Source organism: Triticum urartu, chromosome 5 (assembly GCF_003073215.2).
Source record: "Triticum urartu cultivar G1812 chromosome 5, Tu2.1, whole genome shotgun sequence".
In the NCBI taxonomy this organism is placed as follows: Eukaryota; Viridiplantae; Streptophyta; class Magnoliopsida; order Poales; family Poaceae; genus Triticum; species Triticum urartu.
The window spans coordinates 275,223,632-275,295,720 of record NC_053026.1 but is presented as its reverse complement, the minus strand read 5'-3'; the positions used below and the strand labels follow the sequence as shown (position 1 = coordinate 275,295,720).

Genomic DNA, 72,089 nt, shown 5'->3' with positions numbered 1-72,089 from the left:
CAAGGAATTAACTGAAGGATTTGCAATGAATTGGATGCAGAAAATGTAGAACACTAGAGAACTTCATCTAGAATTGGGCGGTGACAAAGTCACCTATGTTAGAGTATATTGACCGAGGAGTCAAGTGAGAACACTTGATCGTAGGTCATACTCATCGTTTAAGCTCAAAATGGGGTTACCATTTTTCGTTTAAGCATTTGATGTATTCACATCTTGTTGAGTTGCTTTGACCCATGACTTGGGGTAAAGCTCCTCTAAGATGGAATAACATACCTTGGGTGGTGGTGTTGAACTTGATCATGTAGTTGAACTTGTGTGGGATGCTCAAGGTTGATGTAGATCATCAAATATTTAGAGCACCACTTGCAGTTTGAGTTCATCTACCTACATGGGTTAGTCTTGCAAGGAAGAGCACTTGTGTATCTAATTTGACAATCATGAATTCAATATCAAATGAAATTTGATATATAGAAATGGTCAATGGATATGTTGAAAGGTTTCATGCTTCCTTGTCTTCAACCACCATATTGTAGAGACTTCGAGATGTAGAGATTGCTCAAGATGTGAGTGATTTGCAATCTCATAGATTTTGGTTCATCCAAGTACCTACAAGGGTTAGATAACATGCAAGGGTACAAATATATCCAAGACACATGATCATCATCATAAGAGAAGAGTCAAGGGTTATTCATAGGCTCATGCCTTGCATGTATCCACATGGAGTTCCTACTCCAATTTTGAAGCGTCAATGATGTTCAATTCACCTCTCAAACGGCAAAAGAATTTCTCATCAAGCGGTTTGGTGAATATATCCGCCAATTGCTTGTCGATACGAACATGCTTAAGATCAATGTCCCATTTAGCAACATGATCTTGAATGAAATGATGACGAACTTCAATATGCTTAGTTCGAGAATGTTGCACGGGTTTGTGAGCAATCTTAATAGCACTTTCATTGTCACAAAGCAATGGAACATGTTTCACATAGATCCCATAATCTTTAAGAGTTTGGGTCATCCAAAGTAATTGAGCACAACATGAACCGGCGGCAATGTATTCCGCTTCGGCGGTGGATAAGGATACCGAGTTTTGTTTCTTGGAGCACCAAGATACAAGAGATCTACTAAGAAATTGACAAGTACTTGAAGTGGACTTTCTATCAACCTTGTCTCCGGCATAGTCCAAATCAGAGTAGCCAACAAGATCAAAAGAAGACCTCTTAGGATACAATATGCCAAAATTTGATGTATGTATTAAGTATCTCACTATCCTTTTCACAGCCTTAAGATGACATTCTTTAGGGGCCGCTTGATATCGTGCACTCATGCACACACTTAGCATGATATCGGGATGGGAGGCACATAGATATAACAATGAACCAATCATAGAGCGATAAACCTTTTGGTCAACCGGTTTGCCATCCTTGGTCAAGTCAAGATGTCCACTAGTAGGCATGGGAGTTTTCATACCTTTCATTTATTGCATGTTGAACTTCTTGAATAATTCCTTGGTGTACTTTGTTTGAGAAACAAAGGTGCCTTCCTTAGTTTGCTTGATTTGCAAACCAAGGAAGAACTTGAGTTCACTCATCATAGACATCTCAAACTTCTCCAACATTAGCTTTCCAAACTTTTCACTAAAATGAGGGTTAGTTGAACCAAATATGATATCATCAACATAATTTGGCACACAAATAATTCACCATTGACCCTTTTAGTAAAAAGAGTAGAATCTATTTTGCCAATCTCAAAGCCTTTCTCAATAAGGAACTTGGTCAAGCATTTATACCACGCTCTAGGAGCTTGTTTAAGACCATAAAGAGCTTTGTGAAGTTTGTAAACATGGCCGGGTTTCTTAGGATTAACAAAGCCGGGAGGTTGTTTAACATAAACTTCCTCCTCAATTTCACCATTAAGGAACGCACTTTTGATGTCCATTTGGTACAAGGTGATATCATGGTGATTAGCATAGGCAAGTAAGATGCGGATAGACTCAAGTCTAGCAACGGGGGCATATGTCTCACCGTAGTCCATACCTTCGACTTGAGTGTAGCCTTGGGCGACGAGACGTGCTTTGTTGCGGATGACTTGACCATCTTCGTCTTGCTTGTTGTGAAACACCCATTTGGTACCAATGATGTTGTGGTTGTTGTCGGGCTTCTCGACCAATGTCCACACTTGATTTCTCTCAAAGTTGTATAGCTCTTCATGCATAGCATTTATCCAATCTAGATCTTCCAATGCTTCTTCAACCTTCATAGGTTCAATTCTAGAGATGAATGAATAATGTTCACAAAAATTAGCCAAACAAGTTTTAGAGCGAGTGATTCTCCCGGTTTGAATATCGTTGAAGATTTGTTCAATGGGATGGTCTCATGAAACTCTTGCTCGAACTCGTGGGAGATTTTGTTTGGGTCGGTGTGGAGCATCTTCTTCATCATCTCGTTCTTCTTCTTGGCCTTCTTCATTGTTGAAGTTGTCGTTCTCTCGTCGTGGTGGAGAAGGAGGTTGATGAGGTTCATTTTGGTGTACTTCCTCGTTTTCTTCATCGTGGCGTGTCCCACTTGTGTATGCTTCCATGTCAACTCTTGGTTCACCTTATCGTGAGGTAGAAGCTTCCACTTGGACGGACGAGGTACTCTCCTTCACCTCTGTTGGATGAATCTTGCCAATAGACAAGTCTTGGATTGCTTCCGAAGGGTCTTTGTCTCCTACATCAATTGGCAATTGCTCTACTTGCGAGCCGTTAGATTCACCAAACTTCACATCTACCGTCTCTTCAACCTTTCGGGTGAAATTGTTGTAGACATGGTAAGTGTGAGAGTTTGAGACATAATCAAGTTGGAAACCCTCATGAGATTTAGGAGCAAATTTAGAACGATGATGCTTGTCAAGAATGTAACACTTTGAGCCAAATACTTGAAAGTATCCAACTTGGGGTTTGTTACCGGTGAGGAGATCGTATGCTGTCTTGCCGAGTAGCTTGTGAAGATACAAGCGATTTGTTGCATGACAAGCTGTCTCAACCGCTTCCGCCCAAAAGTGTTTTGGAGTCTTGTACTCATCAAGCATCGTTATTTCCATCTCGATAAGAGTTCGGTTCTTCCTCTCAACAACTCCATTTTGTTGAGGCGTGTATGTAGCCGAGAACTCGTGTGAAATCCCTTCTTCGTCAAGAAAGGTATCCACATTTGTGTTCTTGAACTCCGTTCCGTTGTTGCTGCGAACCTTCTTGATCTTCACTTCAAATTGATTTTGGGCCTTCCTAGAGAAGTTCTTGAAGATCTTTTGGACCTGCGATTTATCATCAAGAAAGAACACCCACGTAAATCATGAAAAATCATCGACTATTACTAGACCAAATGAGTTTCCACCGAGACTTTTGTAGGCATTGGGACCAAAGAGATCCATGTGAAGTAGCTCGAGCGGTCTCCTCATGGTCATGATGTTCTTCATGGGATGACTTCCTCTGACTTGTTTTCCTGCTTGACAAGCACTGCACAATCTATCCTTGTCAAATATAACATCTTTTACTCCAAGGATGTGATCACCTTTAATAAGCTTATCAATATTTTGCATGCCCACATGACCTAACCTTCTATGCCACAACCAGCCTTTCGAGGATTTAGCAATTAGGCAAGTTCTAGGTTGAGCCTTTCTAGTGAAATCAACAATGTAAAGATCACCTCTACGTCGGTAAAGACCATTTTATGATTATCTCTACAAAACACTTGGCAATCTACTTCAGTAAATAGGACATTGGAACCAAAGTCAGCAAGTCTAGATACGGAAAGTAAATTGTAGCCAAGAGATTCAATGAGCATAACATTTTGTATGGAGCTATCATGTGATATGGCCACCTTAACAAGGCCAACCACCTTACCCTTTGAGTTATCACCAAAAGTGACATACTTTCGAGGGCCATCGTTTTCAGCAAGCTCACGAAACATATCTTTGTCTCCGGTCATATGATCAGTACATCCACTATCAAGGACCCATTCTTTGCGTCCGGCCATTTAGCGACGAAGATTAGCCATAAGACCAAAGTGTCTCATAGACTCATCGAGATCAAGGTCACTATCATCAACCTCATCATACCCATGTTCAACATCATCTTATGATGAATCAATTCCTAGAGAGGGCAATTCATTAAATAAATGGTCATCACAATAGTCATCTTTATGAATTCTAATGGCTTCGGAGATGATATTGCTTATGATTCCAACGTCTCCTTTGGCACTCGTAAGATTAGTAAGCTCAAATAGACAATCACCCAATTTGGGATCATTGGAACTCATCTTACTCAGGGCAATAGATTTATGAAGAATTTCATCCAAGTTTTGCAAGGAATAGTTTGGAAATAGTTCCTCAAGAAATCTCCATATGGTGTAGGCACAATCAAGAGCAGGCAAGCTAGCAAACAAGTTTCTATGCAATCCTCTAGTGATTAAATTGACAGTTCTAAGATTACGGATCATGTCAATAGACTCATCAAGGGTAGGATGCAAAGGATCAACATGAGGTGCACAAGGGCTAGTAATATACTTGTTCAAATGATATTCATTGAAAATCTCAAGCATCTCAATTTTCCACTCATGAAAATACTCTCCATCAAGAATAGGCACTCAACGTCTAAGACTCCCCAACGTAGACTCATCCATCTTCCTCCAAAGGTGTTTAAACCAAAGAAATGGAGACCAATGCTCTGATACCAATTGAAAGGAACGAGAAGAGGTGTCTAGAGGGGGGTGAATAGACTCTTGACAAGAAAAAGGTTGCAGTTTTTATTTTCCTCAAGTTAAGGTAGAGCTTTAGCAAAAGTTTAAACATTCACAATACATATCAAGCAAGCATGACAAGAGTATATGAGCAGCGGAAAGTAAAGCATGCAATTTGCAAATATGTAAAGGGATGGAATCGGAGTGTGCAAATGCAATTGGAGACACGGAGATTTTTGGCATGGTTCTGGTAGGTGGTGCTATCGTACATCCACGTTGGTGGAGACTTCAACCCACGAAGGGTAACGGTTGCGTGAGTCCACGGAGAGCTCCACCCACGAAGGGTCCACCAAGAAGCAACCTTGTCTATCCCACCATGGCCATCGCCCATGAAGGACTTGCCTCACTAGGGTAGATCTTCACGAAGTAGGCGATCTCCTTGCCCGTACAAACTTCTTGGTTCAACTCCACAATCTTGACGGAGGCTCCCAAGTGACACCTAACCAATCTAGGAGACACCACTCTCCAAAAGGTAATGGATGGTGTGTTGATGATGAACTCCTTGCTCTTGTGCTTCAAATGATAGTATCCCCAACACTCAACTCTCTCTCATAGATTTGGATTTGGTAGAAAGATGATTTGAGTGGAAAGCAAGTTGGAGAAGGCTAGAGATCAAGATTTATGTCGTTAGAGTGGATTATCTTGACCTCAACACATGAGTAGGTGGTTCTCTCTCACAAAATGTATGCTAGAAGTGTAGGCATGTTCTGACGGCTCTCCTCTCGAATGAAGAGTGGGTGGAGGGGTATATATAGCCTCCACACAAAATCTAACCGTTACACACAAATCACCAAACTCAGTGGGACCGAATCAGGGAACTCGATCAGACCGATTTAGTTCAAAATGTGACCGTTAGGCATTTCGGTGGGACCGACATGATCAACTCGGTGGGACCGATTTGCTAGGGTTAGGGTAAAACCTCATCTCGGTTTGACCGATTACACAAACTCGGTGAGACCGGTTCTGGTAATAAGCAAAACAGAGAGTTGGTCAAGCAAACTTGGTGGGACCGATTGTATATCTCAGTGGGACCGAAATTATTGCAATAGGTAACAGAGAGTTTGCAAGCCCATCTCGGTGAGACCGAATTGATTAGGGTTTGTGGAAGTGGCTATGTCAAGTGAACTCAGTGGCGTGATACGTCCATTTTGCATCATGCTTTTATATCAATAGTTATTGCATTATGGGTTGATATTTCACATTATGTCACAATACTTATGGCTATTCTATCTTATTTTACAAGGTTTACATAAGGAGGGAGAATGCCGGCAGCTGGAATTCTGGGCTGGAAAAGGAGCAAATATTAGAGACCTATTCTGCACAACTCCAAAAGTCCTGAAACTCCACGGAACACCTTATAATAAATAATGAAAAATCCTCACCAAAGATGAAGACCAGGGGGCCCACACCCTGCACACGAGGGTGGGGGGCGCCCCCCCTAGGGCGCGCCCCCTACCTCGTGGGCCCCCTGGTGGCTCTCCGATGACCATCTTCTCATATATGAAGTCTTTCATCGACAAAAAAAGAAGAAGCAACCTTTCGGGATGAAACTCCGCCGCCATGAGGCGAAACCTTGGCGGATCCAATCTAGAGCTCCAGCAGAGCTGTTCTGTCGGGGAAACTTCCCTCCCGAAGGGGGAAATCATCGCCATCGTCATCACCAACGCTCCTCTCATCGAGAGAGGGCAATCTCCATCAACATCTTCATCAGCACCATCTCATCTCAAAACCCTAGTTCATCTCTTGTATCCAATTCTTGTCTCCAAGTCCGGGATTGGTGCTAGTAGTGTTAATTACTCCTTATAGTTGATGCTAGTTGGTTTAATTGGTGGAAGATCATATGTTTAGATCCTATATGCATATTAATACCCCTCTGATTATGAACATGTTTATGCTTTGTGAGTAGTTACGTTTGTTCCTGAGGACAAGGGAGAAGTCTTGCTATTAGTAGTCATGTGAATTTGGTATTCGTTTGATATTTTGATGAGATGTATGTTGTCTAGCCTCTAGTGGTGTTATGTGAACGTCGACTACATAACACTTCACCATTATTTGGGCCTAGAGGAAGGCATTGGGAAGTAATAAGTAGATGATGGGTTGCTAGAGTGACAGAAGCTTAAACCCTAGTTTATGCGTTGCTTCGTAAGGGGCTGATTTGGATCCATATGTTTCATGCTATGGTTAGGTTTACCTTAATACTTTTTTTGTAGTTACGGATGCTTGCAATAGAGGTTAATCATAAGTGGGATGCTTGTTCAAGTAAGAAAAGCACCCAAGCACCGGTCCACCCACATACCAAATTATCAAAGTACCGAACGCGAATCATATGAACGTGATGAAAACTAGCTTGACGATATTCCCATGTGTCCTCGGGAGCGCTTTTCCTTATATAAGAGTTTGTCCAGGCTTGTCCTTTGCTACAAAAAGGATTGGGCCACCTTGATGCGCTTTATTTACTTTTGTTACTTGTTGCTCGTTACAAATTATCTTATCACAAAACTATCTGTTACCACTTATTTCAGTACTTGCAGAGAATACCTTGTTGAAAACAGTTTATCATTTCCTTCTGCTCCTCGTTGGGTTCGACACACTTACTTATCGAAAGGACTACGATAGATCCCCTATACTTATGGGTCATCAAGACTCTTTTCTAGCGCAGTTGCAGAGGAGTGAAGTGCCTTTGGTAGGTGGAATTTGGTAAGGAAAAATTTATATAGTGTGCTGAAATTTACTGTCACTTGTTACTATGGAAAGTAATCCTCTTAGGGGCTTGTTCGGGGTATCTTCACCCCGACCAGTAGAGCAAAGAGTTACTCCTCAACCTACTGAACCTATTGAAAATGAAATTCCTTATGTGTATCCTTCAGGCATGATAGAAAAACTGCTAGCTAATCCTTTTACAGGAGATGGAACAAAGCATCCTGATGAACACCTAATATATGTGCATGAAGTTTGTGGATTATTTAAGCTTGCAGGTATATCCGATGATGTTGCTAAGAAGAAGGTCTTCCCTTTATCTTTGAAGGGAGACACATTGACATGGTACAGGCTATGTGATGATATGAGGTCTTGGAATTACAAACGATTGAAATTGGAATTTCATCAGAAGTTTTATCCTATGCATCTTGTTCATCATGATCGCAATTATATATATAATTTTTGGCCTCGCGAAGGAGAAAGCATCGCTCAAGCTTGGGGGAGGCTTAAATCAATGTTATATTCATGCCCCAATCATGAGCTCCCAAGAGAAACAATTCTTCAAAAAAAATTATGCTCGGCTTTCTGAAAATAATCGCACCATGCTCGATACTTCTTGTGCTGGCTCTTTTATGATGAAGACTATTGGATTTAGATGGGATTTATTGGATAGAATTAAATGCAACTCTGAATATTGGGACCTCAACAATGGTAAGGAGTCAGGTATGACACCTAAGTTTGATTGTGTTAAATCTTTTATGGATATCGATATTTTCCATAAGTTTAGCACTAAATATGGACTTGATTCTGAGGTAGTAGCTTCTTTCTGCGAATCTTTTGCTACTTATGTTGATCTCCCTAAGGAGAAGTGGTTTAAATATCATCCTCCCATAGAAGTAAAAGTAGCTTCACCTATTAAAGTTGAAGAAAAGACTGTCACTTATAATGATCCTATTGTTCCTACTTGTTATGTTGAGAAACCACCTTTCCCTATTAGGATAAAGGATCATGCTAAAGCTTCAACTGTGGTTCGTAAAAGCAATATTAAAACATATACACCTCCTGAGCAAGTTAAAGTTGAACCTAATATTGCAATTGTTAAAGATCTCTTGTCTGATAATATTGATGGGCATGTTATTCAATTCTGTGGTGAAACTGCTAGAATTGCTAAACCTTGTGCTAAAGATAAAAATATACATGTGGTAGGCGTGCTTGTTATTTCTGTTAAAATAGGAGAACATTGTTATCATGGCTTATGTGATATGGGTGCTAGTGCTAGTGTTATACCTTATAACTTGTATAAAGAAATCAAGCATGAAATTGCACCTGCTGAGTTAGAAGATATTGATGTCACAATTAAACTTGCTAATAGAGATACTATTTCAGCAGTGGGAATTGTTAGATATGTTGAAGTCTTGTGCGGGAAAACTAAATATCCTGCTGATTTTCTTGTTCTTAATTCCCCACAAGATAGCTTTTGTCCCATTATATTTGGTAGACCCTTCTTGAACACTGTTAATGCTAAGATAGACTGCGAAAAGAATGTTGTTACTATTGGCTTGGATGATATGACTCATGAATTTAATTTATCTAAATTTATTAAACAACACCGTGAAGAAGAATTGTCTAGTAAGGATGAAATTATTGGTCTTGCTTCTATTGTCGTACCTCCTAGTGATCCTTTAGAACAATATTTGCTAGACCATGAGAATGATATGTTTATGAATGAAAGAAGGGAAATAGATGAAGTATTCTTTAAGTAGGAACCTATTCTGAAACACAATTTGCCTGTTGAAATCCTAGGGGGTCCCCCTCCACCTAAGGGTGATCCCGTGTATGAGCTTAAACCATTGCCTGGTAATCTTAAATATGCTTATCTTGATGAAAAGAAGATATATCCTGTTATTATTAGTGCTAACCTTTCAGAGCATGAAGAAGAAAGATTATTGAAAACTCTGAAGAAGCATCGTGCTACTATTGGATATACTCTTGATGATCTTAAGGGCATTAGTCCCACTCTATGTCAACATAAAATAAATTTGGAAGCCAATGCCAAACCAGTTCGTGATCCTCAACGACGTCTGAATCCTAAAATGAAAGAAGTGGTAAGAAAAGAAATACTAAAGCTTCTGGAGGCAGGTATAATTTATCTAGTTGCTGATAGTCAATGGGTAAGTCTTGTTCATTGTGTCCCTAAGAAGGTAGGTATTACTGTTGTTCCGAATGATAAAGATGAATTGATTCCACAAAGAATTATTACAGGTTATAGGATGGTAATCGATTTCCGCAAATTAAATAAGGCTACTAAGAAAGATCATTACCCCTTACCTTTTATCGATCAAATGCTAGAAAGATTATGCAAACATACACATTACTGCTTTCTAGATGGTTACTCTGGTTTCTCTCAAATACCTGTGTCGGCTAAAGATCAATCAAAGACTACTTTTACATGCCCTTTTGGTACTTTTGCTTATAGAAGTATGCCTTTTGGTTTATGTAATGCACCTGCTACCTTTCAAAGATGCATGATGGCTATATTCTCTGACTTTTGTGAAAAGATTTGTGAGGTTTTCATGGACGACTTTTCCGTCTATGGATCTTCTTTTGATGATTGCTTGAGCAATCTTGATCGAGTTTTGCAGAGATGTGAAGAAACTAATCTTGTCTTGAATTGGGAAAAGTGCCACTTTATGGTTAATGAAGGTATTTTCTTGGGGCATAAAGTTTCTGAAAGAGGTATTGAAGTTGATAAAGCCAAGGTTGATGGTATTGAAAAGATGCCATGTCCCAAGGACATCAAAGGTATAAGAAGTTTCCTTGGTCACGCCAGATTTTATAGGAGGTTCATTAAGGACTTCTCAAAAATCTCTCGGCCTCTGACTAATTTATTACAAAAAGATATACCATTTGGCGTTGATGATGATTGTGTAGAAGCATTTGAAATACTTGAGAAAGCATTAGTCTCTGCACCTATTGTTCAGCCACCTGATTGGAATTTACCCTTTGAAATTATGTGTGATGCTAGCGATTATGCTGTAGGTGCTGTTCTAGGGCAAAGAGTTGATAAGAAATTAAATGTTATCCATTATGCTAGTAAGACTCTAGACAATGCTCAAAGAAATTATGCTACTACTGAAAAAGAACTTCTAGCAGTTGTATTTGCTTGTGATAAGTTCAGATCTTATATTGTTGATTCTAAAGTAACTATCCACACTAATCATGCTGCTATTAAATATCTTATGGAAAAGAAAGATGCTAAGCCTAGACTTATTAGATGGATTCTCTTGCTACAAGAATTTGATTTGCATATTGTTGATAGAAAAGGAGCTGAGAACCCCGTTGCAGACAACTTATCTAGGTTAGAGAACGTTCTTGATGACCCACTACCTATTGATGATAGCTTTCCTGATGAACAATTAAATGTCATAAGTACTTCTCGTAGTACTCCTTGGTATGCTGATTCTGCTAATTACATAATTGCTAAATTCATACCACCTAGCTTCACATACCAACAAAAGAAAAAGTCCTTCTATGATTTGAGACATTACTTTTGGGATGACCCACATCTTTATAAAGAAGGAGTAGATGGTGTTATTAGACGTTGTGTACCAGAGCATGAACAGGAACAGATCCTACGCAAGTGCCACTCCGAAACTTATGGAGGACACCACGCGGGAGATAGAACTACACATAAGGTATTGCAATCCGGTTTTTATTGGCCTACTCTCTTCAAAGATGCATGTAAGTTTGTCCTATCTTGTGATGAATGTCAAAGAATTGGTAATATTAGTAGACGTCAAGAAATGACTATGAATTATTCACTTGTTATTGAACCATTTGATGTTTGGGGCTTTGATTATATGGGACCCTTTCCTGGCTCTAATGGATATACACATATTTTAGTTGTTGTTGATTACGATACTAAGTGGGTAGAAGCTATTCCAACTAGTAGTGCTGATCATAACACTTCTATTAAAATGCTTAAAGAAGTTATTTTTCCGAGGTTTGGAGTCCCTAGATATTTAATGACTGATGGTGGTTCACATTTTATTCATGGTGCTTTCCGTAAAATTCCTGCTAAATATGACATCAATCATAGAATTGCATCTCCGTATCACCCATAGTCTAGTGGTCAAGTAGAGTTGAGTAATAGAGAACTCAAATTAATTTTGCAAAAGACTGTCAATAGGTCTAGAAAGAATTGGTCCAAGAAACTTGATGATGCATTATGGGCATATAGAACTGCATATAAAAATCCTATGGGTATGTGTCCGTATAAAATGGTATATGGAAAAGCATGTCACTTACCTCTTGAACTAGAACATAAGGCATATTGGGCTATTAAAGAGCTCAACTATGATTTCAAACTTGCCGGTGAGAAGAGGTTATTTGATATTAGCTCACTTGATGAATGGATAACACAAGCTTATGAAAAAGCCAAGTTGTTTAAAGAAAAAGTTAAAAGATGGCATGACAAAAGGATACAAAAGCGTGAGTTTAATGTAGGTGATTATGTATTGCTATACAACTCTCGTTTAAGATTTTTTGCAGGGAAACTTCTCTCTAAATGGGAAGGCCCCTATGTTATCGAGGAGGTTTATCGTTCCGGAGCCATATAAATCAACGACTTTGAAGGCACAAACCCGAAGGTGGTAAACGGTCAAAGAATCAAACATTATATCTCAGGTAATCCCATAAATGTTGAAACCAATATTATTGAAACTGTAACCCCGGAGGAATACACAAGGGACACTTTCTAGAACGTTTCAGACTCCGAAAAGGAATAGGTATGTGGTACGTAAGTAAACCGACTCGAATTTTTTAAGGCAATATTTCTCCATTTTGGAATATTTAGAAAAATAGAAAATTAAGTAGCAGTCCGGGAAGGACACGAGGGCCCCATGAGGGTGGAGGGTGCGCCCTACCCCCCTGGGCGCGCCCCCTACCTCGTGAGCACCTCGTGTGCCTTCCGGACTCCGTTTTCTTGCACGATACGTATTTTGGTCGGTAAAAATTCACTATATATTCTCCCGAAGGTTTTGACTCCCGTATCACGCAAATATCCTCTGTTCTTGTTTTGGGTTGTTCTCTGTTAGGGTTGTCAAGGCCAGGCATCATCTCGTCCCCCTCCTCCAACAATGGTGACAAAGATGCTTGGCTAATGAAGATAGAGCTGAAGAGGGAAGAACCTATGGAGATCAACAAGGATGTGAAGGAAATATGCCCTAGAGGCAATAATAAAGTTATTATTTATTTCCTTATATCATGATAAAAGTTTATTATTCATGCTAGAATTGTATTAACCGGAAACATAATACATGTGTGAATACATAGACAAACTAAGTGTCACTAGTATGCCTCTACTTAACTAGCTCGTTAATCAAAGATGGTTATGTTTCCTAACCATAGACAAAGAGTTGTCATTTTATTAAACGGGATCACATCATTAGTTGAATGATCTGATTGACATGACCCATTCCATTAGCTTAGCACCCGATCGTTTAGCATGTTGCTATTGCTTTCTTCATGACTTATACATGTTCCTATGACTATGAGATTATGTAACTCCCGTGTGCCAGAGGAACACTTTGTGTGCTACCAAACGTGACAACGTAACTGGGTGATTATAAAGGTGCTCTACAGGTGTCTCCAAAGGTACATGTTGGGTTGACGTATTTCGAGATTAGGATTTGTCACTCCGATCGTCGGAGAGGAATCTCTGGGCCCTCTCGGTGATGCACATCACTTAAGCCTTGCAAGCAATGTAACTAATGAGTTAGTTGTGAGATGATGTATTACAGAACGAGTAAAGAGACTTGCCGGTAACGAGATTGAACTAGGTATTGGATACCGACGATCGAATCTCGGGCAAGTAACATACCGATGACAAAGGGAACAACGTATGTTGTTATGCGGTCTGACCGATAAAGATCTTCGTAGAATATGTAGGAGCCAATATGGGCATCCAGGTCCCGCTATTGTTTATTAACCGGAGACATGTCTCGGTCATGTCTACATTGTTCTCGAACCCGTAGGGTCCGCACGCTTAAGGTTTCGATGACAGTTATATTATGAGTTTATACGTTTTGATGTACCGAAGGTTGTTCGGAGTCCCGGATGTGACCACGGACATGATGAGGAGTCTCGAAATGGTCGAGACATAAAGATTGATATATTGGAAGCCTATGTTTGGATATCGGAAGTGTTCCGGGTGAAATCGGGATTTTACCGGAGTACCGGGAGGTTACCGGAACCCCCCGGGAGCTATATGGGCCTTAGTGGGCCTTAGTGGAAAAGAGAAGGGGCAGCCCAAGATGGGCCGCGCGCCCCTCCCCTCCCTTGGTCCGAATAGGACAAGGAGAGGGGGCCGGCCCCCCTCTCTCTTTTCCCCCCTCCGCGAATCCTATTCCAACTAGGATTGGGGGGGGGAATCCTACTCCCAGAGAGAGTAGGACTCCTCCTGGCGCGCCTCTCCTAGGCCGGCCACCCCCCCCCCCTTGATCCTTTATATACGGAGGCAGGGGCACCCCAGAGGAACACAAGTTGATCCACGTGATCATATTCTTAGCCGTGTGCGGCGCCCCCTGCCACCATAGTCCTCGATAATATTGTAGCGGTGCTTAGGCGAAGCCCTGCTACAGTAGTGCATCAAGATCGTCACCACGCCGTCGTGCTGACGGAACTCTTCCCCGACACTTTGCTGGATCGGAGTCCGGGGATCGTCATCAAGCTGAACGTGTGCTAAAACTCGGAGGTGCCATAGTTTCGGTGCTTGATCGGTCGGGCCGTGGAGACGTACGACTACATCAACCAAACGCTTCCGTTGTCGATCTACAAGGGTACGTAGATCACACTCTCCCCTCTCGTTGCTATGCATCACCATGATCTTGCGTGTGCGTAGGAAATTTTTTGAAATTACTACGTTACCCAACAGTGGCATCCGAGCCTAGGTTTTATGTGTTGATGTTATATGCACGAGTAGAACACAAGTGAGTTATGGGCGATATAAGTCATACTGCTTACCAGCATGTCATACTTTGGTTCGGCGGTATTGTTGGACGAAACGGCCCGGACCGACATTACACGTATGCTTACGCGAGACTGGTTCTCCCGACGTGCTTTGCACATAGGTGGCTTGCGGGTGACAGTTTCTCCAACTTTAGTTGAACCGAGTGTGGCTACGCCCGGTCCTTGCGAAGGTTAAAACAGCACCAACTTGACAAACTATCGTTGTGGCTTTGATGCGTAGGTAAGATTGGTTCTTGCTTAATCCCGTAGCAGCCACGTAAAACTTGCAACAACAAAGTAGAGGACGTCTAACTTGTTTTTGCAGGGCATGTTGTCATGTGATATGTTCAAGACATGATGCTAAATTTTATTGTATGAGATGATCATGTTTTGTAACCGAGTTATCGGCAACTGGCAGGAGCCATATGGTTGTCGCTTTATTGTATGCAATGCAATCGCGCTGTAATGCTTTACTTTATCACTAAGCGGTAGCGATAGTCGTGGAAGCATAAGATTGGCGAGACGACAACGATGCTACGATGGAGATCAAGGTGTCGCGCCGGTGACGATGGTGGTCATGACGGTGCTTCGGAGATGGAGATCACAAGCACAAGATGATGATGGCCATATCATATCACTTATATTGATTGCATGTGATGTTTATCTTTTATGCATCTTATCTTGCTTTGATTGACGGTAGCATTATAAGATGATCACTCACTAAATTATCAAGATAAAAGTGTTCTCCCTGAGTATGCACCGTTGCCAAAGTTCGTCGTGCCCAGACACCACGTGATGATCGGGTGTGATAAGCTCTACGTCCATCTACAACGGGTGCAAGCCAGTTTTGCACACGCAGAATACTCAGGTTAAACTTGACGAGCCTAGCATATGCAGATATGGCCTTGGAACACTGAGATCGAAAGATCGAGCGTGAGTCATATAGTACATATGATCAACATAGTTATGTTCACCATTGAAAACTACTCCATTTCACGTGATGATCGGTTATGGTTTAGTTGATTTGGATCACGTGATCACTTAGAAGATTAGAGGGATGTCTATCTAAGTGGGAGTTCTTAAGTAATATGATTAATTGAACTTAAATTTATCATGAACTTAGTACCTGATAGTATCTTTCTTATGTATGTTTGATTGTAGATAGATGGCCCGTGCTGTTGTTCCGTTGAATTTTAATGCGTTCCTTGAGAAAGCAAAGTTGAAAGATGATGGTAGCAATTACACTGACTGGGTCCGTTACTTGAGGATTATCCTCATTGCTGCACAGAAGAATTACGTCCTGGAAGCACCGCTGGGTGCCAGGCCTGCTGCTGGGGCAACACCAGATGTTATGAATGTCTGGCAGAGCAAAGCTGATGACTACTCGATAGTTCAGTGTGCCATGCTTTACGGCTTAGAATCGGGACTTCAACGACGTTTTGAACGTCATGGAGAATATGAGATGTTCCAGGAGTTGAAGTTAATATTTCAAGAAAATGCCCGAATTGAGAGATATGAAGTCTCCAATAAGTTCTATAGCTGCAAGATGGAGGGGAACAGTTCTGTCAGTGAGCATATACTCAAAATGTCTGGGTATAATAATCACTTGATTTAGGTGGGAGTTAATCTTCCAGATGATTGCTTCATTGACAGAATTCTCCAATCACTGCCACCAAGCTACAAGAGCTTCGTGATGAACTATAATATGCAAGGGATGAATAAGACTATTCCCGAGCTCTTCGCAATGCTGAAAGCTGCGGAGGTAGAAATCAAAAAGGAGCATCAAGTGTTGATGGTCAACAAGACCACTAGTTTCAAGAAAAAGGGCAAAGGGAAGAAGAAGGGGAACTTCAAGAAGAACAGCAAGCAAGTTGCTGCTCAAGAGAATAAACCCAAGTCTGGACCTAAGCCTGAAACTGAGTGCTTCTACTGCAAGCAGATTGGTCACTGGAAGTGGAACTGCCCCAAGTATTTGGCGGATAAGAAGGATGGCAAGGTGAACAAAGGTATATGTGATATACATGTTATTTATGTGTACCTTACTAGAGCTCGCAGTAGCACCTGGGTATTTGATACTGGTTCTGTTGCTAATATTTGCAACTCGAAACAGGGACTACGGATTAAGCAAACACTGGCAAAGGACAAGGTGACGATGCGCGTGGGAAATGGTTCCAAAGTCGATGTGATCGCGGTCGGCACGCTACCTCTACATCTACCTTCGGGATTAATATTAGACCTAAATAATTGTTATTTGGTGCCAGCGTTGAGCATGAACATTATATCTGGATCTTGTTTAATGCGAGACGGTTATTCATTTAAATCTGAGAATAATGGTTGTTCTATTTATATGAGTAATATCTTTTATGGTCATGCACCTTTAAAGAGTGGTCTATTTTTGATGAATCTCGATAGTAGTAACACACATATCCATAATGTTGAAGCCAAAAGATGCAGAGTTGATAATGATAGTGCAACTTATTTGTGGCACTGCCGTTTAGGTCATATCGGTATAAAGCGCATGAAGAAACTCCATACTGATGGGCTTTTGGAACCACTTGATTATGAATCACTTGGTACTTGCGAACCATGCCTCATGGGCAAGATGACTAAAACACCATTCTCCGGCACTATGGAGAGAGCAACAGATTTTTTGGAAATCATACATACAGATGTATGTGGTCCGATGAATATTGAGGCTCGTGGCGGATATCGTTATTTTCTCACCTTCACAGATGACTTAAGCAGATATGGGTATATCTACTTAATGAAACATAAGTCTGAAACATTTGAAAAGTTCAAAGAATTTCAGAGTGAAGTTGAAAATCATCGTAACAAGAAAATAAAGTTTCTACAATTTGATCGTGGAGGAGAATATTTGAGTTACGAGTTTGGTGTACATTTGAAGCAATGCAGAATAGTTTCGCAACTCACGCCACCCGGAACACCACAGCGTAATGGTGTGTCCGAACGTCGTAATCGTACTTTACTAGATATGGTACGATCTATGATGTCTCTTACTGATTTACCGCTATCATTTTGGGGTTATGCTTTAGAGACGGCCGCATTCACGTTAAATAGGGCACCATCAAAATCCGTTGAGACGATGCCTTATGAACTATGGTTTGGCAAGAAACCAAAGTTGTCATTTCTTAAAATTTGGGGCTGCGATGCTTATGTGAAAAAGCTTCAACCTGATAAGCTCGAACCCAAATCGGAGAAATGTGTCTTCATAGGATACCCAAAGGAGACTGTTGGGTACACCTTCTATCACAGATCCGAAGGCAAGACATTCGTTGCCAAGAATGGATCCTTTCTAGAGAAGGAGTTTCTCTCGAAAAGAAGTGAGTGGGAGGAAAGTAGAACTTGACGAGGTAACTGTACCTGCTCCCTTATTGGAAAGTAGTACATCACAGAAACCTGTTTCTGCAACACCTACACCAATTAGTGAGGAAGCTAATGATAATGATCATGAAACTTCAGAACAAGAAACTACTGAACCTCGTAGATCAACCAGAGTAAGATCCGCGCTAGAGTGGTACGGTAATCCTGTTCTGGAAATCATGCTACTAGATCATGATGAACCTACGAACTATGAAGAAGCGATGGTGAGCCCAGATTCCGCAAAATGCCTTGAAGCCATGAAATCTGAGATGGGATCCATGTATGAGAACAAAGTATGGACTTTGGTTGACTTGCCCGATGATCGGCAAGCAATTGAGAATAAATGGATCTTCAAGAAGAAGACTGACGCTGGCGGTAATATTACTGTCTACAAAGCTCGACTTGTCGCAAAAGGTTTTCGACAAGTTCAAGGGGTTGACTACGATGAGACCTTCTCACCCGTAGCGATGCTTAAGTCTGTCCGAATCATGTTAGCAATTGCCGCATTTTATGATTATGAAATTTGGCAGATGGATGTCAAAACTGCATTCTTGAATGGATTTCTGGAATAAGAGTTGTATATGATACAACCGGAAGGTTTTGTCGATCCAAAGGGAGCTAACAAAGTGTGCAAGCTCCAGCGATCCATTTATGGACTGGTGCAAGCCTCTCGGAGTTGGAATAAACGCTTTGATAGTGTGATCAAAGCATTTGGTTTTATACAGACTTTCGGAGAAGCCTGTATTTACAAGAAAGTGAGTGGGAGCTCTGTAGCATTTCTGATATTATATGTGGATGACATATTACTGATTGGAAATGATATAGAATTTCTGGATAGCATAAAGGGATACTTGAATAAGAGTTTTTCAATGAAAGACCTCGGTGAAGCTGCTTACATATTAGGCATAAAGATCTATAGAGATAGATCAAGACGCTTAATTGGACTTTCACAAAGCACATACCTTGACAAGATTTTGAAGAAGTTCAAAATGGATCAAGCAAAGAAAGGGTTCTTGCCTGTGTTACAAGGTGTGAAGTTGAGTCAGACTCAATGCCCGACCACTGCAGAAGATAGAGAGAAAATGAAAGGTGTTCCCTATGCTTCAGCCATAGGCTCTATCATGTATGCAATGTTGTGTACCAGACCTGATGTGTGCCTTGCTATAAGTTTAGCAGGGAGGTACCAAAGTAATCCAGGAGTGGATCACTGGACAGCGGTCAAGAACATCCTGAAATACCTGAAAAGGACTAAGGATATGTTTCTCGTATATGGAGGTGACAAAGAGCTCATCGTAAACGGTTACGTTGATGCAAGCTTTGACACTGATCCGGACGATTCTAAATCGCAAACCGGATACGTGTTTACATTAAACGGTGGAGCTGTCAGTTGGTGCAGTTCTAAACAAAGCGTCGTGGCGGGATCTACATGTGAAGCGGAGTACATAGCTGCTTCGGAAGCAGCAAACGAAGGAGTCTGGATGAAGGAGTTCATATCCGATCTAGGTGTCATACCTAGTGCATCGGGTCCAATGAAAATCTTTTGTGACAATACTGGTGCAATTGCCTTGGCAAAGGAATCCAGATTTCACAAGAGGACCAAACACATCAAGAGACGCTTCAATTCCATCTGGGATCTAGTCCAGGTGGGAGACATAGAGATTGGCAAGATACATACGAAGCTGAATATAGCAGACCCGTTGACTAAGCCTCTTCCACGAGCAAAACATGATCAACACCAAAGCTCCATGGGTGTTAGAATCATTACTGTGTAATCTAGATTATTGACTCTATTGCAAGTGGGAGACTGAAGGAAATATGCCCTAGAGGCAATAATAAAGTTATTATTTATTTCCTTATATCATGATAAAAGTTTATTATTCATGCTAGAATTGTATTAACCGGAAACATAATACATGTGTGAATACATAGACAAACTAAGTGTCACTAGTATGCCTCTACTTAACTAGCTCGTTAATCAAAGATGGTTATGTTTCCTAACCATAGACAAAGAGTTGCCATTTGATTAAACGGGATCACATCATTAGTTGAATGATCTGATTGACATGACCCATTCCATTAGCTTAGCACCCGATCGTTTAGTATGTTGCTATTGCTTTCTTCATGACTTATACATGTTCCTATGACTATGAGATTATGTAACTCCCGTGTGACGGAGGAACACTTTGTGTGCTACCAAACGTCACAACGTAACTGGGTGATTATAAAGGTGCTCTACAGGTGTCTCCAAAGGTACATGTTGGGTTGACGTATTTCGAGATTAGGATTTGTCACTCCGATCGTCGGAGAGGTACCTCTGGGCCCTCTCAGTGATGCACATCACTTAAGCCTTGCAAGCAATGTAACTAATGAGTTAGTTGCAAGATGATGTATTACGGAACGAGTAAAGAGACTTGCCGGTAACGAGATTGAACTAGGTATTGTATACCGACGATCGAATCTCGGGCAAGTAACATACCGATGACAAAGGGAACAACATATGTTGTTATGCGGTCTGACCGATAAAGATCTTCGTAGAATATGTAGGAGCCAATATGGGCATCCAGGTCTCGCTATTAGTTATTGACCGAAGACATGTCTCGGTCATGTCTACATTGTTCTCGAACCCGTAGGGTCCGCACGCTTAAGGTTTCGATGACAGTTATATTATGAGTTTATACGTTTTGATGTACCGAAGGTTGTTCGGAGTCCCAGATGTGATCACGGACATGACGAGGAGTCTCGAAATGGTCGAGACATAAAGATTGATATATTGGAAGCCTATGTTTGGATATCGGAAGTGTTCCGGGTGAAATCGGGATTTTACCGGAGTACCGGGAGGTTACCGGAACCCCCCGGGAGCTATATGGGCCTTAGTGGGCCTTAGTGGAAAAGAGAAGGGGCAGCCCAAGATGGGCCGTGCGCCCCTCCCCTCCCTTGGTCCGAATAGGACAAGGAGAGGGGGCCGGCCCCCCTCTCTCTTTTCCTCCCTCCGCGAATCCTATTCCAACTAGGATTGGGGGGGATCCTACTCCCAGAGGGAGTAGGACTCCTCCTGGCACGCCTCTCCTAGGCCGGTCGCACCCCCCCTTGATCCTTTATATACGGAGGCAGGGGCACCCCAGAGGAACACAAGTTGATCCACGTGATCATATTCTTAGCCGTGTGCGGCGCCCCCTGCCACCATAGTCCTCGATAATATTGTAGCGGTGCTTAGGTGAAGCCCTGCTACAGTAGTGCATCAAGATCGTCACCACGCCGTCGTGCTGACGGAACTCTTCCCCGACACTTTGCTGGATCGGAGTCCGGGGATCGTCGTCGAGCTGAACGTGTGCTAAAACTCGGAGGTGCCGTAGTTTCGGTGCTTGATCGGTCGGGCCGTGGATACGTACGACTACATCAACCAAATGCTTCCGTTGTCGATCTACAAGGGTACGTAGATCACACTCTCCCCTCTCGTTGCTATGCATCACCATGATCTTGCGTGTGCATAGGAATTTTTTTGAAATTACTACGTTACCCAACAGGATGAAGGGATCAAGAAGGCCACGGAGAACCAAGCTCGAGCAACAGAAGACATCCTTCAACTTGATCACAACCTTCTTACCCCAACTGAGATCGAAGCTTTCCAGATGATTGAGTTAACTCATATTCAAAACAAGTATCTCACAAGTGAAAATATTTTGTTGAAGGAGCATATCTTAGCACTCAAGGGCATTATTCACAAGCTAGAGGACCTCTTACGCTCGATGTGCGACTATCCATCACCACCTTCTTCACCAACCCAGGAGACATAATCACATGGGTATGGGCACTCCCCTTGGCAACTGCCAAGCTTGGGGGAGGTGCCCCGGTATCGTATCACAATCACAACTCATATCTTTACTGTTTTCCTTAATTCGATCCTATTAGTAGTATTTTGATCTAGTAGAATAAAGTTTATGTCATGATCTAGTTTTAAGTTTTGCTTTATGATCTCTCTATGTAATCGAGTCCGTCAAGGGCTTGGTTTTCTTGCTATGATCTTGGGTGAATAAAGAAAATAAAAGAGAAAAAGAATAAAAAGAAACAAAAGTTCATATTAATCTTATTGATAGTAATGACTTCACACAGAAAGAGTGTGATGACTAAAAGTTGTTGGGAGTTGGCAGGCATAACTTTGGTCATTTTTGCAATTAATAGGAAGTAATAAGGAAAGAGAGGTTTCACATATAAATATACTATTATTGACATCTTTTATAATTGGGAACACTCATCAAAATATGACATGCTAAAGAGTTGATGTTGGACAAGGAAGACAACGTAATGGGTTATGTTTTCTTATATCTGAGATAAAGTATGTTGTCATGGATCATCCAACATGTTGAGCTTGCCTTTCCCCCTCATGCTAGCCAAATTCTCAGCACCAAGTAGAGATACTACTTGTGCTTCCAAATACCCTTAAACCAGTTTTGCCATGAGAGTCCACCATATCTACCTATGGATTGAGTAAGATCCTTCAAGTAAGTTGTCATCGGTGCAAAGCAATAAAATTTCTCTAAATATGTATGATTAGTGTGGGAGAAATAAGCTTTATACGATCTTGTGATGTGGAAGTAATAAAAGCGACGGATTGCATAATAAAGGTTCATATCACAAGGGGCAATATAAAGTGATGTTCTTTCGCATTAAGATTTTGTACATCCAACCATAAAAGTGCATGGAAACCACTGCTTCCCTCTGCAAAGGGCCTATCTTTTATTATTATCTCCTACCTTATGCAAGAGTCATGGTGATCTTCACCTTTCCTTTTTACATTTTATCCTTTGGCAAGCACAGTGTGTTGGAAAGATCCTGATAGATATATCTAATTGGATGTAGGGGGGCATGAGTTATTATTGCTAACATTACCCTTGAGGTAAGATGTTGTGGGGCGAAACTATAAGCCCCTATCTTTCTCTGTGTCCGATTAAAACTCCGTAACCACAAGTATTGCGTGAGTGTTAGCAATTATGAAGGACTAGATGATAGTTGAGTATGTGGACTTACTTTTTAGCTCTGACATAGACTCTTTCTGATGTTATGATAAATTGCAATTGCTTCAATGACTGAGGTTATAGTTTTTTGGTTCTCAATAATGTTTATGATTCATACTTTTGCATTGTGAATAGATCATCACTTGAACATAAGTAATCATATGCCAATATCTGTATATGTTGCTGTTATGAGAATAATCATGATGCCTTCATGTCTGTATTTTATTTTTATCGATGCCTCTACCTCTAAACATGGGGACATATTTATTGATCGGCTTTCGCTTGAGGACAAGCGAGGTCTAAGCTTGGGGGAGTTGATACGTCCATTTTGCATCATGCTTTTATATCAATATTTATTGCATTATGGGATGATATTTCACATTATGTCACAATACTTATGGCTATTCTATCTTATTTTACAAGGTTTACATAAGGAGGGAGAATGCCGGTAGCTGGAATTCTGGGCTGGAAAAGGAGCAAATATTAGAGACCTATTCTGCATAACTCCAAAAGTCCTGAAACTCCACGGAACACCTTATAATAAATAATAAGAAATCCTCGCCAAAGATGAAGACCAGGGGGCCACACCCTGCTCACGAGGGTGGGGGGCGCGCCCTAACTCTGCCGCCACGAGGCGGAACCTTGGCGGATCCAATCTAGAGCTCCAGCAGAGCTGTTCTGCCGGGGAAACTTCCCTCCCGAAGGGGGAAGTCATCGCCATTGTCATCACCAACGCTCCTCTCATCGGGAGAGGGAAATCTCCATCAACATCTTCATCAGCACCATCTCATCTCAAAACCCTAGTTCATCTCTTGTATCCAATTCTTGTCTCCAAGTCCGGGATTGGTGCTAGTAGGTTGCTAGTAGTGTTAATTACTCCTTGTAGTTGATGCTAGTTGGTTTAATTGGTGGAAGATCATATGTTCAGATCCTATATGCATATTAATACCCCTCTGATTATGAACATGTTTATGCTTTGTGAGTAGTTACGTTTGTTCCCGAGGACAAGGGAGAAGTCTTGCTATTAGTAGTCATGTGAATTTGGTATTCGCTCGATATTTTGATGAGATGTATGTTGTCTAGCCTCTAGTGGTGTTATGTGAACGTCGACTACATAACACTTCACCATTATTTGGGCCTAGAGGAAGGCATTGGGAAGTAATAAGTAGATGATGGGTTGCTAGAGTGACAGAAGCTTAAACCCTAGTTTATGCGTTGCTTCGTAAGGGGCTGATTTGGATCCATATGTTTCATGCTATGGTTAGGTTTACCTTAATACTTTTTGTAGTTGCGGATGCTTGCAATAGAGGTTAATCATAAGTGGGATGCTTGTTCAAGTAAGAACAGCACCCAAGCACCGGTCCACCCACATACAAATTATCAAAGTATCGAACGCGAATCATATGAACGTGATGAAAACTAGCTTGACGATATTCCCATGTGTCCTCGGGAGTGCTTTTCCTTATATAAGAGTTTGTCCAGGCTTGTCCTTTGCTACAAAAAGGATTGGGCCACCTTGCTGCACTTTATTTACTTTTTTTACTTGTTGCTCGTTACAAATTATCTTATCACAAAACTATCTGTTACCACTTATTTCAGTACTTGCAGAGAATACCTTGCTGAAAACCGTTTATCATTTCCTTCTACTCCTCGTTGGGTTCGACACTCTTACTTATCGAAAGGACTACGATAGATCCCCTATACTTGTGGGTCATCATGGCGCCGGATGGAAATTTTTGGTGGGGCCGAGTTTGACTTTTGGTTTGGGACATATGTGGATACGGGAAAGTGGTTGAGGGTTTTGGAGCATATCACTAAGCATTTTGAGCAAGCAAGCCATTAAGCAACACCTCATCCCCTTTTAATAGTATTGGCTTTCCTATGGACTCAATGTGATCTTGGATCACTAAAAGTAAAATGTAGAGTCTTGAGCTTTTGAGCTTGAGCCAATCATTTGTCCTTAGCATCTTGAAAGGGTTCCATATCCTCTTGTCCACGCCACTCCATCTGTTGAACTTGTCTGAAATATACTAGATGAAAAACATTAGTTCAACGGGAGATATGTTGACATTAATTATCAAAACCACCCAGGGAGCACTTGTGCTTTCACACCTCGAAGCTATTCTTTCCGATCGATCTATCCAAGTGTTCGTACTAAAATAACACCAAATAATTTCAGATTCATAATACTCGATCCAATACAAAGAACCTCATAGAGTGCCCCAAGATTTCTACGGGAGAAACAAAGACAAGAACGTGCATCCACTACTAGGGAAAACCCTAGCAGTAGCACTGGTTTTGTGCTCACTAGTAGCGCGGGTAGGCGCGCTACTAATAAGGCGCTACAGCTATTGCTTAGCAGTAACGCGTGCCGCACGCGCTACTGCTAGGACAAATAGCTGCAGCGCTTGTTCACTCCCACGCTGCTGCTAATGTAACTACTGGCAGCGTGTTTTCTTTCCATCGCTACTAGTATTGTTTTTTTATTTTTTATTTTTAGTGTATTTATGCGCCATCGTACAAATATTGGTACAATACCAGTTATGAGGTTTACATCATTATGTCCATAACAGTGTGTCAAATGAAGGTGGATTAGGTTCAAGTGGAGGCAATATGTGGTGCATGTCAAAAGTATACTACTAATCCAAACTTGATCTAGTTTGGACTAGTAGTACTTTCGATGTGCACCACATGTTGCCTCCACTTGAATCTAATCCGCCAGCACAAGCTATTTAATCATCATCATAATCATTAGCACCAACAATATTATTTAATCACCACTAACACTAGCTAATAATAATCAGTCATTACCACCAACACTAGCTATTTTATCATCATAGTAATAGTGTAGCACATCATCATCCTCAAACTCATTTCTAGCTAATCACTCCTGCTGCTCTCTCTTAGGTAAAACAACATAAAACATGTGTAGCTCTCCTCCTTGATCAAGTTGGAGCATGCAGATGAACCTGTCTCCTAATTTTGGGTAGCACATCTGTTTACTGCCCCCTAGTACTTGTCTGCGCTCTCCCATCACATATCTGGTCCAGTCTTGCACTATTAAGCATTCATCGCTGATCTTGAATGCACTAAAGTAACATGTAGGATATCTTGGCCGTAAGCTAATAATACTCATGGTACCTTTAGTCTCGATCCCATAAGGCACAACATTCATCGGGAGTCCCTGTTGAAGAACATCGTATGGTCACATACTTAGCAATGAAGTTTAGCTTCACAAATAATGTATGGAAAAGATGCACTGAGGACAAATAGTAAAAATCTTACCATCCTTCCTAAATAGATGTGACCGTAGTTCATGACAAACACTATTGGTCGCATGTTTTCAGTGCTAAGATTTCTAAGTCCAGAAAGAAAATTTGTCTTGACGGTATCAAGATCCTCAAGCCATGAAACATAATGACTTAGCTCCTCGCAGTTTAGTTCAGCCCCGGGATAGTAGTAGGTCCTGTCTACCAAGCGCTGGACATGTTTGCTTGCACCGAAATAAGCTAACAATACAAATTAGTTGTCAACTATTTTTGAATAAACAATATCAAAGACATAAATATGGTTGAGAAACTTACATTTTGGTGTAACTGGAGGCGTCTGCACATCGACCCAGATGTCGGTATTACCTTCAATATCATCTTCCGGACGAATATCAAAGGTGATAACCATATCAGGCTGAAATGCATAAGTCTTGCATAGTGCTCGCCATGTTTTGCATCCAAAATAGGTGTAGTCGTCTGAATTGTATAATTTTGCGTGGAAAATATAACCATGCCCGGTCTTCAAATAAAATTTCTTTACCTCTATAGTATGACTGAAACCTATCTTATCCAATACAAAAACTCTTGCATGGCAGGGGATACGCTAGTAGAATAATAAAAAAAAGTTGAAGCAGATGTCATGCTTAATTACGAAAAAAGACTTGTCGTTGTGACTTACTGTATCCACTTCGAAGTTCTCATCCAGCTTGATGCTGAAGCGCCAATCATCATCTAGGAAGATTCCGTCGCACAGGCCGCGCTCGTCTTCGCAGTATTTGCAAATACCGACATCCTTTTTGTCGTCATACATTTCCTATGTTCATAGTTAAAACATTAATTGAAAATCGATAAAAGACAACTACCAGGGTACTCAACACACAAATCCGGGGCACTCGATATTTCCTACATATTCTGGCAAAAGTCATGCCAAAATTCACGGAAAAATCCGGCATGACCTTTGCTAAAATAGGATATATCGAGCGCCTGAAATTTCCCGGAACGAAAATGAATCAACACTCCGGCAAAACATAGGCCACTGGAGGTGTAACCTGCAAACATGACCGGCCACTTGGATATTGAGCAACACAAGATATACATTTCAAAATATCTTATAAGACTCAAATTAGCATGCATTCAATAAGCAAAAGTAAATCATCTCATGCGTCCGTACATCGTCGAATATTATCACTAATACATCCCGAATAGTGTCATACATATAACATCACTAGTACAACTAAAACCCTAGCACACGACGGGTATCGGCGCGGGCGGTGGACACCCACAGAGAAGGAACCATCACGGGATCATAGCTCCAGTGAGATCCCTGGAGAACCTGCCAGGTATTGGAGAACCTGTGCTCCAACGCAAACAAGTAGCGACGGACGTGCGCGTCCTCCTCACTGACACGGTGACGCACCACCTCCGCGGAGTCCTCGAGCCTCTGGACCGTCACTGGCCCACGCGACCGCCACCAAAGAAGGTTCGGGTCAACGACAGGCTGGCTCCTCACCAACCTGCGCCCCTCGGTAGGTAGCGCCTCCCAGTACCACCCCGGTGGAGCCCAGTCCCGGACATGGCCCATCTGGTCAAGCAGGTGTCGTCCTCCGCCGACTCGACGACGAGGATGCGGGATAGGCATCGTCCACGTCGATGCGGGAAAATTGCTTTAACTAAAAAAATAGCAACAAGTTCTTACTAACTAGTTCTATTAATTCAACTAGTTCTTACTAAAAATAAACTTACTATAAATAAAAATATTCTAGTACCTAATTAGTACCTAGTTCTTACTAACTAATTAGTACCTAAGAACTACTGCCCTAATTACCATCTAATTTGATGAACCTATAGGGGTGGAAAGTGGTAGCGCATACTCCAATTATCCAACTATAAAGTGAAATAAGTGGTCAAATTTTACTCGTTTTATGATTTATCTTAGAAATTTGATTCGTTTCCACCCTTACATGAACCCTAACTCATTTGAGCCGCATCCACATCCGATTCCTTTCCACCCTAACTAATTTGATGGAGGTAGAAACCCTAGGCAGAGGTAGGGGAGAGGGAGGAGCAGGCGTGCTCACCTCGGGTGCCTGCAATGAGGGAGGGGCAGGCGGCGTCGAGGTCGTGGTCGGGGCTCCGGGGCGGCGTTGAGGTCGGGGGGGCGGGGGGGGGCGTCCGGGGCGGCGTTGAGGTCGGGGTCGGGGGCGGCGTCCCGGGCGGCGTTGAGGTCGGGGGCGGGGCCGGCGTTGAATCTGGGGTCAAGGGCGGCGTGGGGAGAGCGCGCAGCGGCCGAGGGGCGACGGCGGCGGCGAGAGTGGAGTTGATTTGGGGGATGAAGTGGCCGTGGGGAAGGACGAACCGCGTGGTTAAGTCAGAAGTACCAGTAGCGCGTTCCAGAAAGGGCGCTACTGCTACGTTAGCTACAGTGCGTTCTGGAATACACGCTGCAGCTAAGGAGATTAGCAGTAGCGTTGGGCCATTATACGCGCTACTGCTAGGTTGGGCTAGCCATGTGCGCCCAGTTCAAACGTAGCAGCAACGCTTTTTGCTAGTACGCGCTACTGCTAAAGTCATAGCAGTAGCGCGGTTTATTTACGCGCGCTGCTACTAAGTAGCAGCAGTGCTTGATTTTGTACAGCGCTACTGGTAAAATTCTGTGTATAGGCTTTTCCCTAGTAGTGATCAACCCCTATGCGTAGATTACCCCATTGTCACCTCGGAAATCCGCGAGTTGAGTATCAAAACATATATCAAGTGAATCAATATGATACCCCATTGTTACCACGAGTATTCATATGCAAGACATATATCAAGTGTTCTCAAATCCATAAAAGTATTCAATCCGATAACAACGAAATCTCAAAGGGAAAAACTCAATTCATCACAACAAAATAGAGAGGGGAAAACACCATATGATCCGACTATATTAACAAAGTCCGCGATACATCAAGATCGTGACATCTCAAGAACATGAGAGAGAGAAAGATTAAACACATAGCTACTGGTACAAACCCTCAGCCCCGAGGGTGGACTACTCCCTCCTCATCATGGTGGTCGCAGAGATGATGAAGATGGCCGCCGGAGATGATCCCCCCTCCGCCAGAGTGCCGGAACGGGGTCTAAATTGGTTTTCGGTGGCTACAAAGCCTTGCGGCGGCGGAACATCTGATCTAGGTTATCCCCGAGGGTTTTTGAAATATTTGGGATTTTATATGGCAAAGAGGGGGTGCGGGAGGCCACCGAGGTGGGCACAACCCACCTGGGCGCGCCTGGGCCCCCAGGCACGCCCTGGTGGGTTGTGCCCCCCCTCGGGGCACCCCTCCCCCCCAGGTGCTGCTCTCGGGAGTCTTCTAGTCCATAAAAATTCACAAAAAGTTTCGCGGTGTTTCGACTCCGTTTGATATTGATTTCCTGCGATGTAAAAAATAAGCAAAAACAACAGCTGGCACTGGGCACTGGGTCAATAGGTTAGTCTCAAAAATGATATAAAGTTGATATAAAATGACTGTAAAACATTCAAGAATGATAATATAACAGCATGAATGCTTCATAAATTATAGATACGTTGGAGACGTATCACATGTCTCCAATGTTATTTAACATTGTAGCTGACATGTTGTCTATTCTGATTGATCGTGCCACGCAGGACGGCCAAATTGCAGGAGTGGTGCCCCCCACCTTGTGGATGGTGGCCTCTCTATTCTGCAATATGCCGATGATACAATTCTTTTTATGGAATACGACCTGAATAAGGCTCGAAACATGAAATTATTGCTTTCAGTGTCTGAGCAGATGTCATGCCTTAAAATTAAGTTCCATAAAAGTGAATTGTTCTGCTTGAAGCCAGCGAGGCAGCGCATGAGTATGCCGACCTGTTTGGTTGTGCGCAAGGCCAATTCCCGATGAAATACTTGGGAATTCCGATTCATTATCGACGTCTCACTAATGCGTAGTGGAAACATGTAGAGGAGCGCTTAGAGAAATGTTTGAGTAGTTGGAAAGGCAAGTTGCTCTATGTTGGAGGACGACTGGTCTTAATCAACTCGGTCCTCACAAATATGGTTCTCCATATGCTCTTTTTTTTTCCAACTCCCAAAAGGGGTCTTGCAGAGGCTGGATTATTTCAGACGCCAGCCTCTGAGAACAATATCCAGCTCTGTACCGCATTGTTCGCGGTAAGAATGATACTCTAGTGCAGGTGCTCAGTTCATTCCCGTCGAATATTTCTTTCAGGCAGGATTTGATTGGCCCTCATCTTATGTCATGGCAAAATCTGGTATCTCGATTGGAGTTGATTAACCTGACACAAGGACGTGACATGTTCCGCTGGAACCTCACGACATCTAGGTCCTTCACAGTTGACTCTATGTATCGTGCGCTCACGCATTCAGAGGTCCCAGTGGATAATAACAAGAAAATTTGGATGTCGAAGATTCCACTAAAAGTTAAAATCTTTATGTGGTATCTTCGAAGGGGAGTTGTGCTAACCAAAGACAATCTCGCCCGTCGCAATTGGCATGGAAGTAAGAAGTGTAGTTTTTGTACTCATGATGAGACAATCAAACACCTCTTTTTCCAATGCAAGTTTGCGCGTTCTACGCGATCAGTCATTCAAATAGCATCCAATTTGTATCCGCCAACAAATGTTGCCAATATTTTTGGTCATTGATTGGACGGAATTTCAAATAGGTTCAAAATGCTAATTAGGGTGGGAGCATATACCTTATTATGGGCACTCTGGCTATGTAGAAATGATTTGGTTTTCGAGGGCAAAAACACCTCTCCTTTGCAGGTTCTTTTCCGTTGTACGCACTTGCTTCGCACGTGGTCTACGCTACATCGAACAGAGTATCAACCGCTATTTAAGGCGGTGTGTACGTGGTTGGAGCGGGTGGCCACTGAGGTCTTCACCCAGCATGGGTGGCAGCATAATCTCCGTATTGACGCACCAACTCCTTCGACATAGGCATACCATCGGTTCTATATGATCCTATTATTGCTGATTTGTCACTTTTTTATAATCTTCTTTTAATTTGTTTTTGTTTGGTTGTGTGCATTTTAGCTATGCAGAGACAGGGCGATGCTTATCATGTTTTGTATCCGCTTGATGCTACATTTTGAGTCAATAAAAATGTCATTTATTGAAAAATAATAATAATCCAACTAAAAAAACGTTATATTATCGATCAAATATTCAGGTTCATATAGATCACTTGACCGAATTAGAGGGTGTCTGTTTCCAAGGACTTATTGGTCTAGGGACTTAAATAAGTCCCTATAAGTCCCATCTAAACCAAACAGGAAGGACTTATAGGGACTTAAAGTGGACATCTGGTACTTATGGAATAAGGCTCTTAAGGAGGGACTTATAGGGACTTATAGTTGTAATATGGCCTTATAGAGACTTATAAGTCCTGGAAACCAAACATGTAGAGATTTTTTAGAAACTTGAGACTTATAAGTTGGGACTAAAAAAATCTTAAAACTTATGAACAAAACAGGGCCTTAGAAAGTACCTGTATGCGCGGACCTTGCTTTTTTTCGTGTATTTTCGATGCCGCCGAAAGCCACGAGTGTGCCACCGCAGTCAGCTTAGCACTCACCGTCCTCCCTTCGCCGGCCGCGTCGCCGTGACAAGACCGACGTTCTTACCGCGTCCTCGCTCCCGCGAAATTGGCGTGATATCTCCACGATCCCCTCGCGATCATCCAAGAACATTCCTCGCGACCACGGACCATCGCTCTCAAATCTCAATAAAACCACCCCTAGTTCGCCACTGAGCTGCTCACATTCAGAGCTTGGCAACAAGCGAGAGCGAGCGTCTGTCTCTGTCCATTCACGAGCTCCGAACTTCTAGACGCCGGGAGCCGGCGATGGCGGCGCCTGCTGCTCTTGACGTTAGCCTCGAGAGGGTAGCTACGGCAGTGGCCGTTCCACCACCCGGCATCGACGTCGACGGTGCCACCGCGGAGGCGGAGTTCCTCTGGGAGCTGCGCAAGTACGTGCTGCTCCTCGCCACGCTCGCGGCCTCCGTCACCTACTCCGCGGGGCTGAGTCCGCCAGGCGGGTTCTGGCCCGACAACGACGCCGACGAAGGCGCGCGCCTCGCCGGCGACCCGGTGCTCCTCGTCACCTACCCGCGCCGATACAAGGCCTTCTTCTACTGCAACGCCACCGCCTTCGTCGCCTCCCTCGTCATCGTCAACCTCCTGCTCGTCCGCTCGCTCGCCCACCGCCGGCGGTGGCTGCGCGCGCTCCAGGCCGCCATGCTGCTCGACCAGTTCGGTCTCATGGGGGCCTACGCCGCGGGCAGCTGCAGGGACGCGGCCATGTCCGCCTACGTCTTCGTTCTCGTCGCCTTGGTTGGCTGCTACGTCTCCGCCCACGTCCTCGTCTTCGTGCTCTTCGCCCCGACAGCGCGCGGCGACAAGGTCACGCCGGCCGACAGAGTGGAGCGCGCGCGCAAGTACCTGCTCATCTTCGCGACGCTGGCGGCGACCATCACGTACCAGGCCGGTGTCAGCACGCCGGGCGGGTTCTGGCCGGGCAGCCAGGACAGCGACCACCTGGCCGGCGACCCCATGCTCCGCGTCCAGCACCCGTCCCGCTTCATGGTCTTCTTCTACTCCAACACCACCGCGTTCGTCGCGTCGCTGGTCGTCGTCATGCTGCTCATGAGCAACACCGTGACGCAGCACGGGTTCCGGTCATGCGCGCTCTGGGTGTGCACGGGCGCGGCCATGGTCGGGCTCATGGGCGCCTTCGCCTCCGGGAGCTGCCGGAGCATCAAGACCTCCATGTACGTCGTCGCGCTGGTGGCCGCCGTTCTCTTCTACATCGCCATTCAGGCGCTCGTCTTCTTTTGCAAGCCCGTGGAGAATTTGATCCACGACGTGCAACAAGCATTTGAAAGGTACCTCAACAAATTTGAGAGATTGGAGCAGCAAAGTCAGCAGCAGCAGCAAAGCAGAGCACCCGTGCACGGCAACGACGACGCGTACCAGATTCTGAGGAAGTCGCGGATGTATCTGCTGCTGCTCGGGATTCTTGCGGCGAGCGTCACATACCAAGCCGGACTTAACCCGCCGGGCGGCTTCTGGCAAGGCGATGCCGCCGCCGACGCTCGCCACCGCTACCTCGCCGGCGACCCGATCCTCCACATCACGTATCCCCGGCGATACCTGGCCTTCTTCTACTGCAACGCCACCGCCTTCGTCGCGTCGCTCGTCATCCTCATACTCCTCCTGAGCAACATACTCAGCACCCAGGGGATCAAGTACTGCGCGTTGCAGGTCGCCATGATCCTGGACCTGTTTGGCCTCATCGGCGCCTACGCCGCCGGGAGCTGCCGGCAAGTGTCCAAATCCGTGTACGTCTCCCTGCTCGTCGTTCCTGTGTTCTTCTACGTCGGCATCCATGTCGTGGTCTTCATGCTAGAAGTGTGGCCGGCTCGCCCGGCATGGATCCAAGCGTTGAGCGAGAAGATGGAGCAATGCGCACCCAGCTGGCTCAAGGAGCTGTTCGAGCACCCCGAGCAGGGGGAGGAGGAGGCGGCGGACGTCGAACGGACACTGGAGAAGAGGCGCAAGCTTCTGCTGCTTCTTGCGATCCTTGCGGCGAGCCTCACCTACCAAGCCGGCATGGGCCCGCCGGGCGGCTTCTGGCAAGAGAGCAAGCTCGGCCATGTCGCCGGCGACCCGGTGCTCAACGACAACTACCCGCGCCGCTACGTGGCCTTCTTCTACTGCAACGCGACGGCCTTCGTCGCGTCCCTTGCCGTCATCATGCTGCTGGCGAACAGGAAGCTCTCGGCGAGAGGGATACGGTCTTACGGACTGCGGGTGTGCGTGATCCTCGACCTCCTCGGCCTCATGGGCGCCTTCGCCGCCGGGAGCTGCCGGAAGGTGTCGACCTCGATCTACGTCCTCGTTCTCACATTCGCAGTTCTGCTCTGCATCTTTCTCCAGGTCACGCTGGTCTTGTCGGAGACGGCGCGAGGTCTTGCCAAGAGGCTCCTGTCAAAGCTCGGCGCGGGCGAAGACCAAGCCGGAGGCGACGGGCGGCATGGCACGGGCGTCGCCGCCGGAGGGGCGCGTGATCTCTGGGACGAGAAGCTGCCCAAGTACCTGCTGCTGCTCCCCGCGCTCGCCGCCGCCGTCACGTACCAGGCCGCGATGAGCCCGCCGGGCGGCCTCTGGGGCGACGCCACCGGCCACGTCGCCGGCGATCCGGTTCTCACGAGCAACTACCCGCGCCGGTACAAGGCCTTCTTCTACTGCAACGCGACGTCCTTCATGGCGTCCCTGGTGATCATGGTCCTCCTGCTGATCAAGAGGGTGAGCGACACGTCACCGGCGCTCTTGGCGCTGCACGCCGCCATGATCCTGGACCTGTTTGGACTCATGGGTGCATACGCCGCTGGGAGCTGCCGGAGGGTGAGGACGTCTGCGTACGTCCTGGCGCTGGTCGTCGGGGTCTCGGCGTACATCGCTGTGCTCGTCGTGGCATCCATCGGCATAGCGGGGCGACTGAGAAGCGCAATGGACTGGCTGACGGAGCAAGTGACGCGGTGCTTCTCCGTGCATGATATGTAGAAGAACTTTGTAGAATTGTAGGGTGGCCTGCCCTGGCCCCATGGACCTTGTTTGTAGCATAATTGTTTTACGGGTTTGCTATTTTTCAGTCGACTGATTTTCAATTCGCTTTCATTCAAATTGTTGGCCGCTCGATCTTTTGCAGAGATTCACGCTGGAGCTGGCTATTTTCGGGGCGGTTTTCTCATGTCGGGCGCACTTCTACTTTCGGGTCAGCCCGCTACTGCACATGTCGGGGGTGCTGTCTTCTTTGGGCAGAAAGAGAGAGAGGGGAGAGGAGAGAGCTACAGAAGCAGAGCGGAAGAGGTGATTCCTTTGCAATTTTGTTCATAGTCCATGGCGAGCTCTGCCTCTCCCCGAGCTTTATGTGCTTCGTGGAACTTGTCTTCCCCATTCCATCTTTTCGATTTCATGTTTCTGTGCTCATGCCCCGTCCAGATCTTCCATCATTTTCTTAGATGCAGGTGTATGTGTAGATGTAGAGGTTGATGAATACGTAGGTGCAGATGTTGTGATTTCATTTTGCCATGGCATTTGATGAGGTTGCATCAGCTTGAATTCCACCGGTGTTTGCTGTAGATGGAGGCAGTCGATTCGTTGGCTCTCCTTGATTGTTGCATATGTAGCTTTTAATCTGGATGTAGCAATGTACCCCCTTGTCATTTCTTATATTTTATCGTCGTTCGTTCTGATATCCCCCCGGTAGTTGTTATTGTTTGATCCCCTGAAATCAAATGTGGTTCTTAAACTTCTAATATTTCATAGAGGAGCACTTAAATATCTGTGCAGATTTTGTTGTTTTGCTACCGCAAACCCATGCGAGTCGATCTTACATTATTTAGGAGACACATTTCTTCCTGTGACCCTAATGTTAGCACGTCCTCTTCATTGATTTGTTTGCTTTATTCCATGCATCTGCAAATTGGGGTGGATCATTTCGATAGAACATATTATCATTAGAACATGTCAATACACCTGAATGTCAACTTCTGCCCAGGTTGTAATCTCTGAAAATGTCAACTTACAGTCTCAGATTTCATTATAATTTCAGTGTAGATCATAGTGTAATTTCAGCGTAGATTATACTGGAGTTTCGGTGTTGTTTCAGTGTAAATTTCAATGCATTTATACTGTCGTCAACAATTCATATTTACAGCAGATTCACTGTAGTTCCACTGAATTTTGTTCTGGTATTACAGTGTAATTACAGTAAAATTGATTTGTGATTACAGTGTAATTACAGTGTTACTATACTGTAATTTCAGTGTAACTATAGTGGGCAATGTTCATTGTATGTATTGTATACTGTAATTTCGGTGATTACTTAGAGTAGCTCACATAAAGGTTCTTTTTCCGGTTTGTCTATGTTTGGCAATAGCAGCTCCATATCCTTATATATTCTTATTTTTCTGGGGGTTTTCTATGGAGTGTAACATCCATCTATATTCTATATGTCTTTGGGCTTTGCCAATGTTTAGTGTTTCAGTTATGTTCCTTCAGTTAGTGGTTCACTGTAAGTTTTCAGTTAGTTTTACAGTTGCATGCAAATTACTTGCAATTCTACTGTAGTTACATGTCAATTATTCTGTTAATTACACTACAAATGTACTATATATTACAAGTAATTCTATGTGATTGTAATTCAAAACTCACTACATTTTCAGCCACCATTTGCACTGTAGTACTGTATATGTATGTTGGGGGGTTTGTTCAGGTAACATCATTTTTCTAGATAGTTTTGGTGGTTTATCCATGTAGCGCTCTCTTACTGTGAGAGCAATTTACGGTCAAGAGTGTTTCGTTTATAAAAACTGTATATTTTACTAGTGTAATTCTATTGCAAATTGACAGTATAAACTCCACTGTAAAACTATAAATGTATACTAGTGTAATTCAACTGATTTACATATCTATTGTAATTTACACTGTAAATCTTTCGTGGTAAATATGTGTTTACACTGTAATTTTAGTGTAAGTCTACTGTAAATTACATTGTAAAGAAATCTAACATAATTACACTGTAACTCTACTATAAATTACACTGTAAATCTTCACAATAAATACTATATTTGCATTGTAATTTACACTGTAATTTTGGTGTAAATCACTGTGAATTTCACTGTAAAGAAATCTACCAATTAAGTAACTCCTCTAAATTACATTGTAGACTGTAGCTTCTACTGTGTTTACACTGTAACTCTACTGCAAGTATACTGTAAATTAATTGTTAATTCTCCTCTGCCACAATGTAACTGTACACATAGCAGATCTAGTCTTTTCACCATGTAATATCTGTGCTATAGTTGTGTAATTCCTTTTCCTAGTGAATATCCATGGTTCACTGAGTACTTATTTCCTCCTCTTGTGTACAGAAGGCACTAAAAAGGGGTACGTCCAAGGTTTTTGCATTCATAGGGAAAGGAGAAGAAGAGGGCAAAGGGGAAACAGGACGAGTGTTTGTCAGTTGTTTTTTATGTCTTTTTGGGTATCGGGTGAGGGGAACAGTTGAATGAGATACCCATTAGCGTACATACAAACAGCGCACATACGTTTCCCACTAAAAAACAGCGGGCGTTCATTTTTCAGAAAATACAGCTGCAGCAATTTGATTGGCTCAAAAATTTGACTGAAACCGAATTGCTTTTCAGCCGACTGTCCAATAGACAGTCTTGTTTTAGGACTTCTGTTCTCTGTAGTTTCTGAACTTCCGTTGGGATCTCAAATGTGGTATGGCCTTGTTTTCTCGTCCTAATTGTTTAGGACTTTTGTTCTCTTTGTAATTTCTGAGCTTCCGTTGGGATCCCAGATGTAACCTCCGTCCTGTTTCACTAGTCCCGTCCATATTTTGGATCGTATTTTGATCATGATTTTAACTATAAATACTATAAGTAGCAAAAATTAATATCATCGGAAACTACATTCAAATATGAATGCAACAATACAATTTTTGGTGACATGCATTAACATTTTGCTAATCAAATATGTGATCAAACTTTATTCCAAAATACAACAAGGACTAATAAACTCAAAGGGAGATATTAGGAGCATGTTAAAACTTGCCAATATTCAATGTGTATTTTAAAGAGTAATTACGATGCAGAGGCTGGGGCGATCCCCCTTTTCGAAAAAAAAAGAGTAATACCACGGTATAATTTTATAACATATAGTATACTTCCTATTTTTATTAGTTAAATTTATAGTCAAAGTGTGACCCTAAATACGAGGAGATCCAATAAGCTCAGACAAGGGAGTATCTCTAGCATGCTTGTTAGGACTTCTATTCTCTCTGTAGTTTTTCAGCTTTTGTTGGGATTCCAAAATCAGTTTTTGAACTTCTTTTGGGATCTAAAATGCAAGTTTTGTGAGCTTCTAATGATTAATTTTGGTAAAAGAAACTTCTGATGGTTAATTTAGGTAAAAAGGCATATGTTTGTAAGTTGTAACTAGGTAAACTGATAGTGATGGATGAATTGACCCTATGCACAAAGAATAGCTCTTTGGAAGAAGAGGAAAACAAGTAGGGAATGGTTACATAAACAATAGTCTCTGTTCTACATGATTTTCATACCAACAGGCATGAATACAGTCACCCTACATCTAATTACATAAGCACAGAGAAGATTCAGTAGATGTACAAAGTCTATGAACACATACATGAAGAAGAAATCACTGTGATATCGACGTGCTGCCGTCTACAACCGAAAGAATCGATTATGTTACCTACAAAAGAATACTGGATGGTGGGCAAAGAAGAAACACCAGCCAACTGTTAAGGTCTGCTCTCTTGAGTATAAATCTTCTGTTTGTCAATGGAGTCGCTACTGTACATCCTCCGCGAAAGCCCTGAAAATGAAGTCTCGGAACCGCTTGCAGTACTGCTTCGGGTCGACCGCGGATATGGAGTTGGGATCGTACTGCATGGATTTGTAGGCGTGCTCGAGCTTCTTGCTGATATCGTAGTCTTGCAGGATGTCGATGATCCCGAAGAAGAGGATCACGTCCTGGAATTCGCCCGTGGGCTCGCCGATGAGCAGGGATTCACTTTCAGGATTTCTCACTATGTTCTCCACCCTTGAGGGCATGCTAATGCCTAGTTTTTCTTGTGCTTTTCTGCACCAATGAGGTCGATGTTTGTCACAATATCAAGATGAATGCAATGCAGAAGTTGCTGGCATGAAGTGAGCAGCCTAAGCTGAGTGAAGGAAAACTGCAACGTAAAGCATCTTATGATTCTTCAAAGCTTCTAAAATGTATGGTGTAGATACCTTTTTTGCTCAGAATCTTCATCCGTGGTAGTAGGTGTCCCATTGTCAGCATTGCCGCTGTCTGTAAGAAGGGGAAAAAGGAAGAAGAATAAATCAGGCTCGTGGCTTCCAATGTATCTACCGAATAGTTTTCTAATTGCATGTATTTTTAAGAAGCAGTCATGGGGGCAACGTATCTTTGCACCGATCCTTGAAATGAACGCCGACCAAAAGACTGTAATCCATGATCCGCTCCTGCTCCAGCAACTCGCAATCTCTGTCCACTTGCCTGGTAAGAAATATAGAGAGTCGTGAGCAGAGTGGGTACTTAGGTCTCTTCAAATACAGTTGCGATTCTTTTACATAAGATTATTTATGGTACATGTAAGTAACAAAATGAGAGGAAACAGAATCCTGTGCAATCCGGCAGATGGGAGATGTACCTGCAGAATTCCTGGAACCAGGATCCTGCTAACCGGAAAATGAAATTGAGATCAAGATCCTTGAGCGTGGTGGTCTCGTCAATCTGATCAAGGGGCTTGTCTGTCATGCGGCCAAGCGAAGATCCTTTCAAGTCAAAACGCCGATGGATTGAATAGCGAGAGCAGAAAAGATTCCCCATTATCACGAACCGAACCTGCATTCCATATTATATATTATATATAGTGATAATATATATAATCTCAATACACTGGCCAATTTCTGAAAGCATCCTGACCTTTTTCTGAATGCCCCCTGTGATTTTAACACAGTGCAGGCCAAAGAACTTTGTTATTAGAGTGTTGTCGTAGTTGCGGACGTGTTTATAATAGGCCGGAAGCATCCTAAGAAGCACCTGTCGATGATCAAAACCGTGATCCATCTCAGACATGCTTAAAACTTGCGTGTGTGGGCTAGCTAAGGTGGAGAGAAGAACCTTTTTTTTTAAAAAAAAAAAAAAAGAGGAGAGAAGAACCTACCTTGACCTCTGCTTTCTTCATTGTTTTGATCATGTACTTGTCGTCGTTGGTGAGGTAGAAGAAGCTTCCACTTTTGCCGGGTGATGAAAGCTCAAGGAGCGCATCATCCCCGCATATCGAGATCATGTAATCCGCGGGGTCGACGTCGAAGAGCTTGCGCAATGTCCTGCGTCGGATCACAGAAGAAGAAATTATAGCGCCGTGTTTGGAGACTACTATGGGAAGCAGGTGAGAGACAGCATGCATGCAGCAGACCTGAAAACCAACGGGCAGTAGTCCTTCCACCGGAAATCACACGACTGGTGAGGCGGCGTGTGCTTGGATCCTTCGGGAGGAAACCTTGTCCACACCTTCTCTTTGGGATCAAATGCTGACGATTTGAGATCCAGTGATGTCGGCGCTGACTGCCTTCCCACAGCATGCCTATGCACAGAAATGGCGGCGGCAAAATGGATATGAATGGATGAGCCAGCAACGACAGAGAGGAAATGGCAATGGATGCGGTGCAGTGATGGTGGTAGCTAGCCAAGAAGAGGAAAAGGAAAGAGACCTGATGCCGAGCTGCAAGTTGAGCATGAGCTCGTAGTTCCTGTGCCCCTTGGATATCGTCTCCCCCTGCTTCTTCCCCGGCCTTGGCGGCGCGCGGATGCACGAGAGCGTCCGCGACCATGCCCGGTCCGCCCGAGTGCTGGCATCCTCGCCGCCGTCCTCCCCGGTGGTGAGACTGTCAAGGTCCGACACGCTGCTTCTCCGGCGCACGCTCGACACCGACACCCTCCCTTGGTCGGCGCTGACCTCCGGCGGCCGCCACACCGGCTTCTTCAGCACGGCCTCCACCCCGGGCCATGTGAGGATCTTCTGCGATGGCAGTAGGGACACCGTCTTCCCCTCGGTAACCTCCAGCTCCTCGAGCAACTTGGTGATGGCGTCGCGGGGCTCCCGGGGCACGGGCACCGCGGGGCCTCCGGACGGCGGGTAGTAGACGCCCTTGGCGTGCGTGACGCCGGACTCCTGGCACCAGGTGCCGATGTACATGCCGCCGTCGGCCCACCGGAACGTGCCCTGGCCCATGGGCTTGGCGTCCTCCCAGGAGCCGTCGTAGCGGTCGCCGTCCGACCATATCACGGTCCCGCAGCCGTGCATCTCGCCGGCCTTCCAGGTGCCGATGTACTCGTGGCCGTGGCGCCAGATGTAGCGGCCGTGGCCGTCCTGCAGGCCGTCGCGCCAGTGGCCGTCGTATACGTCGCCGTTGGCGTAGGCCTGCGTGCCGCGGCCGTGCCGGAGGTTGTTGGCCCAGAGCCCGGCGAAGGTGTCCCCGAACTCGCCAATGTAGGTGCCCTGGCCGTGCATGTAGCCGCCGGCGACGTCGCCCTCGTAGGTAGCGCCCGAGGGCCAGGAGAACTTGCCGCGGCCGGCTGCGCGGCCGCAACGCCAGGCGCCCTCATACATGCTGCCGTCCGTCCAGAGGAACTTGCCGGTGCCGTGCGGGAGGTCCCCGCGCAGGTCGCCCTGGTAAAAGTCCCCGCTGTCGAGCAGCTGCTCCGAGTGGCTGGGCTCGCCGAGCGAGGACCCCGCCTCCTCCTCGTCACCCTCCTCGGCACCATTGCCCTCGGCGGCGTCCTCGCTGCCGCTGTACTGGTAGGCGGTGCTGGAGGAGGTGACGGCGAGGGTTCCGGCAGGGTCAACCAGGCCGTCGACGCCGGCGACGGCGGCGGGGAAGGCCGAAGCGCCGCGGCGGATGCTGGTGAGCTTGCGGATGCTGGCCTCCCAGAGACGGCCGGCCGGCGCAGGGATCTGGTTCATCTTCTTCCCCGTCGACGCCATTGGCGCTACAGGCTGGGTGCGAGCGTGCAGGACGCGGCCGCGCGCGGTCGATCACAAGGACGGAGCCGGAGCTGAAGGTGGAACGAGGGCGTGCATGGCGTCGACGCTGCGTGGTCTCGAGTCCGTCGCATGGGGTCGCGAGTTTTGGGTGGGTAGGGAGGGCTGGGAGGAGTTGTCGGGAGGGAGCCGAGCTCGGGAGCGCGACATTTGGAAGGACGCGCGCGCAGCGGAGGCGGTCTGCTCTCTACTCCGTGTTTGCTGCTAAACAATAGGAGTGCAGTGCAGAGGGACACCAACACAACACAATACCAACGGGGGTCAAAATATTGACCTTGCTAAGAAAGTTTACAATGGACTTACCCTGAGTATTCTATGATTTGATTTTTCAGATATGTCTAGGAACATCTAGATGTGTTTTAATTATTGCAAATATAAAGGACTCAATCAAGTATAAAAAGAAAAGAAAAATAAAAATAAAATACTCGCATGAATCTTCGTGCAAGATCAATGAGATAGGATTTAGATATGCAATACTTATGAGATGTGCTTTAGCAAAAGCAATCACACCATATACATGGGAAACACAAGGGTCAATGGTGTTTCTACCCTCACCCTTATCTTGTAAGTGTCTGGCGTGTCAAGGTCAGAGGTGGTTAGAGACGTCGAGGACGACGGCGTAAAACCCCACAACAAAAATGTCAACAACCTCTACGCTTTCCTCGCTGATCTGGGCGCGGTGTGCTGCAATCGGCGACAAGGGGAGCTACGACGAGCACCGCGCGCCTGAGCACGCTTCGAGGATGTTGCGACCGACGCACATTTTTGCTGGCACCGGTGAGGCATTTTGCTTCGTCCAGTGGCTACTGGAGCTATGACGGGCGAACCATGGTGCTATGACCGGCAATCACGGCGACGTGTTTTACGGCCTCGCCAGCGATTGAGGCGGCATGTGCTGCGAGCTCGTCCAAATGGCATTGAAATCCAGCCAGAGTGCATGGGTGGGGATGGGCGGTGCGAACATGTGGTCCGTGAGGGACAAACGAGAGGACATGAGCAAGTTTGATCAAATAGTTGCCTACAAGGACATCTAACGTTGGGTAGGGCGACCGATTTGGCGCTTTTGCCTATCGACCGACGTTGAGTATCGCCCATCCAACAAACATAAGAGTCTAAAAAGCACAATTCTAGGGTTTGATAGAGAGGAGGCAGTCATGAGGCAGCCAACTTTTCCCCTCAACCCGACGCCAACACTGCGGGTTACCCTGGCCTCCACCAGACTCTACGATGGCAGTAGGATGGGGGAAGGATCTGAGTATCCAGGTCCGTGTTACATGCAATTTTCAAGTTCTTCATCGTCGATGCAGTTGGGACGGGGGTGGCGATGAGAATAATGGTTCATATGTTTTCCTCATGTCGATGTCCTTCCTCGGTGTCGACGAGTGGAAGGATGGAGTGCATATATGGGCACTTGGTCTGACGCGATTATCAGCGTATGTTCACGACGACAATGCCATGTAGAGGGATGACATTGCATCGTCTTTTCGTTCTCTAGTTCTATCTCTGCTTGATGAAGCTTAGTCAGATATGGCTCCATTGAGGAACTTATGAGGTTTGTGTCCCCCTCCTTTGTCGGGTCGGGGTTAGGATTGTCTTTTGGCCCTCCTCCGCACCGACTTCTCCAGGACAATTATCCATCCAATTCACAGCCGTCCGCATCTTTTTGTCTACATCGTCCCATCCAATTCACACTCACCGACGTCTTTCCATCCACATTGTCCCATCCAATTCGTGGTTGGCGGCATCTTTTGTCTGCATCAACGACTTTTCGGCCACTGCTTCTACAAGCTCCTGAGTTTCAACAAGGTTGCTCCGATGAGACGGAGGCCCAGAACAACAACGAGCTTTGGCCACGAACGGATAACTGTGTTGATTTCTTCAAGGACTTCACTGCAAGGAAGTTCTGGCAGATGCTGGTTTTATTTAATGTATGCATTCTGCCTTTTTTGGAAAAAGATATATCCAACAATAGTACAACTTAGTTCTAAAACTACACCCCCCGTTTCTAAATGTAAGTCTTTTTAGACATTTCAAATGGACTACAATATACAGATGTATGTAGACACATTTTAGAGTGTAGATTCACTCATTTTGCTCCGTATGTAGTCATTTGTTGGAATCTCTAGAAAGACTTATATTTGGGAACGGATGGAGTATAAGTTTGCTGCCCGCAATCACTTTGTCAAGCTTACTCAGTCAAGGCTACTCCCAACATTGTTCGGTCAAGCGAGGCTGGGTCTGACGACAAATTTGAAGGCCAGCCCTGCGGCAAATTTGACAATTTTGGCCTTGGGACAAAAATTCACGGAATGAACTGCCCGTGAAACTATTTCACAGCACTGACCCTTTTGTGTAGCGCCCGCCACGCAGGCGCCACACCATACGGTGCAACGCCCAGCTCTGGGGCGTTGCACGCCTGTCCACCGTGGCAGCCCTTGGGCCCGCACCCAGTAGTGTAGCGCCTCTGTCGTGGAATTGTCACGGCAGATGTCCTCTTGCAAGGACTTGATCGTGGAGCCATCGCAACTAGGAAGCTTAAAGGGGTTAATCGGGACAAAGGACACGCTAGGTTTATACTAGTTCAGCCCCTTACGGTGAAGGAAGGCTTACGTCTAGTTGGGTTGGAATTGCTTGAGGTTTCGATGACCAGGGAGCGAGATACGCTATGCCCGGTTCTCGATCTCTTGTTTCTTGTCCTAAGCCGCCAGCGGGCCGTCCCCTTATATACACGGGTTGACGCCCTACGGCTTACAGAGTCCCGGACGGCTCATAAACAATGTCCGGCTCGGTGACTAGTTATTTTTACCTTACAATACAAGTTGCGCCCTCATGGTGGCTTATTACCATGGGCCCTAAATCGTCTGTGGGCCTTTAGACCCTTTACTGAACCGCCATCTTCACATCTTGGTCTCAGGCTTCAGATGGGCTTCTCTTTGCGTAACCCGGCCCCTCCTGGCCGGCTTATGTACATAATTATATCCCCAACATTAGGCCCCAGATTGATTTGAACCGATTCATGTCAATCTTAAAAAACCTTATAAACTAGCCCTTAGTCCTCTGTTTTGTGCGGAAATTCTAACCCGCCGTGACGTCATCATCTGGATCCGGGTCAAATCTCTGTGACGTCATCTTCAATAAATTTCATATTTTAATCCATCATGTCCTCCAACAAATCTTTGACTTTATTGACCATCCCGAGAATTGAGGCGTCGGGGCCGCTGGATAATGATGCTTTGGTCTCCTCGTTTTTTGCGTCGTCTTGGTCGGTCCTTCCTTATAAATAGGCGCGACCTAGGTCCTTTCCCATTCTCCTTCTTCAGTCGTCTTCTTCCTCGCATCTCCTTTCTTCAGTGCTCAAGCTCTGCCGCCGCCGCCATCGAACCCCTTGTCTTCATAGACTCCGGCCGCTGCATCACCCTGATTTGGACCAGAAAACGACGGCGACCCTCCGCAGCTTGTCCGCATCTGTGAGTTCTTTTTATCCCCTTTCTCAGATCTGCATTGGCACTGTTTTTTAGTTCATCGACGTTCACCGCCGCCCGATGCAAACCTCCATTAGCTCTCACCTCTAATCCCTTGCTCAGATCGTAAAATAACATAGAACTGCTGCGGAGGATGTTTTGTGCTTATTCTGTATGAAAACAGATCTCATTTCTGTTGGAAATATGCCCTAGAGGCAATAATAAATAAGTTATTATCATATTTCCTTGTTCATGATAATCGTTTATTATCCATGCTATAATTGTATTGATAGGAAACTCAGATACATGTGTGGATACATAGACAACACCATGTCCCTAGTAAGCCTCTAGTTGACTAGCTCGTTGATCAATAGATGGTTACGGTTTCCTGACCATGGACATTGGATGTCGTTGATAACGGGATCACATCATTAGGAGAATCATGTGATGGACAAGGCCCAATCCTAAGCATAGCACTAGATCGTGTAGTTCGTATGCTAAAGCTTTTCTAATGTCAAATATCATTTCCTTAGACCATGAGATTGTGCAACTCCCGGATACTGTAGGAGTGCTTTGGGTGTGCCAAACGTCACAACGTAACTGGGTGGCTATAAAGGTACACTACGGGTATCTCCGAAAGTGTCTGTTGGGTTGGCACGAATCGAGACTGGGATTTGTCACTCCGTGTAAACGGAGAGGTATCTCTGGGCCCACTCGGTAGGACATCATCATAATGTGCACAATGTGACCAAGGAGTTGATCACGGGATGATGTGTTACGAAACGAGTAAAGAGACTTGCCGGTAACGAGATTGAACAAGGTATCGGGATACCGACGATCGAATCTCGGGCAAGTATCGTACCGATAGACAAAGGGAATTGTATACGGGATTGATTAAGTCCTTGACATCGTGGTTCATCCGATGAGATCATCTTGGAACATGTGGGAGCCAACATGGGTATCCAGATCCCGCTGTTGGTTATTTACCGGAGAATGTCTCGGTCATGTCTGCATGTCTCCCGAACCCGTAGGGTCTACACACTTAAGGTTCGATGACGCTAGGGTTATAAAGGAAGCTTGTATGTGGTTATCGAATGTTGTTCGGAGTCCCGGATGAGATCCCAGACGTCACGAGGAGTTCCGGAATGGTCTGGAGGTAAAGATTTATATATGGAAAGTCCTGTTTTGGTCACCGGACAAGTTTTGGGGTCACCGGTATTGTACCGGGACCACCGAAAGGGTCCCGGGGGTCCACCGGGTGGGGCCACCTGCCCCGGGGGGCCACATGGGCTGTAGGGGTGTGCACCTTGGCCTATATGGGCCAAGGGCACCAGCCCCAAGAGGCCCATGCGCCAAAGGATAAGGAAAGGAAGAGTCCTAAAGGGGGAAGGCACCTCCGAGGTGCCTTGGGGAGGAGGGACTCCTCCTAGCCGCACCCTTCCTTGGAGGAAGGGCCAAGGCTGCGCCTCCCCCCTCTCCCTTGCCCCTATATATATGTGGGGGTGGGAGGGCAGCCATACCAATGTTCTGGTGCAGCCCTCCCCTTCTCCCAAGTCCTTCTCCTCTCCCGTGGTGCTTGGCGAAGCCCTGCAGGATTGCCACGCTCCTCCACCACCACCACGCCGTTGTGCTGCTGCTGGATGAAGTCTTCCTCAACCTCTCCCTCTCTCCTTGCTGGATCAAGGCGTGGGAGACATCGTCGGGCTGTACGTGTGTTGAACGCGGAGGTGCCGTCCGTTCGGCACTAGGATCATCGGTGATTTGAATCACGACGAGTACGACTCCATCAACCCCGTTCTCTTGAACGCTTCCGCTTAGCGATCTACAAGGGTATGTAGATGCACTCTCCTTCCCCTCGTTGCTAGTCTCTCCATAGATAGATCTTGGTGACACGTAGGAAAATTTTGAATTTCTGCTACGTTCCCCAACAATTTCCTTGTTTTTGGAAGCCCTCCTCGAGTATATGAACTTCCCTATGCTGCTTTAGGTCTAGAATTTTTTCCTTTCCAGAACATCGTTTGATCCAAAAAAAATGATTGCAACTTGTGAAACCTGTTTGTTCCACACTTAACCAAATACTGCGTCTGTTGACTCTGTTTCAGCCATAGTAGTTCATGTGACCGGTTTAAGATAATACTGACTGTCAGCACTGCCTGCTTTTGGCGACTTAAGACAATTTTCATCATCTTTAATACCTGCAGCTGTTTAAACATTATCACATAACCACCTGTATGTCATTAGGCCCCTACTTAAGCCGCCATCTTAGACAACCCAATAATGCTTATTCTCCGGGTTATAATAAACCGGAAAATTTCCTTTATCTTGTTGTAGGCTTCAATTTACTCAATGGCACCCAAAGCTGTTAAACCTCGATTACCTGCAACTGGGTCCCATCCATTGTTACGGAGAGCAAACTGTCAGAGTTTGTGAAGTCCGGCCATCTGCCCAAGAGGGACGTCATGTCTTATCGTGCTCCTGACCCGTCTGAAGAGAAACCTTAACCCAAGGAAGGGGAGGTGATCATTTCTACCGATCACATGAGCCGGGGATTTGCTCCTCCCGGTTCAAAATTCTTTAGAGACGTTTTGCACTTCTTTGACTTAAGACCTCAAGACATCGGACCCAACTCCGTGTCAAATATCTGCAACTTTCAAGTTTTCTATGAGGTCTACCTTGGAGAAGAACCCAGCCTACTTCTATTCAGGGAATTGTTCTATTTGAACCGGCAGAATGAACGGGCCAATGGGCCCAGTCTGGAGCTTGGTGGCATATCAATTCAAAGGCGGAGAGACTGCCTGTTCCCTTATGCTGAATTGCCGAGTCATCCAAAGGACTGGAACCAGACATGGTTCTACTGCCAAGATACTTCTCCGGCTGGCGAAAATCCATTGCCCGGCTTCCGTGCATTGCGCCTTGAACCTACTCACCCGCTGCCGGATAAGTTGACAGCTATTGAACGCCTGCCACTCACCCCCAAAATCAAGAGGATTAAAGCTCTTTTAGGGAACGGCTTAGATGGCATTGACTTGGTCCGAGTCTGGATTGCTTGGAGAATAATTCCGTTAAGCCGCCGCCCCGGCTTAATGTGCAATTATTCAGGCGAGAAGGATGACCCTCAACGTCATAACCCTGACGACTTACCAGATGACGTAGTGGAAGCTACAACTCAGTCCTTGTTGAAAGAGGGCACAATGAATAGTAATGCCTTCGGCTTACTACCTTTTTGCCAGAAGAACCCGGCCCCTGCAGTAAGTTTCCAGCCATCGGGTTATGTTTTACCATATTAGGCTGTATTCTTACACATAACCAGTTATAACCTTTTACAGGAAAATGATAGCTTCTGGAACACGCAATATGATCATGAGGCGGCCAAGAAAGCCAGGGCGGCCAAGAGAGCCGAAAAGAAAACCACCAAGCCCACCACCTCAAGGAAAAGGAAGCCAGGCGCCTCTGAGCTATTTCAGCTTGATGATACCGATGATAATGAGGAAGAGGTAACCTTTGAATTTCCCTTTCTCCTTTATTTCTACCTTACTGATGCTAACCTTCTTTCAGGAAGACACGGGCAACAGCCAACCCGTCGAGGAAGAGGTAATTGTAATCTCCTCCGACTCCAAGCTTCGGCCGCGTCAGAAAATTCGAAGAGTAACCTGGAAAGTAAGATTTTCACATCCTTTGGCTTACCAAGATCCTGACTTTCTTTTGAAGCGACAGATTTATGAGAGCCGGAGGCAGACCCGGACCAGCAAAGACGCGGAACTCTCCTCCGGCTTACCTGATGTGACCAGGAAACGCCAGACTGAGGTTATCTCCGATTTACACCTTCTTTTTCCTTTGGCGGGTTTCATTTGTTAGCCTCTCAATTATTCTGACTCCAACTATCAGGATATTTCACCTTCCTCCGGTGAGTCTATGCAGTCCAACATGCCAGCCTTCAAAACTGCTCCCGGGTAATATAAACTTGTTGTACCTTATGCTTTATTTTACTCATATTTGCTGTATTTAACCTGTCTACCTTTTCCACAGTGTGCAAGTAAAACCTAGCAAAAGGGAAAAAAAGAATAAGCTGCCCCAAGAGCCGGTTGTGACTGAACCAGAGCTGGGCACAGCTGCTCCTGATGCCTCTGCTCATGAGCCGCCGCCTCAACCGTCTCATGATGTTCCTATATCTTCCTCTGACCCGCCTACTGAACAAACCTTCAACGATTCTGGTAACCCGGAGGCTCCTAGCCCCGCCAAGGCAAATGATCAAGAAGTTGAAATTCTCAAGACTCAGTTTGTTGAGCCGGCACAGCCGTCTGTACTTGCCAAGTGTTCTAAAGAGGAATTGGTGGAACGCCGGAAGGCCAAGCTGGACGTCACTGACTATACTCATTTGAGTATTGGAGAGATTGTCTCCGGCTATATCAATCAAGTACAAAGCAGCCGTGACCTGGAAATTGACATGGTGAAGCAGATACAGCAAAAATCTAAGGTATGACTTATGCCAGCTTACTTTCAATCACACTTACTGTACCAGCCCCCAAGTCTATTGCTTATGAATAAATATGTTGTAGACTTAGAAAAAATTGTTAGAGCTACTTGCCCGGCTTAAAGAAAAAATAATTGAACCGGATGTAACTCAATACCTTTAACTTGCGATATACATTAGCCCCCAAGTGCCAAAAATCTTTGCTTGCAAGGTATTTGGGACTTAATATTCAGGACAGGCTCAATAATTTAGAAAGCTTCGGTATACATTAGCCCCCAAGTGTCAAGTATCTTTGCTTGCAAAGTGCGTGGGACTTAATAGTACTTACCATAACTTTTACTACTATCCGGTGTAATGCAGGCCACCATAAGTAAATTTGAATCGGAGATTGCTGATTTGAAGAATCGCCTGGCAACCCAGGAAAGTGAAATTGAAAAGGCCAACTCCAAATTTGAATTCAGCGTCTCTGAACAAGAGAAGTTGAAGCAAAATTTGAATCGGAGAAGAAAATTTTGGCTGATGAAAAGGCCGCGCTGGTGACCCGGGCCGAGACAGCAAAGGCATCACTTGCGGAAGCAACAGCCGAACTGTCTGACTTAAAGCGCCAGATATCTCGAATGGTTTCAGCAATCTTCGGTGAGTGACTTACTCAAACCTTAAACACTGTAACACTCCTTGAATGACCATTTCAGTTGTCCCCTCTGACTCAACTTATGCTTAATAACGCAGGCCCCAGGAGCACAAATCTTAAGCAGAACATGGTGATCAAGCTGAAGGCGGTTTATACTCTGGTGGAACAACTCTACACCGGGTCACAACGTGCTCTGGCCGTTGTGGCTTTATCAAACGATGTTCCTTATCTCCTGTAGGATGTGCTGAAGCGGCTTGTTGTGCTACCTCAGCGAATCCAAGAGTTAAGACGAGCATCTGCAAGAGCCAGAGCTATAGCCACATTAAGCCGGGCCAAGGCGTGGCTTCCAGAACTAGAACCCGTTGATATTGCTCTTGGGTATCCCAGTTTAAAGGAAGATGGCACCGTGTTTAATGATAAGGATTTCACCGCCTGTGTGAAGGATATACGTCCGGTGGCTACTCTTATTGGGAACGATACTGACCTCACCAAGTGTCAGCCGGGTTATGACAAGGAGAATCGAAGAATCCCCATGCCGCATTACGATGATGTCAGCTTGATCCCTCCAACCCGTAAGCACACCTTTTCCCCTGAAGTCGACCCAACCGGTTTAATAGATGATGAAGCTGAGTTTGAAGCCTTGAGTGGCATTGACTGGGCCTCATCATCCTTCCAGGACAAAACAGCCGGCGGAGAGACGGAGAAGGATAACCCAGGGGCTTCAAGTCAACCCCAAGAGTAGCTTGTCAGGCGCCACCTGCTTATGTCATCGTAGAAAACAATGCATCATTCAGACTCGGGGAGTCTTGTAACAAAGTAGAAGATACCTTGAGTTTTGCTATGCCTCTGCGCATGCTTATGGCCCTTAATACTTGCATAAGCCGCCGCCATTATTCTCCTTGTAGTTCGTATGAATCTGTTATGTCTTTTGCAAAAATACCTTGCATTGCCTTGTAGTGCTCACGGCTGTTTTTTCGGCTTATATAAACCAACCCCTGAGGGTAAACTTAACTCCTGAAAATTGGCACATATAAGTTCACCTGGTTCTTAACAACCTGATGTAACTAACATTAATTCTGGAAGATTGTAATGTATTCCATTGTATCTTCAAGAGGGTCACAAGATACCTAATGTTGGCACTTGTAAAATATGATGAACAAAATTCAAGGGTTTCTAATTCGAATACGATCAGTGACCCGTTCCAAAGGGGTTGAGCTAAGATTCGGATACGATCTATTAGCCCCCAGTGGCTGTGGCGATGCCAATCAAGTGGGTATTGACAGCTATGTTTTCTTTGGTTCGAATACGACCTATGTTTGAACAGGAAGCCCCCAAGTGACCATATTAATGACGCTGATTCGAATACGATCCACATCAGACCCAAAAGGAGTTAAGCTATGATTCAGATATGATCAAGAAGCCCCCAAGTGGGTTTGGCAGTATGCTGATCAAGCGGGTATCGACATCTATGTTCTCTTTGGTTCGAATACGACCTATGTTTGAACAGGAAGCCCCCAAGTGATCAACGGCTAGATTCAGATATGATCATAAGCCGGACCAAAGGAAAGCCGGATTCAGATATGATCCGCTTCTCCTTGGTTATCTCCACCACCTGACAAGGAAAAACACATAAACCTTTTTGGGAGTGGAAAAAAGGACAGAGGTCCTGCTTTATTGCTTTAGATAATATACATAGTATAAGTATATACACATTAGAGCCGACGGCTCAAGTATAATAAGGCCGAAGATGAGCGATATTCCACGGCCGACGGGTCTCCTCCTTCGACTTACGTGAGTCTTTGTGCTCTCGAACGTCGATAAGGTAGTATGATCCATTGTTTAGATTCTTGCTGGCCACAAAGGGTCCTTCCCAAGGAGGGGATAGCTTGTGCATGTTAGATTGATCCTGGATGAGTCGGAGCACTAAGTCACCTTCCTGAAAGGTTCTGGACTTAACCCGACGGCTGTGGTAGCGACGCAGGTCTTGTTGGTAAATCGCCGAGCGGGCTATTGCCAAGTCTCGCTCTTCATCCAACAGGTCAAGTGCATCTTGCCGAGCTTTTTCATTGTCTTCCTCAACATAAGCCGCCACACGGGGTGAATCGTGACGGATGTCACTTGGCAGGACCGCCTCTGCTCCATACACCATAAAGAAAGGCGTGTAACCCATAGATCTGTTAGGTGTAGTATTGATGCTCCAGAGTACAGAAGGTAACTCCTCCACCCAACAACCTGGCGTCCGCTATAAAGGGACCAAGAGCCGGGGCTTGATACCCTTCAAGATTTCTTGATTGGCTCGTTCTGCTTGACCATTTGATTGAGGGTGAGCTACAGCTGAAACGTCAAGCCGGATATGCTCTTGTTGACAGAACTCTTCCATAGCTCCTTTGGAAAGGTTAGTACAATTATCAGTTATGATGCTGTGTGGAAAACCAAAGCGAAAAATCACCTTTTTCATAAACTGGACTGCTGTGGCTGCATCGCACTTACTGACTAGCTCCGCCTCCACCCACTTTGTGAACTTGTCAACCACCACCAAAAGGTGAGTCTTTTTATCCTTAGATCTCTTGAAAGGCCCGATCATATCAAGCCCCCAGACTGCAAACGGCCAGGTAATTGGAATCATCCTCAACTCTTGAGCCGGCACATGGGCTCGTCGTGAGAATTTCTGACATCCGTCACATTTACTGACCAGGTCTTCCGCATCAGCATGAGCCGTCAGCCAATAAAACCCATGACGGAAGGCTTTGGCCATAAGAGATTTTGAGCCGGCATGATGACCACAATCACCTTCATGAATTTCACGAAGGATCTCCTGACCCTCTGCCGGTGACACGCAACATTGAATCACTCCAGTGACGCTATAATGATGTAACTCGCCATTGACAATTGTCATGGACTTGGACCGCCGGACGATTTGTCTTGCCAATGTCTCGTCCTCCGGCAACTCTCCCTGGGTCATGTAAGCCAAATAATGCACTGTCCAATCCGGGGTAACATGGAGAGCCGCCACCAGCTGTGCCTCCGGGTCTGGTATTGCCAGATCTTCTTCTGTAGGTAACTTAACAGAAGGGTTATGCAAAACATCAAGAAAGGTGTTAGGCGGCACCGGCTTACGCTGAGACCCCAGCCGGCTTAAGGCATCCGCCGCCTCATTCTTCCTTTGATTAATGTGTTCCACTACGTAACCCTTGAAATATCCAGCCACAGCATCGACTTCGCGACGGTAAGCTGCCATGAGGGGATCTTTAGAGTCCCACTTGCCTGACACCTGTTGAGCCACAAGGTCTGAGTCTCCTAAGCATCTTACTCGGCTCAAGTTCATCTCTTTGGCCATCCAGAGACCATGGAGCAGGGCCTCATACTCAGCTGCATTGTTAGTGCAAGGAAACATAAGCCGGAGCACATAACAAAACTTGTCACCTCGAGGGGAAGTTAATACAACTCCAGCCCCCGAGCCTTCCAACTGTCTGGACCCATCAAAGTGAATAATCCAATAAGTGTTATCGGGCTTCTCCTCAGGTGCCTGTAGCTCTGTCCAGTCGTTGATGAAATCCACCAAAGCTTGAGACTTAATGGCAGTGCGCGGCGCGTACTTCAGACCATGAGGCCCGAGCTCGATGGCCCATTTGGCGACTCGTCCTGTAGCTTCTCTGTTCTGAATAATGTCTCCCAAGGGGGCAGAACTTACCACAGTGATAGGGGTGACCTTGGAAGTATTGCTTCAGCTTCCGGCTTGCCATGAACACCCCGTAAACAAGCTTCTGCCAATGAGGATATCTTTGCTTTGACTCGATGAGTACCTCACTGACATAATAAATCGGCCGTTGAACCGGATGTTCCTTACCAGCCTCCTTGCGCTCTACCACAATCGCCACACTGACGGCTCGTGAATTAGCAGCCACATATAACAGCAAAGGCTCTTTGTCAATGGGAACCGCAAGAACCGGCGGCTCAGATAACTGCCTCTTCAAATCCTCAAAAGCAGCATTAGCGGCATCACTCCAGACAAAGGTGTCTGCCTTCTTCATTAATTGGTACAGCGGTAGGGCCTTCTCACCTAACCGGCTTATGAACCGGCTCAAAGCGGCAACACGACCCGCCAATCGCTGAACATCATTAATACATGCCAGCTTAGCCAAAGAAGTGATTGCCTTAATCTTCTCCGGATTAGCCTCGATGCCCCTGTTTGAGACCAAGAATCCCAAAAGCTTGCCTGCAGGCACACCAAATACACACTTCTCTGGGTTAAGCATCATTTTGTAAACCCGGAGATTGTCAAAGGTTTCTTTGAGATCAGTTATCAAGGTTTCCGCCTCTCTGGATTTCACTACTATGTCATCCACATAAGCATGAACATTGCGCCCAATCTGATCGTGAAGACAATTCTATACACACCGCTGATAAGTTGCCTGGGCACTCTTGAGCCCAAACGGCATAGACACATAGCAGAAGGCTCCGAACGGGGTGATGAAAGCCGTTTTCTCCTGGTCCTTAACTGCCATCTTGATCTGATGATAGCCAGAATAAGCACCCAAAAAACTCAAACGTGCACAACCTGCCGTAGCATCAATGATTTGATCAATACGGGGGAGAGCAAAAGGATCAGCCGGACAAGCCTTATTTAGGTCCGTGTAATCCACACACATCCGCCAGGTGCCGTTTTTCTTGAGTACGAGCACCGGGTTAGCCAACCATTCTGGGTGAAAAACTTCAACAATAAACCCAGCTGCCAAGAGTCGGGCGACCTCTTCTCCTATAGCTTTTCGTCGCTCTTCATTGAATCACCGCAGAAATTGCCTGACCGGCTTATACTTCGGATCAATATTAAGAGTGTGCTCAGCGAGTTCTCTCGGTACACCCGGCATGTCAGAAGGTTGCAAAGATGTCTCGGTTCTCACGGATGAACTCGATGAGCACGCTTTCCTATTTAGGATCCAAGTTGGCACTGATGTTGAATTGCTTAGATGAATCGCCTGGAGTGAAATCAACAAGCTTAGTCTCTGCAGCCGATTTAAACTTCATGGCCGGGTCATGTTCCATAGTCGGCTTCTTGAGAGAAGTCATATTTGCCAGGTCAACGTTATCTTGATAAAATTTGAGCTCCTCTGCTGCACAAACAGACTCGGCGTAAGCCGCATCGCCCTCTTCACACTCCAGGGCCACCTTTCGGCTTCCATGCACAGTGATGGTACCCTTGTAACCCGGCATCTTGAGCTGTAGATACACATAACACAGCCGTGCCATGAATTTGGCATAGGCCGGCCGCCCGAACAAAGCGTGATATGGACTCTTGATTTTGACCACCTCAAAAGTTAACTTTTCCGCCCTAGAATCATGCTCGTCTCCGAAGGCCACCTTGAGCTCAATCTTCCCCATAGGATACGCCGACTTACCGGGCACCACTCCATGGAAGACGGTGTTGGAAGTCTTTAAATTCTTGTCAGTTAAGCCCATGCGCCGAAAGGTCTTGTAATAGAGGATGTTGATGCTACTACCTCCATCCATGAGTACTTTGGTAAACTTATAACCACCAACTTGCGGTGCCACCACTAGGGCCAGTTGACCCGGATTATCAACCCGGGGAGGGTGATCCTCCCTACTCCAGACAATAGGCTGTTCCGACCACCTCAAGTAACGAGGGACTGCCGGTTCAACAGAATTCACAGCCCTCTTATGAACTTTCTGATCACGCTTACACAAACTTGTGGTGAACACGTGATACTGCCCACTGCTTAACTGTTTTGGATGGCTCTGATAACCCGACTGCTGCTGCTGCTGACCTCCTTGACCAGACTGCTGTTGATTATAACCACCCTGGTTTCCCTGAAAACCGGATCCTGAACCACCGCCCGGGCCATGAAAGCCGCCGGCTCCTGAACCGCCGCCTGGGCCTTGATTGCCATCAAATGTGTTAGAATTCTTGAAAGCTTTCATGATTGCGCAATCCTTCCATAAATGAGTCGCTGGTCGTTCCCGGGTGCCATGTTTCGGGCAGGGTTCATTGAGTAGTTGCTCGAGAGACAGACCTGACCCACCAAACCGGAGTGGCTTTCCTTTGCGCTTCTGATTGTTACCCTGTGCATTGGCCACAAATTCCGGGTTACTGTCCGCCTTACGCTTATTGCCTCCTTGACTCACCGGGTTATGCTGCTGACCCTTTCCATTACCGTTCTTCTTTCCCTTCCCTGTCTTTTCCTCATCAGACGCGGGATCCTTGGTACTATCAGAATCGACATACTTGACTAAAGCCGCCATCAGCGTCCCCATATCGTTGCAATCACGCTTAAGGCGCCCCAGCTTCTGTCTCAGAGGCTCAAAGCAGCAATTCTTCTCCAGCATGAGAACTGCTGAGCCGGCATCCATCTTGTCAGACGAATGTATTATATCCTTGACCCGGCGCACCCAATGAGTCGTAGATTCACCTTCTTCCCGCTTACAATTTGTCAGATCTACAATTGACATAGACTGCTTGCAAGTATCTTTGAAGTTCTGGATGAAACGGGCTTTTAGCTCTGCCCATGAACTAATGGAGTTGGGTGGCAAACCCTTTAACCAAGAACGGACCGTTCCGTCCAGCATCATGGTGAAATATTTAGCCATCGCCTCATCACTAACCTCTAGCAGCTCCATAGCCATCTCATAACTTTCAATCCATGCTCCAGGCTGTAAATCGGCCGTATAATTCGGCACCTTCCGAGGCCCTTTGAAATCCTTGGGTAGGCGTACATTACGCAGAGCCGGTACCAGACAAGGAACTCCTCCGGTTCTAGTAGCAACTCCCGCTTCAACGAAAGTCGTCGGGTAAGCCGGTGAGTTCTGTTGGGCTGCTAGTTGAGCCGCCAGCTGAGCCGCCCGCTCGTCCTCCTGGCGTATCCGATCCTGAACCAGGTTATACCCGCTGGGCTGGTTCCGGCGCTGAGCATTACTTGACAAGGCCTCTGACTCCATGTGTCTACTGTAACTCGGGCTCCGATTTTGACGAGGCAGAGCTAACCAGGGCGGAGGAGTCAAGTAAATCCTATCCCGGCTGTAGGAGTAGGTTTCTTGCTGAGCCAGGGCTGTTTGGACAAGTTCTCTGATCTTCCGGGTTTCCACCGCTGTCGGATCATCCCCATCTACCGGGAGAGCCGCCAAATGTGCTGATGCTGCGATTAAGTTCTCCATGGGGTTGGAGAAGTGACCCTGCGGTATTGGTACGTAATTGGGCGGTGCCATATTGCCGTGAGGCGGTGCCATCCCCTGAGGCCGGACTGGACCTCCCGCTCCGGATGTAATAATCTGATTCGCACCTGGCAGGTTACTTGGGCCGACCCCGGGTGTAGCAAAGAGATTCCGAGGATCATAATTCTGAGGTAAACGGGACTGAGTTTTCTGATGTCTCCTCCTCATTACCTCATTAGATGCGTTCAGGCTCAACGTGACCTGCAAGGCTTCTGCCTGAAGTTGATGCGCCTGTACGTCCAAAGCCGTCCGCTCTGCTGCTAATCTAGCGTCCTCAGCTGCTAAGGTTTCTTTGACCCGGGCGATCTCATCGCGAACCTGAGCCACCTCAGCCTCATGCTCAGATTGGTTCGCAGGGATGACTGTAACAGTTAACAAAGCCGTAAGCTTATCCATGAGATCCATCAGCACCTGAGCCGGTGAGCGCACGGGGCCTCCTGCCCCGGCTGCTCCTAACTCGGACGTTATCGCCGCTGAAGCCGTAGAATTTTGACCGGGTTGAGTACCAGCCATGAAGACTCCTGCCCGGTTTGGCGACTCTGAGAGGTCAGGAATAGTGCTACCATCGGAACAGCCCCCAAGCATGCCATCTTGAACTTGATACAGCGAATCTGTTGAGCCGGCGGATGAATCACCATCAGAGAGGATGGCCGGCTCACCATCACCTTCAGATCCTTCAGGAAGTTCACCTCCATGGATGCAACCCACAAAGGCATGCTTCACAACGGGTTGAGCTCGGGCGGGTTTCGCACGCTGAGCCGTCTCGACGAGGTCGATGCAGCTGTCCGGCTCAGGGCCCGGCTCACCAATTCGGCCGATGAAGATGTGAATTCCGCCAAAGGGGACCCGGTAACCGTACTCAATTGAACCGGCGTCGGGGCCCCAGCCTTCGCCGTCGATGTAGACCTTGCCGCGATGACTCTTGATCATCCGGCCGACTGCGTATCCCTTGAGCCCTTCGAAGCTGCCCTTCAAGAACTCGAATCCACCGTGCGCTGGCCCCACGGTGGGCGCCAACTGTCTTGGAATTGTCACGGCAGATGTCCTCTTGCAAGGACTTGATCGTGGAGCCATCGCAACTAGGAATCTTAAAGGGGTTAATCGGGACAAAGGACACGCTAGGTTTATACTAGTTCAGCCCCTTATGCTGAAGGAAGGCTTACGTCTAGTTGGGTTGGAATTGCTTGAGGTTTCAATGACCAGGGAGCGAGATACGCTATGCCCGGTTCTCGATCTCTTGTTTCTTGTCCTAAGCCGCCAGCGGGCCGTCCCCTTATATACACGGGTTGACGCCCTACGGCTTACAGAGTCCCGGCCGGCTCATAAACAGTGTCCGGCTCGGTGACTAGTTATTTTTACCTTACAATACAAGTTGCGCCCTCATGGTGGCTTATTACCATGGACCATAAATCGTCTGTGGGCCTTTAGACCCTTTACTGAACCGCCATCTTCACATCTTGGTCTCAGGCTTCAGATGGGCTTCTCTTTGCGTAACCCGGCCCCTCCTGGCCGGCTTACGTACATAATTATATCCCCAACAGCCTCCGAGCTAGGCGCCACACATGTAATGTGCAGCACCCGGCCCGTAGGCGCTGCACTGTGACTTATCCAGCGGCTTGGCCCCCCCCCCCCCCCCCCCCCCCCCCCCCCCCCCCAACCCGAGCTTTGCCCCCTCTCCCACTCTCTCCCCCTCTCAAATCCTCTCCCAAATCTTGCAAATTTGAAGAATTTGTCCGTGGATTTCGAAGTCATACCCTCTCTCAAGGTAATCTTCTCCGATCCCCTTGTTTTGATCGAAGTAATGCTAGTTTGGGGAAACCCTAGTTTTGTTTGGATCTAGAGATTCGCATGGAGATGTGAGATCTTTGTTTGCCAATTTCCTATGATTAGGCTTTGTTAGTATGTTAGGGTTATTCTTATGGGTGTTCTTATGTTGGTGCTAGGGTTATGGTTAGGGTTAGGGTTATTGTTAGGGTTATGGTTATGGTTAGGGTTAGGGTTATGGTTAGGGTTAGGGTTGTTGTTTGATATATATATTAGGGTTTGTATTCCGTGTTAATCCTTAAATTAGTACTCATGGAAGCAGTGTTACGTTGTGTTGTTTGAATGCTTATAGGGATGGGAAGAACATGTGTGTTTGTTCATCATGGGGACAAAGACGCCTTCTTGAAAGGCAATATTGAACCGGATCCGGATGAGCTTGATATGGTGTTTGATAGTAGTCCTAGCTATGCGGAGCTCTTGCAACAAGTGAGGAAAGATTTGAATTGGATGGACCCTAGTGATATTGTTGAGTTGGAGGGAAGGCATAATGTAGGTTTTGGAATGCACATCCGTTGGAAGACAATGCGTATCAACTCGGAGCAACGTTGGGTTGCATACAAGGAAACGGTGGCCGATTCACTTGACAAGGCTCTTGAGTTATTTGCAACGAAGAAGGTTGATTCAAATTTGCATTTGGACTTGAACCGGAAACCCTCCCCTTTGGTTGCTAGTAGTGCCCCACCCTTGAAGCGAGATGAAATTGTTGAACCTCTTTTGACCCAAGAAGTGAGGCCAACATTGAGCCCGTTTACAAACAACCAAGATGAAGCTTTGCAAGAGGACAATGATGAGTATGCGGACGATGACAATGAAGTTGATCTCCATGACAACAATGTGGGTGATCTTGACAAATATCATTTGCAAGAGACAATGGACCATTCCATCCCTTTTTCCCGTGCATATGCATCGTATTCGGATGACAAAGGTCCCGATGAACAAGTTGATCAGGAGGGGTTCACGGTGAAGGAGGCTGAAGCTTTCGAGAAGGTATTCGGCCGGGATCACAAGACACCATTGTTCAAGGATGTTAGTCTCGCGGATGAAGCCGTTGTGGATGGTGGCAAATCTATATCTCTTGGGGTTAGGCCAAGCTCTCACCGTGATTCGGGAGACAACAAGAACCGGATTGCTAAAGGGTCTAAGTTCGAAACCTTGTTGGAATTGAAGATGTGGCTCGACAACTACTCGGTTACACATTATCGTCCACACAAGGTGGTGCACTCGGACGTCAATGTGCGCTACACGGTTGCATGTGCATGTGAAGATGAAATATGTCCGTGGATTGTGCGTGCAAGACCATGGAAAGGAGGTCCCGCTTGGCACGTAGTGAGTTGTGTGCCAACTCACATGTGCCGAGGCAAAAGGGTGGATGGCAAGATTGTGTCCCAAGACCATAGACAACTCACGTCCGAGTTCATCGCTTACAGGCTCTCCAACTCAATATCCACACTTCCAACAATGAGCGTCCAACATGTCATTGACCTTGTGAAAGCCATCTTTCATTACAAGGTGAAGTACGGCAAAGCATGGAAGGCGAAGCAAGCCGCATTTAAGATGTTGTATGGTACTTGGGAGGAAGCATACAACCGAATCCCTAGGTTGTTGTTAGCCATGGCCGCCACAAACCCGGGCATGGTTCATGTTGTCGAGCCTCATGGGCACCAAACAACGGTTTATGAAGGAAAGAAAGTCCGAGTATTTGGCCGTGCATTTTGGGTGTTCGAGCAATGCGTGAGGGCTTTCGAACACTGTAGGCCGGTCATCGCCATTGATGGCACGTTCTTGACCGGACAATACAAGGGGACCTTGTTGGTTGCGACAGCAAGTGATGCCAATAACCGGGTGTTGCCATTGGCATTTGCTTTGGTTGAGGCAGAGAACAATGACAACTGGGAGTGGTTTTTGCGCTTTTGAGGACAAAGGTGTTACCCGCTCAAAGAGAAATTTGTGTCATATCGGATCGGCATGCAGGAATTCTTAACGCGGTGGAGATTGACATTCCCGGGCATGCTCCGTTGCACCATCGATGGTGCATGATGCACTTTTGTTCGAACTTCTATAGGGCATGTGGCCTTAAGGAGTTGGCCGATGATCTTCAAGATTGTTGTCTTGCTTTCTCCGAGAAGCGGTTCGCCACTTTGTTGAACAAATTGCTCGCACACAAAAAACTTGATCACGGGGGTCAAGACTTTATGAATAGGCACATTCAACACCAGAACAAGTGGGCACGTGCTTTTGATGAAGATGGCCAAAGATACGGTCAAATGACAAGCAATATGGCTGAATGCTTCAATAGGGTGCTCAAAGGTGCACGTGGATTACCCGTGACGGCAATAGTTCAATACACATTTGACAAGATGAATGCGTACTTTCTAAAGTACTCGATGGAAACTGATGCACAGATAGCGGGTGAGAACCCGCACAAGTACAAGTACAAATTCCCACCCAAGGTTGATGAATGGTTAGAATTTCAATCACGAAAGGCGGACTCGGAAGAAGCTATATTATATGACAACGAAGAGTGGAAGTATGAAGTGAAAGAGCCAGGAGGAACCACAAACGATGGCCGGCAACATGGAGGTCGGGCTTTCAAGGTGTCTTTAACACAATGTGATTGCTCTTGCGGGAGGCCATTGTTGCTTCATCTCCCATGCTCACATTTGTATACCGCCGGTCGCGTTAGAAATGTGGACATCAATCACCCACGCACCGTGAGGGAGTTGGAGTTCTCAATCATGACGGTCAAGAAAACATGGGCTCCCCATTTTCACCCATACTTTGACCAATCACAATGGCCGGAGTACCATGGAGTTCAACTATGGCCGGATCCGGAGTTGAAGGTTGTTACACGGGGTAGACGTAAAACAAAGCGTTTTAGAGGCGACATGGACGGATGGGGCCATGGTGGCCGCCGCGAAGCGGGAAACGATCAATTCCAAGAGCCTCGTGAGAGATCCCGTTGTGGGGAATGCAAAGGTCATGGCCACAACAAAAGAAAATGTACGAAACCAAGGAAAAGGTCCAAGAAAAATGATGCAAGCACTAGCCAACAAGGAGCTACACAAGGGAGCCAACCAAGTGGTAGCCAACAAGTGCCAAGCCAACCAAGAGGTAGCCAACAAGTGCCAAGCCAACCAAGTGTTAGTCAAAGAGGATCTAGGCAACAAAGAGGTAGCCAACAAGTGCCAAGCCAACCAAGTGTTAGTCAAACAGGATCTAGGCAACAAAGAGGTCGGCAACTAGGACTTACAAGAGGCCGTGGTGGTGGTAGAGCTCGTGGTGGTGGTGTTGGCCGTGGTGATGGTCTTGGCCGTGGTGATGGACTTGGCCGTGGTGATGGACTTGGCCGTGGTGATGGACAAGGGCAAGGTCGTTATAGAGGAATGTTTGGATACCTCGATGGACCATTTCCGTATGTTGCTCACTAACTATAATGTTTCAAATGTTCTTGTTTTTCATATGTTCTTCTTTTTCATATGTTCTTCTTTTACATGTGCTTCCATTTTTTTTATTGTCTTTACTAACCATTATGTTTCACTCATTGTAGGTATGGCGGCTTCCCAACCCAACAAACCAACAATGAAGGAGGATGGCGAAGATGAGATGGCGGGATGGTGGGAGAAGGCTGCGAAGAAGATTAGAGAGGAGGATGCAGCCAAGCTAAAGAAGAAGGAAGAGGAGCTTGAGGAGAAGAGGAAGGCAAAAGAGAGAGCGTCAAATGCGATGCGCGCTAGGGAGCAAGCATTGGTGAGGAAATGCGAGGAGGCACAGAAGAAGCGTCAAAAGGATTTTGAAGAAGGAACCATGAAGCTTTGGGAAATTGCAGCTGAAAAAAAAGAGAGGGAGGATAAGATATTCATGGAGAAGGTGGTTAAGGAGGCCCACCTCATAAGGAAAAGGGAGGAGGAAGAGGAAGAAGAGAGGAAGAAGAAGGGAAAGGGGCCTTGCTCTACGCAATAGAGCTATGTCATCTTCAACTTGCTTGTGGACGATAATCGTGTTACCCTCTAAACTATGATCTTCGATTTGGTTGTGAACTACTATGTGTCATGAACTACTATCTCTCCTTCTCAATTTGGTTGTGAACTACTATGTGTCATGAACTACTATCTGTCATCCTCGATTTGGTTGTGATCTACTATGTGTCGTGAAGTAATATGTATTATGAACTAGTATGTGTCGTGAAGTACTTTGTGCATATGTTGTCTTCACAGTTCTTTGCTTGCTATGTGTCGTGAACTACTATCTCTCCTCATCGGAATATGTGTGCATGTGCCAAAAAATTTGCTAAGTACAAGTGCAACGCCTAGCTCTGGGGCGTTGCACTATACAGTGTGGCGCCTCGAAGCTAGGCGCTGCAGCGGCTGTAGCTTGCAAACAAAATAGTTGCTCTCTGCTTAGCTCAGCCCAGACGTGCAACGCCTCAGGGCTAGGCGTCACACTGCATAGTGCAGCGCCTAGTGCTGAGGCGTTACACCCTTGGGCAGAGAGGATGCAAAGTGTTTGCAAGCTACAGCCGCTGCAGCGCCTAGCCTGGAGGCGTCACACTGTACAGTGCAACGCCTAGCTCCCGGGCGTTGCACTATACAGTGTGACGCCCAGCTCTGAGGCGTTGCACCCTTGGGCCGAGCTAAGCAGAGAGCAAACACTTTGTTTGCAAGATACAGCCGCTGCAGCGCCTAGCTTGGAGGCACCACACTGTACAGTGCAACGCCCGGGAGCTAGGCGTTGCACTGTACAGTGTGGCGCCTCCAAGCTAGGCGCTGCAGCGGCTGTAGCTTGTAAATTTGGTCATTTTCAGGTACATTGCATAATTTCCTAGAATAAGCAGTCAAAAACTTGAAGTTCACATTTCAGTCAGAGTTGAACATTATTAAGACAACAAGTGCAACATAGAGGATCAAGTTCAACATTGCTAAGGCGTCAACTCCAAGTTCAACATAACTAAGACATACAAAGAGGATCAAGTTCAACATAGGGCTACCACAACTCCAAGTTTACCGACATAACAACTCCAAGTTCACCGACATTACAAATAAAGGACGATGGTTGGTTCCTAAGAAGAGCTAGTTCCTTGAGCGCTTTTTGGCTGCTCCCCCCTCTTGCTGGCTAACTTCTTCACCTTCCTAGGAAGAGGAACACGCTCCCGCTCCGGCTCCGGTTCCTCCACGTCATCGACATCGTCATCCAAATAGTCATCCAAAGCCGCCATCCGCGAGGTGCCGACCGTCCTTTTGCCTCTTTCGGTGAAGTCTTCAGGTGTGTACTTGTTGATTCCCTTTCTAGGCTTTAGCATGTATGCAGACCTAACCTGGTACGTCCCCAAGGTCATATCATCATCAGCAACCTATGCATCAACAAAAGATATGGAAAGACCGTGTGTGAGGATATAGTTAGCAATGCATCAACAATTAGATATATATGCTCATGCCATACCTCTTGGGTGACCACACCCACATCCTCATCCTCCAAATGATCACCATGGCTCTGGCCCGAAGCGGGATCTGATGGTGTCGCCGACCTAGACCGTTCTGGTGATACATACTCGGGGTCATGACAACCAAAAAGGTTTGATAGCCGCCTTAACTTTTGGCCCTGGCGCTGCAACATGTACAAGTGAATGAGACATCGAACGTAGCAACACATGTTAAGTGCTAGTTTAAAGGAGATGTGAACCTTGATGAATGCTCGAAGTGCACCTTCTCCATCGCTTTTGCCAGCCGGGGTTGTTTCAAGAATAGTCTCGGTCTCATCAACTGCTTTCTTGATCTGGGAACGCTATGAACAGAAATGGTATTAACGTGTTAGGCAAGCGAAGATGTGAATAGTGTGAATGAAAAGCAAAGAGGGCAAATACCACAAAGTTCATCATTGGAGCTGAAGGGATCACTGAGTTGCCTTTCCTGACTAATGCGTTGTACTGGTGTTGGGCTACCTCATCAAAAACAGTGGGTTCTTCCAAAATCTCCTCAGCATACGCCGGCTTGCATACCTCCGCACGGGTACTTGCAAGAAACCATGTGAGATAGTTGTTGAACGCTACAGGGCAGTGCTCATGAAGCTGGACTCCTTTTCCAACCCTAGCTTGCTCCACACTAAGCGCAAACTATACGACATACTTTCTGTGATGCTTGGCCCAATCCTTAATCTTCCGCTGCCTTTTCCTATCCAACCTGCAAGTTAGAAACATAATATTAGTAGCATCGAAACCACCGAGAAGCTGCTAAGTACTCAAGGTTAATTATATCTTACGCGTGTAACAACTTGTCCATGTCCTCCCACTCCGGCGGATGTGCCTGGAACAAACCAAACTGACGGCGCACTCGATGTGGGAGGTGAAGCTCAACCGCCCAGTTGCATATGAGTGGGCACCGCATACGCCAGAGATCCCTATCCCTAGTGCACATCGGATTCAGCCTGAACTCTAAAGGGTTACCAAAACTATCTCCTGTTCCATACGGCTCCCATATCACCTGCAAAATGGGATAGAATGCAAAATTGATATCGACTTGCAATAGAAGCATCATAATCACTTATGCAATGTCAATTCACCTGCTCAGGCGTGATCGCGTCAAGCTCGCTCTGGTACAACTTGTACATGACCGAGGGATCATCTATCGTCTCATTTATCACATCCCACTTGTAAGCCCAAGTGGGTAGCCGTAGTAGGTCGCCTTTGTCGTCCCAATCATCGTACTTCACCTTCTTCGGACGTCCAACCGGCAAACGCTCCCAGCTTCATATGGAAAGTGCGAGCAAACAACCACCAATACCTCCAGATGACCTACAACAGGCTTCGTCCAACTGCACATAAAAGAGAACATGGTTCAATTAAGAGCAAGATCGCATTCATAATGTAGCAATGAAGTGAAAAGGAAACAACTTCATACCTGTCTATACAAGTAAGCCAGTGTCGCCGAACCCCAACTCCAATTGCTATCGAAGACGGTCAACGCCTTCAGCCACATCCATGAAGCATTCTTGCCTGTGCCATCAGCAAACATAGTCCTGGATATCACATACCACATGTAGACACGAGCATATGTCTTGACCGTGTCCTCATCAGCTTCCGGTGGGCAAGTACCAAAGTGCTCAGTAATCCACGTGAAAGTAACACTGACTGCAACTCTTTCCTTCTTGTTTTCTGCTGCTGGTTTCGAGGCTCCGGAGGAACCATACCGATAAGGGCATGCATCTACGCGCGCAACCCATCGGAATCGGTGCTCATACATAGAGGATTCCCATCGATAGGAAGACCGGTGATCATAGCAATATCCTGGAGCGTCACTGTCATCTCCCCGGTCCGTAGATGGAAACTATGTGTCTCCGGCCACCAATGATCAATAAGCGCGGTGAGTGCTGGAGCATTGTTGGGTGGCGTCGACCGTCTGACCATATGAATGAAAGGGAGAAGTCCTGTCTCCCTTACATACGGTGTGTATCGCTCATCATAGAGCATCCACCCAAGGGTGACCCCGTGAGAACGAAGCTTCAAAGGTGCAAGCTCCTACAAACAAACAATTCATAACATTACATATGGGGCATTTGTGTTTGAAATAAATACGAAATTCATAACACAGGCCACTTTCATTATTACCCGCTGCTCCACCGCCATAGCGTACGACCGGTGTTGTTTGTCCCAGTGATCATCGAGAAGCCAAACCATCCTAACAATTTTGAAAGAAAGCTTTCTTGTCAACACGATTATCTTTTGAATACAAATAAACTAAAGTACGCCTACTAGATGCAACCGTACCAATCTATGTATCCAACCATATCAAATCAAACAAAACTAATAAACTAGGATTTCACAAATAACTAGGCCTACTTCATACAAATAACTTTTCCATAAACTATGCCTACTTCATACAAATAACTCTTTCATAAACTAAACTAGAGTTCCACAAATCAAACAAACAAGGGTTGTAATACATGCAAAGTTCTAATACATGCAAGATTCAAATCTAATCTAATCAAACAAGGATTCCCCAAATCTTCAAAATATCATATTTTCTATGGATAGAAAGAAGGGGATCGGAGGAGAGTACCTTCTAGGATGGATTGTGAAGAAATGCACGGACCAAATCGTCGGATCTGAAGGATTTGGGAGAGGGGATTGAGAGGGGGAGAGGAGGAAGTCGCCGGCGCGCCTGTTCTGTAACTGCTGGAACGAATGGGTGGGGTGGGGGAGGGGGAGGGGGAGGGGGCGGCTGGCATCTAAGTCACAGTGCAGCGCCTACGGGCCGGGCGTTGCACATTACATGTGTGGCGCCTAGCTCGGAGGCGTTGCACTACTGGGTGCGGGCCCAAGAGCTGCCACGATGGACAGGCGTGCAACGTCCCAGAACTGGGCGTTGCACCGTATGGTGTGGCGCCTGCGTAGCGGGCGCTACACAAAAAAGTCAGTGCTGTGAAATAGTTTCACGGGCAGTTCATTCCGTGAATTGATTTCATCCCAAAGTCAAAATTATCAAATTTACCCAGCCCTGCCCTGCCGAATTCCAGGAAGATGCAAGACAGGCAAAAAGGGCAGGTAGCTGTAGCCTGTAGGCAGCACTGCATCAGCAGCAGTGTGTCTTCTCGGGTCCTGGGGCCATCGATGCTGGCGGCTCTTGTCATTTTCCTTGGTGGAAAAGGCATCGTTTGTTCTCCCCAAGACCAGCTCGTTGACCTCAGTCTGGGCCTTCGTACTGTGCAACATGCAAGTCAAGCAATAGGATAGGATGCCCCTTCCGAGGGTGCAATTTTGGTTTCTGTGGCTACTCCAATTGTGTTGCTACCAGACCAGGAGCTGCACAACTGAGCTTTGTAATAAAGCTGGGCGTGATTCCTTTTCTCTAAAAACAACTGAAATGAAATACTACTAGTACTATCTGGCATCCATGTTCGCTTACAGAATGTGATCCCTCTACTCTACTACTACTCCCATTCTAAGTATGATGAATCTGATGGGCAGCAGCCCATCTCATCTTAACTACAGGCCATCGAGAGTGGGTCGGAGGATACAATGTGAATCATATCGCAAACAAATCCAGTGCCGAGCAGTCTGTAACAGGCTAACATCTCAAGAAAGGGTGGTGTCTACAGGCCCAAAGGCTCCATCAGTACATAAATACCAAATCAATCTAGCAGCAAAGAATGGACTTTTGACAGCTTTCAGCCGTTCACTGCACAAAATCAAACATTTGACTGTAGCACAGATGTCTCCAGCATTCCCCTCCAGACTGCAACAACGTTTCCTAGTTTCATTGCACAAGCTGCCCAGGAAACCAAGGTGCATTACTGTTGCTGATCAATTTCTCCAACTTGGTTAACCTTTTTCTTTAAATGTGATTATTTATCTATAACAAACTCATTTTTAACATTGCACAACACAGACAGGCACACTAGGTGGTCATCGCATGACATATAAAGTGCTCATCTTGTTATTATTAGCAATTTTCGTCTGAAACTCTGAATAATTACTTTATTTTTATGGAGTAACTAATGGGCAGGAGGCCAAGGTACTAACTTCTCATGTAAGGAACACTTCCTATATAAAATAAGTTCATGCCAAGCCAGCAGTAGTTCCTCTTCCTCTGATGTTAAAGCTCCACACATGTACATATGATCACATTTGCAGATACACTTGGCAATAAAAGCAACCAGCTAACCCTTTTCAATGGAGAAGCCAAATGGGATTCGAATAATAGCAGGCCAAACAACTGTATGTTTACTGCCTTAGTTCCACATAATTCACCTCTGACTGGCTCATTCTTATATTTCTTAATGCGGCGGAAGGAGCAAAACTTCCCAGGATCACATCATGGGGGCTAGGGTGAATGCCCGACGATGCAGAGATGCAATCCATGAAATCAGAGAGAGCGTGCAGTCTGGATAAAGGACAGAGCCATAGCCCCATGGAGATAACTGGTATGTCTAGAAAGATTTATCTTTTCAAAACCCAGCTCTGCCCACTATAACCTGCAGACGCTGGCGCTGACGCTCAAAGCCCTTTGGAGAACTTGCATTCTAGAGTGTAATAGGTTCCTTAGTTATCATTGGTCTTCAGAAGTACCTTTGGGTAGATGATACCTTTCCATGGTAGACCCTTAGGCCTTGTACAATGGGAGGTGCTTAAAGAAATAAACCAGACTTATCTTAAGCACCAGTGCTTATTTGTACATGATAGACGCTTAACTAAACGTCTCTCCTATAGAAATAGGCATCAGTGCTTCAGAAAAACACGGTTTATTTTTCTAAGCATCTCTCTAAGCATCTTCCATTGTACAAGGCCTTAAATATCATCCTTCTTGAGTTCTACTCCCTCCGTTCCTAAATATTTGTCTTTTTTGAGATTTCAAATGGACTACCACATACGGATGTACATAGACATATTTTAGAGTGTAGATTCACTCATTTTGCTCCGTATGTAGTCACTTGTTGAAACCTCTAGAAAGACAAATATTTAGGAATGGAGTAGTTCATGTCTGTCTCCATGAAATCAAATTCCTTCTTGTCAAATATTAAAAAAGAATATAGTGTGATGTATTGGACGTGTAGAGAATGGCAAAAATGTGACATGTGTAATCCCCATGAGATTTAAGGTCCTCAGAAAAGTACACTGAGATAGTCCAAGCAGTGAAAATTTAAGCCTTTAAACCGCTTGGAGCGGTTCACTATCTCAAAAAAAAAAGCCTTTAAGGTGGACAAGAAGAACTTGGATACTAATGCAAGCCGAATGAGAGCAAACTAATGAGGTTTGATGATCTCTACTGATTTGTGAATTGCATAGAAGAACACTAAGCCTGCGAAGAAGGTGTTTATGTGCACTCATGAGGGTTAATCTACTTACTTAGATTTTACGGTCAACAATTACATGCTTTCTGAGGTAAAGATGGCATGGCACCGAGTGAACAAAAATGCAGGCCTCTAGCACAGTTTCTCAATTACTGAACAGGGCACATCATTGTGTTTTTATTGCCAAGCTTGGTCTTAGCCAGTTTGATAGGGTGTGTTTGGTTCAGGTCATCAACTGGAATATAATGGGTCCGTCCCGTTCCCAGGGGTGATTCTCGCGTTTGGTTGGGTCGAAGAACCGGAACCAAGTCATTCCCTGGAATGGCATATTCGCCCCAGATGCGGAACCCGCTGGTATCTCCAAATCGGAGGAACCACACGGAACGCCTCACGTCTTCCCTTCTCCCCCAACTCTGCCCTCTCTCCCTCGACCAAACCATGCCCCGGCCTCGACCCTTCGCTCATGTCTCACCGCCGGCACACTCCTGTCCCTCGTGTCTCCCCGTTGAAAGGACGACCTGGTCGCTGCGGCGGGATCCTGGGGTCTGACAGGGAAGAGGTGGAGCAGCGGCGGGCGTCCGATCTGACAGACAGAGCCGCACAGTGGCGGCCGATCCGACAACGGAGCAGCGGCGGCGGCGGCCGATCTCGGAGGCAGAGCAGCGCCCGCGACTCCCACTACCTCCTGCTCCACGCGGCCTCCCGGCACCGCCTCCACATGGGCACCATCGTCCATCAGCTCTGCTCGGCTTTCCCTGCCGCCGCCGTCCCTGGGCTACGTGCTACAGATGGGCAATCAGCGGCAGTAACGACCATTTTATTTGCTAGCTTCTCGTAATCACAGCAAGCTCTAATGGGAAGAGAATTATGTTCTGCCCCTTGCTAGCTTCCTTTTCCTAATCACGGTGATAAGGTACTGGTAGATACTCTCTCGATTACTAGCGGCAATCTCTTGCGGATACAAGTTAGGTGGCGATTACATGAACGATACAAGAATTTGGGTGGCTAGGGTGCGTCGCGAGACGGGAAGAGGAAGGGGGAAGAGCCGGCCGCCGTTGCCGTGATCCTCTGGATACCGAACCATTGCGTTGCTGTCTCCTTTAGTATCGATGTGGTGGGCTTCACTTGAACCATTCTGGGCCGCAGGTCCTGCAGCTGGGCTTCCGGGTTCGAGCCGCGCGTGGGGCGGCTTGTGGCTGGTTGGTGTCGCTATCTTGTGGGGCGCACCTGTCAGGGGCGCTGACATCCCCCGCTTCTTGAGACGAGGCTTGTCCCCAAGCCTCCGCAAAGGGAAACCTTGCCTGTAGACTTGCCTTGTCCTCCCACGTTGATCCTAGCGCGTCGGAGTTGGACCAGTGCACTCGCACCTGTTCGCACATCTTGCCCTTCTGCTGTTTCCATCTCGTCTGTAGTATGGCCACCGAAACCGCAAGTTCATCAGAGCATTGAGGAAGACAAGGTTCAGCCGTCATACCCGGGTTCAGAGCGCGTCGAAGCAGTGAGACATGGAAAACCGGATGAATTGTTGCACTGGCAGGAAGTTGTAACTTGTAGGCCACCTCATTGATCTTGCTCACGATTGGAAATGGTCCGTAGAACTTGTAAGACAGCTTGTGGTTTGCCCTTGATGCCACCGAAGTCTGGATGTATGGTTGGAGTTTCAGGTATACCTGGTCCCCCAGTTTGAATGACCTGAACGATCTTTTCTTGTCCGCTTGGTTCTTCATGAGTTGGCGCGCTCTATTCAGATGTTGTTGCAGCAGTTCTTGAACTGTGTCCCTCTCCTCGATCCATGAGTTCAGCGCTGGTACCGCTGTGGTGTTTGCAGCCGAGATGCCCCAGTGCTTAGGTTCATAGCCAAACATTGCCTTGAATGGTGT

General features: G+C 46.0%; 3 protein-coding genes across 3 annotated transcripts in view; 1 reads left to right on the top strand and 2 right to left on the bottom strand.

Annotated features, from left to right (window-relative positions):
* The first annotated feature begins 31,860 nt into the window (after positions 1-31,860).
* On the top strand, positions 31,861-34,849 carry LOC125508586. The gene has a single exon (XM_048673341.1). The coding sequence runs from the start codon at positions 32,015-32,017 to the stop codon at positions 34,733-34,735; it is 2,721 nt and encodes a 906-aa protein (XP_048529298.1). The 5' UTR covers positions 31,861-32,014; the 3' UTR covers positions 34,736-34,849.
* A 3,419-nt stretch (positions 34,850-38,268) lies between these two features.
* LOC125555879 (phosphatidylinositol 4-phosphate 5-kinase 6-like) lies at positions 38,269-41,923 on the bottom strand. Its single transcript, XM_048718688.1, has 8 exons — positions 40,489-41,923; positions 40,194-40,361; positions 39,939-40,104; positions 39,698-39,814; positions 39,423-39,616; positions 39,173-39,268; positions 39,001-39,057; positions 38,269-38,845 (listed from the first exon to the last, which is right to left on the bottom strand). Exons 1-8 carry the CDS (start codon positions 41,760-41,762, stop codon positions 38,554-38,556), a joined length of 2,364 nt encoding a protein of 787 aa, XP_048574645.1. The 5' UTR covers positions 41,763-41,923; the 3' UTR covers positions 38,269-38,553.
* A 22,390-nt stretch (positions 41,924-64,313) lies between these two features.
* The window catches only part of LOC125508585 (tRNA-uridine aminocarboxypropyltransferase 2), a 13,893-nt gene continuing 6,117 nt past the window's right edge, over positions 64,314-72,089 (bottom strand). The window contains exons 2-9 of the mRNA XM_048673339.1: positions 67,028-67,097; positions 66,321-66,937; positions 65,983-66,234; positions 65,683-65,903; positions 65,288-65,603; positions 65,107-65,208; positions 64,867-65,031; positions 64,314-64,777 (exon numbers count right to left, since the gene is read on the bottom strand). The gene's annotated coding sequence lies outside the window, so the exon portion shown is untranslated. The remainder of the gene's footprint in view (positions 64,778-64,866; positions 65,032-65,106; positions 65,209-65,287; positions 65,604-65,682; positions 65,904-65,982; positions 66,235-66,320; positions 66,938-67,027; positions 67,098-72,089) is intronic.

Coding starts and splice junctions, on each gene's coding strand:
- LOC125555879 (XM_048718688.1), bottom strand. CDS start 41,762: ATGGCGTCGACGGGGAAGAAGATGAACCAGATCCCTGCGCCGGCCGGC. Junction 39,058..39,172: donor AAGGATCGGTGCAAAGATAC/GTTGCCCCCATG, acceptor TCTTACAGACAG/CGGCAATGCTGACAATGGGA. Junction 38,846..39,000: donor GAAGATTCTGAGCAAAAAAG/GTATCTACACCA, acceptor TCATTGGTGCAG/AAAAGCACAAGAAAAACTAG.
- LOC125508586 (XM_048673341.1), top strand. CDS start 32,015: ATGGCGGCGCCTGCTGCTCTTGACGTTAGCCTCGAGAGGGTAGCTACG.